The sequence below is a fragment of the Hevea brasiliensis genome, chromosome 16 (assembly GCF_030052815.1).
Source record: "Hevea brasiliensis isolate MT/VB/25A 57/8 chromosome 16, ASM3005281v1, whole genome shotgun sequence".
In the NCBI taxonomy this organism is placed as follows: Eukaryota; Viridiplantae; Streptophyta; class Magnoliopsida; order Malpighiales; family Euphorbiaceae; genus Hevea; species Hevea brasiliensis.
This window is the reverse complement of record NC_079508.1, coordinates 1,770,135-1,835,498: the sequence shown is the minus strand read 5'-3', so window position 1 is coordinate 1,835,498 and position 65,364 is coordinate 1,770,135. Positions and strand designations below refer to the sequence as shown.

The 65,364-nt window shown below is 33.8% G+C and overlaps 2 protein-coding genes across 3 annotated transcripts; one reads left to right on the top strand and one right to left on the bottom strand.

The window, feature by feature from the left end:
- The first annotated feature begins 15,427 nt into the window (after positions 1–15,427).
- On the top strand, positions 15,428–19,638 carry LOC110663395 (homeobox-leucine zipper protein HDG11). Of its 2 annotated transcripts, XM_021822677.2 has the most exons (11): positions 15,428–16,240; positions 16,354–16,471; positions 16,560–16,748; positions 16,827–17,288; positions 17,368–17,469; positions 17,575–17,607; positions 17,752–17,775; positions 17,899–18,079; positions 18,153–18,415; positions 18,511–18,600; positions 18,731–19,638. In XM_021822677.2, exons 1-11 carry the CDS (start codon positions 16,104–16,106, stop codon positions 19,118–19,120), a joined length of 1,989 nt encoding a protein of 662 aa, XP_021678369.2. In that variant the 5' UTR covers positions 15,428–16,103; the 3' UTR covers positions 19,121–19,638. The 2 variants fall into 2 exon arrangements, with proteins under 2 accessions (XP_021678369.2, XP_021678368.2); XM_021822676.2 differs by having other exon boundaries at positions 15,429–16,240; positions 17,575–17,775.
- Positions 19,639–26,603: 6,965 nt separating this feature from the next.
- Positions 26,604–27,702, bottom strand: LOC131174440 (uncharacterized). Its single transcript, XM_058137777.1, has 2 exons — positions 27,449–27,702; positions 26,604–26,820 (listed from the first exon to the last, which is right to left on the bottom strand). Exons 1-2 carry the CDS (start codon positions 27,700–27,702, stop codon positions 26,604–26,606), a joined length of 471 nt encoding a protein of 156 aa, XP_057993760.1.
- Positions 27,703–65,364: the final 37,662 nt, after the last annotated feature.

Here is a 65,364-nt window from a genome sequence, read left to right as displayed (position 1 = left end):
TTCCTAAAAATATTGCTTTCCTTTTTATTTAAAAAAAAAAAATAAATGTTCAATATAAGATTTTAATTTTATATTTATTTAGATTATTAAAAATTTTAAGTTTCGTGACTACTTTTTTTTAGTTTGCCTCAAACAATTTCTCTTAAAATTTAGAAATAATAATTTTATCTAATTAAAATTTAAAATTAGTTTTACCATCAATCCTGAATATAGATTAATAAGAAAAAGAAAACTAATTTTTATGGTATAAAAATTTATCTCTTTTTTATGTTATTCCTATAAAGTAAAAATTTTTAATTACTATTTATTATAATAATTATAAATTAATATTTTAAACAAAATTAATTTAAAATAATATCTGTATATATTTAAATTCTTAAACCTTGAATTTAGTTTTCCTATAGCACTTTAACTCTTTAACTCTCAAATCCGAAACTAAGTTATCAAAAAATTAATGATCTAATTGAAGGCTAAAAAAATATTACAATAAATATTAATTATAATTTATTGACCTCTTTTATTAAGTTATTTCTGATTATTTAAAATTAATAAAATATATAATTTATAAAAAAAATAGTGATCGTTGTTTGATAAAAATATAATTAATAAATTTTTATTAATTATAATAACTATATAATTATTTAATTTTTGTCCTACTCCATTTTTAATTATGTGTCCACCTCTAATTATTTATAAAAACTTTTCTCATATCTATATAATATTTTAATAAATATATTTAGAGGGTGTTTCGTTCACCTGTTGGGTGCTGATAACTGATAGACACCCAAATAGGTGAACTAGAGTATTTGGTAAGTTTTAAAAAATAAAACTGATAGCTCATGGGTAGCTGATATGGTCAGCTACAGTTTGTATCAGCTCTATTTTAGAGCTGTTTCTCATCAGCTAATTACTGATTTTATTTTATTTTTTATTTTGATCATATTATTTTTTTATTTAATTCGAAAATTAATATTATTAATATTTTTATATTTTTTATTTATAATTTTAATATTTTAATTACACATTTCAATTTTGTTAAAATATTTTTTATTAATAACATAAAATATAAAATATTTATTTATATTTAAAAACTTAAAATTAATTATAAGTTTTTTCTTTTATTAACAATAATAATTACTTTATTATTTTATCTATATTTTTTAAATTATTTAATTATTTTTTAAAAAATTTAATTATTTTCTTATTTCAATAATAAAATAAATTATATAATATATATCATTATTAGTCATTTCACATATCAATATCAACAGCAACAGTTAAACATAATTTTATTAAACACTTAACATAAATCAGCTATTATCAGCTACCAGTTATTAGCTATTAGCTAACAATAACAACTATCAGCTAACTATTATCAGTTGTACTCAACGGTTAAGTCAAACAAGCCCTTAAACTATTTGATTATTTATATAGTTGAAAAAGATTTAAGAGATTTTTTTTTCTTCCATTGCTAAAATCTCTTTTTATGATTTCACAAATTTTACTTTCCTTTAACTAAGTTAGTATTTTCTTTTCTTTTTCTTTTTTAAGTTTAATTTTAATTTAGTTGAGTTTGCATTTCCAAATTAGAATAAAATCAAGAAATATAAAATTTCATTAATTAAAATCTAAAGCATTAATTATTAATATTATAAAAAAATTAAATTAAAATTGTCAAACATAAATTCACAATTTTTTAAAGAAAATATGAATTTATTAATTATCTTTTTATAAAATTTTAATTTAGGTTGTAGTAGAAATTTTAGTTAAGTAAAATTATAAGTAAAGTTAGAAATTTTAAATTTATAAAAATTTTAAAATCAAATATAAATAATTAAAAAAAATAATATAACTATAAATAATATAAAATTTAAAGGCGTTTTTGTCTATTTAAAAATCTATATATATATATATATAATAAATTTTACATAAATATAAAAAATATGCATTTTATTTATTTTTTATTTTTATATATTGACTAAAAAAAAATTTCTAGATGGGCACGCCGCTCTATATTAATAACAAATTCACTAAATTATCACCATATAGCATCATATATATATATATATATAGAGAGAGAGAGAGAGAGAGAGAGAGAGAGAGAGAGAGAGAGAGAGAAGAACTAAAGGAAGGAATACAATTGAAAAGAGCAATTATACCCTTTATTAATTTCTTTTAACTTTTAATATGTGAACTTAGTATAGGTTAATTATTAGAAATACATTGAGAGTATTAAAAAATAGCGTCTCTCTCTAATAAAAAAAATAAACTTTCTTCATAATATAGAGAATGAGTCTTATATAATTATGAGAGATGATATATACACACGTGATGTACCTAATAATTCTTCCTTATTATAAATAAAAGATGAATTGTAACACCCCTAATTTTTAAATTTATTATTTTTGGGTAATTATTGATATTTTATTTTATTTGAATTTTAGGAAATTATTTGGAATTTTTCAGATTTTAGAAATTGGGTTCGATTTTCCGAAAATATAAACTTTGATGATTTTTAAAAATTAATTTAAATACCACGTGGCAAAACTAAAAATATATTTGGAGTCTACGAATTTTTCTGAGTTTTCTGAAATTTTTTCGGAATTTTTGAATCTCGTTTTCGGTCCCAAGGCAGAGTAAAAATTTAAAATTTTGTATCCTGAATCGAACAGGTCGAATCGAACCGGAACGGATCGGACTGGTCGAATCGGATCAGCCTTTTCTTTTTATTCCTTCTTCTTTCCGTGCGCGTCCCGACCCTCCTCTCCTTCTCTCCCTTTTTCTCTCTCCTCCCGACGCTTCACCCCACCGCCCCATCACCGCCGAACGCCAAAAACGGCGTTCGGCGGAGCAACGCACGCGCGCGACCGTTCGTCTTCCCGGCCGAAATTCGGCCGATCCGGCCATCAATCGGATCGGGTCTTGTGTCTAAACTCATCTACTCGTTGAGAGTTTTCCATAGACACCAAGAACACCGAAATCCGTCGAGCGGTTTGTCCAATTTTTGTCCGGGAAGTTTTAGTCCATTTTGACTTTTGGGCTAAATTTCTCGCAAACCGTAAACCCCACGAGAAAACCGAGAGTACCAGAGCGCTCCACTCGTCAAGAGCTTCGCGGCGACATAAATTTCGAATTTTTACGACACTGTTTTTCGGTGGGTCCCACGAAACTTCGCAGTGTTTTTTCCGAGCATTAAATGAGCTTAGAAAATTCTGAAAATTTATGTGCTAACCCCCGTGTTATGGGCTTCGTGTAGGTATCCTCAATTCGCGGAAATTCGACAGTTGTCCGGGTCTGTGAATTTCCTGCATGCACTGCTACGAAAAGTCTCCGAATTGGATCGAGGTTTTTAGCTACCCCCCCCCCCCATTGTCAGACGTCCCGAGCGCGTCCCCGAAGTCGGAATCGGCAAAGGTAAACCTGAACCTTGCTTTTTCGTAATTTTCTAGTGCTTAAATAGGATTAAAAATCCATAAAATATTCGTGGTAGCTTAGAAAATTATGATTCTTTTTGCAATAGCTTAGTAATATTGCTAAGGACCACGGGGCAAAGTTTTAGAATTTTTAGAGCTTATTTGGGCAGTTTTTGCAAAAATGATCAATTATAAGGACTAAATTAAAATTTTACATATTGTGATGGATGACTGATTTGATGGGCCCAGGAGGGGCTGTGTGATGTGATTGAGTTGTGGATATATGGGTTGTGAATATAGAAGTGTGTTTTGAGCCCTTTTGCAGGTTGGGTAGGTCCTAGGTATAGGGGAGACTCTGCCAGATTTTCGGCACGACTTAGGACGTATTTGGTCTTGTCATGATTTGTATTGAGTCAATTGTGTTAAATAATTGTAATGTAATTGTCAGGTGAGCCGACCCTTTCTTCCTCCGCCTCACCGCCACAAAGGACCGTTGTCAAGTCTGTGAGTAAAATATTAATTTTAATTGTAATTTCGATATTATTATATGTTCAAGTATGCCCATGCATCACTTATATGCATATATTTATGTAGTTAAACTCTAGGCACGATTTATGTTGCATTCATAACTGTTAAAGTGCCATGGATGTTGTTGTGGTAATTTGGAGCAGTGTGCGTGCGTTGGCGTGCGTGTGATGTGGTGTGGACTATGGATAGGACGGGTAGTCACGGCTTGAGATCTTCGCTGGGACCCGGTCCTTCGGGGTAGACACGGCTTGAGTTCTTCGCTGGGACCCCGATTTGGTTATTAAGTGGAAGTCCGAGCTGAGTTCTTCGCTGGCACAGGTTGGATTTAAGAGAGCTGTATAGGGGATCAACTCCCATATATTATAATTGATATTACTGGGTGTGTGAGTGCTCCAAATTACCTTTTTACTGTTATGATGTGAAATTATTGCTGTTATTGCATTTCACTCTACAGGGTGCATTAGTTTTAGATAGTTATAGAGATTATGGTTAAAATTGATATTTTACTCTCTGAGTCGAACGCTCACTCCTGTTCAATATTTTTTCAGGCTACAGGAGGATTTTATTGTGGTTAACCTGCTTTTCTCCTTCACAGGTTGTTTATCAATATTTGTATAATTTTATTTACTCCTAGAATTTTCGCATGTGTTAGAAGTATTTATTTGATTTTGGTCTATAATATTATTATCATGTTGGATCTGTAAACGTATAATGATATGCATGTTTGATGGACTGGATAAGGGAGCTGAGCTCCCATATATTTTTATAATGATATGAGTATGTGGAGGGTGAGCTGAGCTCCCCAATTGAGTATTTACTGTGTTTACAGGTCGAGTGAGTCAAAAACTCCCTGTTGGAAGGTCCATTTTATGGCCGGACTCTGTCCGGTTGATTTCTTGAAATTGGGCCCAAATGGGCCTTAGAGTTGGGTTAATGAATAGTTAGGCTTACTACGGGCCTCGGGGGCTTTAGGTCGCCTGTGTCCTAGTGCTTGGCCCGCCCATAGGTTGGGTCGTGACAAATGTGGTATCAGAGCTTAGGCTCCAGATTCTTAGGGAATGTTTGTTTAAAGCGTTGGGAAGAGTCTGCTAGGAGTCACATGCAGAAAATAGGGTCCACATTCGTCTTGCATTGTCATCTTTGCTTCTAGTCTCTGCTTCATATATTGTGTGTAAATATGAGTCTATAGAGCTGTGTAATGTGCAGTTTTGAATTTTGTGGGCTAATGCTGCTGAATTTCAGGAAAATGCGTAGAAGGTGAGAGCCGCCATCGCACTGCAACTGGATGTGCCTGACGAGGTGTTAGCACAGGATGAGGCGCCTGCCCCGAAGAGGCGGGGAAGAAGGCCTAGAGCTGCTCAAGTAGAAGAGCAGCTGCCACCAGTACAGGATCAGTCTCTTATGGCACAGGGTCCCATGGTAGCTATTCTAGCTAGGTTGCAAAGGACCATCGATATGATGGAGCAGTATATGGTCCACCCTCCACAGCAGCAGCAGTCCACCGCACCAAGAGGGGAACCTTACAAACAGATCATCAATTTCAAGAAGTTGGTGCCTGGTACTTATGATGTGTCAGACGATGCATATCGGTTTTTGGATTCCTGCAGACAGGCAGGAACAGATTTGCAGTTGACTGATAGAAGACTTATTGAGTGTATACAGCATGTCATGGAGCCTATGCCTAGACAATGGATGAATGACTACATATTACCTCGGATGGAGGGTTTGTCGTGGACTCAGTTCGTGGAACTGTTCATCAATTGGTATGTGCCAGAAAGCTTCAGAGATCAGAAGCAGTGGGCCTTTGAGGCCTTAAGACAGAATGGCAGGTCTGTAGATGAATATGCTACAGAATTTCTGGAACTGAGCAGATATGCCCCTATAGCAGTAGCTACAGAAACTATGAAGGTGAAGAGGTTCCTAAAGGGGCTTGACAGGAGGTATGCAAACCTGGCCATGATGTCTGATCAGTCTTTTGATGTGGTAGTTGATCAGGCCAGACAGATAGAGATTAGCTATACTGTGGATGACAGCGAAAGAGCAAAGAAAAATAGAGCAGAGGGTTCTTCAGGTGTTCCCCACATGGGTACTCCGGATAGTGGTGGCCAGAGTAATTACAGAGGAAAAAGTAGGAACAAGAAGAGTGGTTTTAGACACAAACCTCGAGGGTTCAGACCAGGATATGGATCCAGCAGTGGTCACAGTTCAGGGTACAGCAGTTCTGGGTCTGGTTCAGGATCCTCCTTGGCACCTTGTGCACAGTGTGGAAGAGGACATTCGGGACGTTGTATGATGGGTTCAGGAGTATGCTTTAGGTGTGGCCAACCAGGTCACTTTGCTAGGGAATGCCCTGTGTTCAGCGAGCCACAGATGGGGTCACAGGGTTCTGTTGCAAATGTTCCTCGTCAGTTGTATCCGGGTGCTTCCAGCATGGCAGTGATCGATACAACAGGGCCGAGGACAAGGGGGACGTGGATTTGGAGGCAGATCAGGAGGTAGAAGTCAGTATTAGGGTTCTGCCACTCAAGGTAGGGGTCAAGCTCGGGTTTTCACCCTGACCCATCAGGATGCTCAGGCTTCAAATGCAGTTATGGCAGGTATTCTTATGGTCTGTTCCTATGAGGCTCATGTTTTAATAGATCCGGGTGCTACGCACTCATTTGTCTCCCCTGTGTTTGCCATGAGATTGGGTAGAAACCCTACAACCTTAGAATGTCCTTTGTCGGTAGCTACCCCACTTAGTGATAACATAGAGGTAGATATGGTTTTTCCGGGTAGCCCAGTAGTAGTGGATGGAAGGATCCTCCCAGCAGACTTGGTTCCTCTACCAGTAATGGATTTCGATGTAATTCTGGGAATGGATTGGTTGGCAACTCACTATGCCACTTTAGACTGCAGGAACAAAAATGTGTATTTCTACATACCTGGTGTGGAAGAGTTTAGCTTTGTCGGTGACAGGAGTGTGGCTCCATATAACTTGGTGTCAGCAATTAGTGCTAGGAAAATGTTAAAGCGTGGATGTCAAGGGTATTTGGCATTAGTGAGAGATACCTCTGTAGAAGGTGTCAACATGGAAAATGTTCCTATTGTCAGAGAATTTATGGATGTCTTCCCAGAGGAGCTTCCAGGATTGCCACCAGGAAGGGAAATAAAGTTTTGCATTGATGTTGTGCCGGGTACAAACCCCATATCAATGCCGCCTTACAGGATGGCACCAGCAGAATTGAAAGAGCTGAAGGAGCAACTACAGGAGCTTTTGGACAAGGGTTTTATACGTCCGAGTACTTCGCCCTGGGGTGTTCCTGTTCTATTCGTGAGAAAGAAAGATGGGTCATTGAGGTTGTGTATTGACTATAGACAGCTGAACAAGGTGACTGTGAAGAACAAGTATCCACTTCCTCGGATTGATGACCTGTTTGATCAGCTCCAAGGGGCTAGATTCTTTTCCAAGATAGACCTACGATCAGGCTACCATCAGTTGAGAATAAGGGATGAGGACGTGTCCAAAACGGCATTCAGGATAAGATATGGTCACTATGAGTTCTTGGTGATGTCTTTTGGACTCACTAATGCGCCAGCAGCCTTCATGGACTTGATGAACAGGTTGTTCAAGCCATTTTTGGACCGTTTTGTCATCGTATTCATAGATGACATTTTGGTATACTCTCGGACCGAGGAAGAACATGTGTGGCACTTGAGAATGGTTTTGCAGACTTTGAAGGAGCACTAGCTATACGCTAAATTTTCAAAATGTGAATTTTGGCTAGAAAGCATCTCCTTCTTGGGACACGTGGTTTCTAGTGAAGGTATTCAAGTGGATCCCAAGAAAATTGAAGCTGTAACTGATTGGCTTAGGCCTACAACAGTCATTGAGGTGCGAAGTTTTTTGGGTCTAGCTGGCTACTATAGGCGATTTGTGCAAGATTTTTCCAGGATAGCGGCTCCCCTAACTAAGTTAACTCGGAAGAATATTCCATTCATTTTGGACAGATGACTGTGAAGAGAGTTTCTAGAAGCTTAAGGAGTGTCTAACCACTGCCCCTGTGTTGACACTACCTGTGAGTGGTGAAGGATACACCGTGTACTGTGATGCTTCCAGAGTTGGCCTAGGGTGTGTTTTGATGCAGAATGGAAAAGTAGTGGCTTATGCTTCAAGACAGCTGAAGAGGCATGAGCAGAACTACCCCACCCATGATCTGGAAATGGCGGCTGTAGTCTTTGCACTAAAAATCTGGAGACACTACCTGTATGGTGAAGTGTGCGAGATATACACCGACCACAAGAGTTTGAAGTACATCTTCCAACAGAGGGATTTAAACCTGAGACAGAGGAGATGGATGGAGCTTCTGAAAGACTATGATTGCATCATCCAGTACCACCCTGGGAAGGCCAATGTAGTAACAGATGCTTTAAGTAGAAAATCTTCTGGTAGTTTAGCGCAAATTTCAGCAGAGAAGAGACCGTTGATTCAGGAAGTACATGAGTTGATGGATCAAGGTTTAATCCTAGATCTTTCAGATGAGGGGGTATTGTTAGCTCTTTTTTTAGTGAGGCCAGACTTGCGAAACAGAGTTAGAGTTTCCCAGTATAGAGACCAACAATTGATGAAAATCATAGAAAGAGTACAACAGGGTGAAGGTGGTGAGTTTGGATTTGCCAATGATGGTGCCCTAGTGCAAGGTTTTAGGATATGTGTGCCCGATGTGGACAATCTCAGAGATGAAATCATGCGAGAGGTACACTATACACTGTACAATGTCCACCCAGCTTCCACCAAGATGTACCATGATGTGAAAGATAGTTATTGGTGGAATGGCATGAAGAGAGACATAGCAGACTTTGTGTCCAAGTGCTTGACTTGTCAGAAGGTGAAGTTTGAACACCAAAGACCGTCAGGGAAGCTGCAAGAGCTCCCTATCCCAGAATGGAAGTGGGAAATGATTACTATGGATTTTGTGACTGGGTTGCCTCGTACCACGCGAGGATATGATTCCATATGGGTAATTATAGACCACTTAACTAAATCAACTCACTTCTTGCCAGTAAAGATCACATATTTTGTTGCATAGTACGCCCGACTCTACATTCGAGAAATAGTCAGATTACATGGAATTTCTGCTTCCATAATATCTGACAGAGGACCCCAGTTCACTTCTCAGTTTTGGAGAAAGTTGCAGGAGGCACTTGGCACACAGTTGAACTTTAGTACTGCTTTCCACCCTCAGACAGATGGACAGTCCGAAAGGACAATCCAAACACTAGAAGACATGCTTCGCATGAGTGTTTTGAATTTTGGATGTCAATGGGATGATCAGCTAGCTTTGGTGGAGTTTGCCTACAACAACAGTTACCATTCCAGCATAGGAGTAACACCCTATGAGGCACTATATGGAAGAAAGTGTAGGTCTCCTCTGTGTTGGACGAAAATGGGAGAAGCGAAGGTGCATGATGTAGACTTAGTGCAGTACACTTCAGAGATAGTTTCTTTAATCAGGGAACGATTGAAAACAGCTTTCAGTAGGCAGAAGAGTTATGCAGACCCCAGACGGAGGGATGTAGAGTTTGCAGTAGGCGACTATGTATTCTTGAAGGTTTCTTCAATGAAGGGAGTCATGAGATTTGGAAAGAAGGGCAAGTTGGCACCTCGGTATATTGGACCTTTTGAGGTTACTGACAGAGTTGGAGCAGTTGCCTACCGGTTGAAACTACCACCCAACCTTTCTCACGTTCATCCCGTATTTCACATCTCCATACTTAGGAAATACATTCCTGATCCTTCTCATGTACTACAGCCGGATGTAATAGAGCTAAAAGAGAACTTGACATTTGAGGAGCAACTTGTAGCCATAGTGGACTACTAAGTGAGACAGCTAAGATCAAAACAAATCCCTATGGTTAAGGTTTTGTGGAGGAGCCAGTCAGTGGAAAAGTGCACCTGGGAGTCAGAACGGGACATGCGTAGTAAGTACCCTTATATGTTCAATGTGTAATAATGTACTTTATTCTGCCTTCTGTAAAATTCGAGGACGAATTTTCTGTAAGGAGGGAAGAATGTAACACCCCTAATTTTTAAATTTATTATTTTTGGGTAATTGTTGATATTTTATTTTATTTGAATTTTAGGAAATTATTTGGAATTTTTCGGATTTTAGAAATCGGGTTTGATTTTCCGAAAATATAAACTTTGATGATTTTTAAAAATTAATTTAAAGACCACGTGGCAAAATTAAAAATATATTTAGAGTCTACGAATTTTTCTGAGTTTTTTGAAATTTTTTCGAAATTTTTGGGCCTCGTTTTCGGTCCCAAGGCAGAGTAAAAATTCAAAATTTTGTATTCTGAATAGAACCGGTCGAATCGAACCGGACCGGATCGGACTGGTAGAATCGGACCGGTCCTTTCTTTTTCTTCCTTTTTCTTTCCGCGCGCGTCCCGACCCTCCTCTCCTTTTCTCCCTTTTACTCTCTCCTCCCTCCTCCCCTTGCCGCGCCGTAGCCTCCCCTGCCACCCCAGCTCGCCGGCGCCCACCCCCAGCCGTCCCAGCCCACCGGCCGCCGCTTGGAAAGCCGAAAAACGATGCCCGAAGTGGAGCGACGCGCGCGCGCGACCGTTCGTCTTCCCGGCCGAAATCCGGCCGATCCGGCCACCAATCGGACCGGGTCTTGTGTCTAAACTCATCTACTCGTCGAGAGCTTTCCATAGACACCAAGAACACCGAAAATCTGTCGAGCGGTTTGTCCAATTTTTGCCCGGGAAGTTTTAGCCCATTTCAACTTTTGGGCTAAATTTCTCGCAAACCGTGAACCCCACGAGAAAACCGAGAGTACCAGAGCGCTCCACTCGTCGAGAGCTTAGCGGCGACATAAATTTTGAATTTTTTCGATACTGTTTTTCGGTGGGTCCCATGAAACTTCGCAGTGTTTTTCCGAGCATTAAATGAGCTTAGAAAATTCTGAAAAATTTATGTGCTAACCCCCGTGTTATGGGCTTCATGTAGATATTCTCAATTCGCGGAAATTCGACAGTTGTCCAGGTCTGTGAATTTCCAGCCAGACAGACCCGTTACCGGAAAATTCTCCGAATTGGATCGAGGTTTTGGCTACCCCCCATTGTCAGATGTCCCGAGCGCGTCCCTGAAGTCGGAATCGGCAAAGGTAAACCTGAACCTTGCTTTTTCGTAATTTTCTAGTGCTTAAATAGGATTAAAAATCCATAAAATATTCGTGGTAGCTTAGAAAATTATGATTCTTTTTGCAATAGCTTAGTAATATTGCTAAGAATCGCGGGGCAAAGTTTTAGAATTTTTAGAGCTTATTTGGGCAGTTTTTGCAAAAATGATCAATTATAAGGACTAAATTAAAATTTTACATATTGTGATGGATGACTGATTTGATGGGCCCAGGAGGGGCTGTGTGATGTGATTGAGTTGTGGATATATGGGTTGTGAATATAGAAGTGTGTTTTTGAGCCCTTTTGCAGGTTGGGTAGGTCCTAGGTATAGGGGAGACTCTGCCAGATTTTCGGCACGACTTAGGACGTATTTGGTCTTGTCATGATTTGTATTGAGTCAATTGTGTTAAATAATTGTAATGTAATTGTCAGGTGAGCCGGGACAGCCTTCTTTCTCCGCCCAGCCGCCACAGTGACCATTGTCAAGTCTGTGAGTAAAATATTAATTTTAATTGTAATTTCGATATTATTATATGTTCAAGTATGCCCATGCATCACTTATATGCATATATTTATGTAGTTAAACTCTAGGCACGATTTATGTTGCATTCATAACTGTTAAAGTGCCATGGATATTGTTGTGGTAATTTAGAGCAGTATGCGTGCGTTGGCGTGGCGTGCGTGTGATGTGGTGTGGACTATGGATAGGACGGGTAGTCACGGCTTGAGATCTTCGCTGGGACCCGGTCCTTCGGGGTAGACACGGCTTGAGTTCTTCATTGGGACCCCGATTTGGTTATTAAGTGGAAGTCCGAGCTGAGTTCTTCGCTGGCACAGGTTGGATTTAAGAGAGCTATATAGGGGATCAGCTCCCATATATTATGATTGATATTACTGGGTGTGTGAGTGCTCCAAATTACCTTTTTGCTGTTATGATGTGAAATTATTGCTGTTATTGCATTTCACTCTATAGGGTGCATTAGTTTTAGATAGTTATAGAGATTATGGTTAAAATTGATATTTTACTCTCTGAGTCGAACGCTTACTCCTGTTCAATATTTTTTCAGGCTACAGGAGGATTTTATTGTGGTTAACCTGCTTTTCTCCTTCGCAGGTTGTTTATCAATATTTGTGTAATTTTATTTACTCATAGAATTTTCGCATGTGTTAGAAGTATTTATTTGATTTTGATCTGTAATATTATTATCATGTTGGATCTGTAAACCTATAATGATATGCATGTTTGATGGACTGAATGAGGGAGCTGAGCTCCCATATATTTTTATGATGATATGAGTATGTGGAGGGTGAGCTGAGCTCCCCAATTGAGTATTTACTGTGTTTACAGGTCGGGTGAGTCAAAAACTCTCCCCGTTGGAAGGTCCATTTTATGGCCGGACTCTGTCCGGTTGATTTCTTGAAATTGGGCCCAAATGGGCTTTAGAGTTGGGTTAATGAATAGTTAGGCTTACTACGGGTCTCGGGGGCTTTAGGTTGGCCCAGGTCCTAGTGTCGGTCCGGCCCATAAGTTGGGTCGTGACATGAATCATCAATGGGCAAACTGATAAACACTTTATTAATCCAAAGTCAGTATGTCATGGAAAGTATTTAGCAATTTGGACATCCTTTGTGTTTGCAAAAAATGATTTATTTTAGGAAAATGATTTTTTTTCTTCTACTTTTTGATAATTTAATTTTCATTTAATATTAAATAAGAAAAAAATACTTGTGGTTAAAATTTGTCATGGTCAAAGAATTATTTATTTAATTTTTTTTTAAGATTTTTCTTTGTTGATAAACATTTCAAATTTCAAAAAATTTGACTTAAAAATACTTTAATTTATGTTTGATTACAAACTGCTTTTGATTGATTAATTTTCCTAAACACCTCATAGACAAATACATAAACATTACGAAAATTTTTTATTTAATTTTTAAGATTTCATAAAATTAATAATTAAATTTTTATATTTTTAAATTAATTTTTATACTTTAATTTCAAATACTCAATTTGAACTCCATGAGTTAAAACTCACTTATAGATATTTTTTTAATCAATGAACTAATTAGAATTAAAAAAAAAAATTCTAATAATTTTTTTAAAAAATATATATTTTTAAAAATTTTCTAAAGGAAAATTTATTTTAAAAAAAGTTATTTCCACAAAAAACTTCAAAAATAAAATTTTTAAGAACAAATTAAAATAATAAAAAATTTTAACATAATACCAAAATTAATTAATTCAAATATGAAATCGGAAATTAATTCACTAATATTATCTAATTATATGAACAAAAATTATAATTTACTCTAAAATTTAAACAAGTGCCGAAAGGTAGGGTTGGCACGGTCCGGTTTTGAGCCGGAATCGAACCAGAATCGGTTCGGTCAAAATCGGATCAAAACTGGAACCGGCTTCGAATCGGACCGAAACTGTCATTCTGTGGTTTGGTTCAGGTTCATATTTTTTAAGAATCGTGAACCGGCAGATCCGAACCGGATTAAACCTACGATTTTAAACCAGATTAAACCGACAATTTAAATATAAAAAAAGTCAATAAATATATTACCTCACTCCTAATTCATTTATATATATCATTAATTCTCTACACAATTATTCTATGTATTTTCTTCAATTCTTAATATTTTTTCAATTTTTCTCAAATTCTGTAAATAAATATTTTCTACACTCATTTTAATTTCTAATACTCTCTCAATTTTCCTACTTTATTATTTTATATACTTACTGAAATTTTTAATATTTATCAAAGTTACTTTGTTATTACTTTAAATCCTCAATAAAATTTCCAATACCCTCTATTTTAATTTTTTTTTCTCTTTTATACTTTTTAATTATCAATTATTATATAATTTTAAAAAAAGGCAAGTAATAGAACTAGAAATTTTTAATCTTCTAAATCCTAAAGGGATATTTAGGTAAAATTAAGTTCATACACTTTTTGCTAATTTTTTTAAAAAAAATTAATTTCATCTCTAATTTTTTAATCAGATTCAAATCTTTATTTATTAAATTTTTCTTAAAGATAAATTATTTTCTTTCTTTTTTTTTCTTATTTTATTTTGATTGAAAGATTTATGAGAAAAATTAAAATATTTTTACAAATATAACTTAAATTTTGAATCAATAAAATTTTTCTCTAATTTTTTTTTATCTAAGCTACCCTTAAACCATCCCTAAACTACTTTCAAACCGTTTTTCAAACTGTTTTGAACCGTTTTTTTTCGAACCACCCTTCAAACCGTTTTAAACAATGGCTCAAACCGGAACCGGCGGTTTATGAACCGTCTTTTAAATCTTTTCCTGACGATTTGGTTCAAGTTCATGATTTCGTTAAATCTAAATTAACGATTCAGAAACCGTAACCGATGGTTCCTGAATCGTGGCAACCTCTAATGTAAGGTGTTATTATTTATTTATTTATTTTTACTTTCCCAGATAAGGTAAAAAGTGTTGAAAAGGTAAAAAAAATAAAAAGGAAAACTAATTGTTTTGTTATTTTATTTAAATTTATTATAATGGCTTGGGTCCACTGTATCTAGTAAAAAAGAAATACGTTATAAAGAAATAGAAAAAAAAAATTTTAAATATTTATATATAATTAATCTAAAATTTTTAAAAGAAAAAAAAATCTCTGACAGTTTAATAAAAAATAATAATTATTATTTCATCCCACTTGACTTTTCACTGAATCCAAACAAAAAAAGGTTTTTTCTTTTTCTTTTTGAGGTGGCTCAGAATCCACCTGTCTAAAAAGGCATCAACTTTGACTTTTAAGGCTTTTCTTTCAGCAACATACAACCAAACAAAGAAACGAACAATCTCCAAATAATTAAAAATAATTTTATATTTCAATTTTTTTTAATACTTTGTCCGCAATTTAAAATCTTAATATATATAATATTGATTTTTTCCTAAATTTTTTAAATAAATCAATTTTATTTAAAAATAAAAAATAAAAAATTTTTTCACTTAATCGATTACTATTATATAATATTACTCAATTTTATAAATATTTTTATAAAAATTATTAAAATTTAATTTATTTTATAAAATTTATTAAAATTTTAATTTAATTTTATTGAAATTATTATAATTTTATAAATTTTTAACAGCAAAATTTTGATAATCTGTACATTCTTTAAATCCTAAATTTTTATCGAACAAAAAAATTATTTGACTTGGAAGGATAATGATATTAAAATTGAATGACTTATTTTGAAGAAATAGATTAAAAAAATAAAGAATATATAACAGAAAGAAGCAGACGGGGGAAGGGAAGGGAACGGAATTGCTACAGCGGCTGAGCGAAAAGTGAAGAGAGTGAAGAGTGGTGGTTTTATCATAATAATAGTAATAATAACAATAACAATTAAAAGCTCTGTTGTGCATATCTGGCGTCTGAAGATGAGCTTGTGTACCACTCTACCAGAAGAGAGAGAGAGTCTCTCTGTATGTCTTTAATTTCAGAGAGAGAATTCTCTCTCTATTTTTATTACTGAAACCAACTCTCTTTCTCTCAGAACCTCATGCCATGAGAGAGAGAGAGACAGAGAGAGAGAGGGTCTAATGCTTTAAAACCCCATCAGTTACATTGGCTAAAACTGGAAGGAAAAAGAAGAAGAAGAATTGGAACACGAGCTCTAGTGGGTTTAGCTTGGAAGAGCTGTTGCTTCTTCTTGAGTCTTTCACTGGCTTAATTATAGCCCGAGATTTATTTTCATTTCATTATCTTAATAATTTCAAAACCCTTAAACTCAGCTCTCTCAAATCATGCCAATTTCTTTGACATTTTCTCTGCCGTTTTTTTCTTTCCCTGTCATTTCTTCCTTTTTCTCCACTTCATTATCAATGCTTAAACGCCAATTTCACCCTCATTTCATGCCTCTTTAAGTCTTAATTTTCTTCTGCTACTGTTGCTTCATTTTCTTCTTCTTCCTGTATCGTATCTTGCTCTTTTTGATATCACTTATATGGAATACGGTAGCGGTGGAGGAAGTGGCGGTGGCGGTGGTAGTGGTTCTGGTGGAGACCATGACCCGTCTGACCCCCACAGAAGGAAGAAGCGTTATCATCGTCACACTGGTAATCAAATTCAGAAGCTTGAAGCGTAAGCACCCTGGGGCATTGATTTTCTTTTTTTCTATTCATTTCTTTGTGGTTTTTGCTTAGAAAATTAATAATAATATTGGTTCTTGTTGTTGTTTAATGGGGAACATGAAGAATGTTCAAGGAATGCCCACACCCAGATGAGAAGCAGAGGTTACAGTTAAGCAGAGAGTTGGGTTTGGCACCTCGGCAGATCAAGTTTTGGTTTCAGAACAGGAGAACCCAGATGAAGGTTAAGCCTTTTCTGCTTCTTTTTACTCTTGTAAATCAATTTTACCTATCCCTGTTCAGTAAAATATGCCAATACCAATTTCATTCAGGCCCAACACGAAAGAGCCGATAACTGTGCCCTTCGAGCTGAGAATGATAAGATCCGATGTGAGAATATAGCAATTAGAGAGGCTCTCAGGAATGTTATTTGCCCCTCCTGTGGTGGTCCTCCTGTCACCGAAGATTCTTATTTCGATGAACACAAGTTAAGAATGGAGAATGCCCAATTGAAGGAGGAGGTTGCTTCTTGACTCTCTCCCTCCATTTTCCTTTTATTTTGGATTTTTATTGCTAAATTTGGTTGATGAACTTGGCAGCTTGATAGAGTTTCCAGCATTGCCGCCAAATACATTGGAAGGCCAATTTCCCACCTCCCTCCAGTGCAGCCTATTCATATTTCTTCTCTGGACTTGTCCATGGGGAGTTTTGGTGGCCAAGGGAATGGTGCTCCTTCTCTTGATCTTGATCTTGATCTTATACCATCTACTTCAAATTTGCCATTTCACCCACTTGGTATTTCAGATATGGACAAGTCCCTTATGACTGATATTGCAGCAAGTGCCATGGATGAATTGCTAAGACTTTTGCAGACTGATGAACCTTTGTGGATTAAGTCACCCACGGATGGAAGGGATGTTCTTCATCTTGATACTTATCAAACACTTTTTCCCAGGGCTGTTTCTCGCTTGAAGAATCCCAATGTTCGAATTGAGGCATCCAGAGATTCAGGTTTTGTCATCATGAATAGTTTAGCTTTGGTGGACATGGTTATGGACGCTGTGAGTCCTTCAAACATTCTTTTACTTTACAATTTTTTGGACCTATTTCGTAGTTATTTAAACTAATTGGGGTTTGCAGAACAAGTGGGTCGAGCTGTTTCCCAGCATTGTGTGTGTGGCAAAGACCCTCGAAGTAATTTCATCTGGAATGATGGGCAGTCACAGTGGTTCTTTGCAATTGGTAAAATAATTTGCACCAAAGAAAAAAGTGCTTAAATTTCTTTCCTTTTGATCCCAACATCATGTTTGAGGAATGGTTTTCTCATTTTAATGGTGGCATTTGCAGATGTATGAAGAGTTGCAGGTGCTTTCACCATTGGTACCAACTCGAGAATTCTATATCCTTCGTTATTGTCAGCAAATTGAGCAAGGCTTGTGGGCAATTGTTAATGTTTCATATGATATTCCACAATTTGCTTCTCAATGTCGATCTCATAGGCTTCCTTCTGGATGCATGATTCAGGATATGCCTAATGGATACTCCAAGGTTGTCAAATTGCTCCATTGAGCTTTATTATCAGTGGTTAGTTCAGTATTATATTTCCAAATCCAGTGCAAATGCAGTGATTTTTTTGCACTCACAACTATTCAATTTCAAATCCCTAAACAGGTTACTTGGGTGGAACATGTGGAGATAGAAGACAAAGCCCCAACTCATAGGCTTTACAGAGACCTTGTTCACAGTGGAATGGCTTTTGGAGCTGAACGATGGCTTGCCACTCTGCAAAGATTATGTGAAAGATTTGCATGTCTAATGGTGTCAGGCAATTCAACTCGTGATCTTGGTGGAGGTAATGTTATGACCATGCTAAGCACTATTTTACTTAGCCAATCATGAAATTAACTAATTCTTCTATTTTTCAGTAATTCCATCGCCTGATGGTAAGAGAAGCATGATGAAACTTGCTCAAAGAATGGTGAACAGTTTCTGTGCTAGCATCAGCACATCTAACAGCCATCGATGGACTACTGTTTCTGGTATGAATGAGGTTGGAGTTCGAGTTCATAAGAGCACAGATCCTGGGCAACCCAATGGTGTAGTTCTTAATGCAGCTACTACCTTTTGGCTTCCAGTTTCTCCACAAAATGTCTTCAATTTCTTCAAGGACGAGAGAACTCGAGCTCAGGTATATTTATTGGAATTCATTAACAGCATTTTCACTGTTGTATGGTTAGGTTGAAGGGTTCTTACCATTTTGCTTTTGATACTCCCTTTCTTTAGTGGGATGTTCTCTCTAGTGGCAATGCAGTGCAAGAGGTTGCTCATATTGCCAATGGCTCCCATCCCGGGAACTGCATATCTGTTCTTCGAGTAAGGCTACTAGTATCTACCTCTTCTTCTTTCTCCTTTTTGTTCCCTCTCATGCAAATTGTTGTACTTCCTAATCTAGATTGGTTACTTTACATAGCATTCCTAATTGTGCTTTCGGTTACTTGATTAGGCATTCAATTCAGGTCAAAACAATATGTTAATACTGCAAGAGAGCTGCATAGATGCATCAGGTTCACTTGTAGTTTACTGCCCAGTTGATCTTCCAGCGGTCAACATAGCAATGAGTGGAGAGGACCCATCTTATATTCCCTTGCTTCCATCAGGATTCACAATTTCACCGGATGGTCATCCAGACCATGGAGATGGAGCATCTTCCAGCTCTAATACACATGGAAGTATGGGTAGGTCAAGTGGTTCACTAATAACAGTATCATTTCAAATACTAGTGAGCAGTTTGCCATCTGCAAAACTAAACCTTGAATCAGTAACCACGGTTAATAACCTTATCAGTACCACTGTCCAACAAATTAAGGCTGCCATGAACTGTCCTAGTTCCTGATGATCTCTGATTCTGCTGCTAGCTACTACAATGGCAATACAACTGTTTCTTCTCTTCCCTCTCTACCTGCTTTAAATATGAAGATAGAGGGAAATTTTTAGAGACTATATTTGAGCAAAAAGGTTATTCAATGTCAGAACAAAAGAAGTATTGGGAGGTTAGTTGAGGCCTTGAATGCCCTCTGATCAACAACAGAAGATGGTTATTTACTGCAAGCTACTTGAGCTGTTTTTGCTGCCAAACTTCATTACAGTCTACACCAACTTGATTTAATTAATTTTTTTTTTTTGGGTTTCTGATAAAATTTTTACCTTGGAAGAATAGTATCAATTAAATAGGGAGTCAAGAACGCACCATCCATCTCTTTCCTGCTGCTGCTGAAGGGTATTTTTTTTTTTTTTTTTGGTTATTATCTCTTCATTGCCTCTACAGAACAGCAAGAACAATGTGTGGTTCGGGTATTGACTTTCTGTGCTTTTACATTTATTTAGCAATCAATGATCTTATTATTATTTTCACTGCTTCTGGTAATAAAACTCTCTCTTCTCTTGAATGGATATATGTGTGTGTGTGAATGAAGACAGCCAGAAGTTGAAATTCATGAGTGCTGTGGGGCTCTGTTTTAGCTTTAGGTTTCAATGTTGGGCTCCACCTCCATGCCTGAGCTTTTCCCTCATTTAAAGTTTTTCAACTTTTATTTTGGTCATTTATAAAATCACCTCTCAAGTTTGGCATAATTATTAATTTAATTCCTCTGTTTTTTATTTTAAACATATTAATCCTAACCTTTAATTGATTAGTTTTTATAATTCTCACAAATTACCATTAGTCAGACAAGAAAGTACGGTTAAACTTTAATATAAAATTTAATGGATGAATTAATTGATTAATGATTTCAGAATTAATGAACTAAATTATTTTATATTAAAAATCAGAAGATTAAATCATAATTATGGTTAAATCTCACGAGTCATTTTGTAAAATTTTCAAATCTTAATTTAGCGCTTCACTATTTTTTCTTATTTAAATAAAAATAATATTAATAAAAAGACTATTTAGTTGATTGAATTAAAATTAAGAATTAAATTATTTTGAATTAAAAAAATTAAATCATAATTTCTTTTAAAATATATTATTTATGAAAAATAAAATTCAATTGAATTTTCATACAATTAGATTTTTTTAAATAAAAAATTTTAAACTAAAAAAAATTAAATTCTTTCATTTTAATCATAAAAATTAATCTAAAAGAAATTAATTTAATTAAATTCTTATAAAATTTTAATTTTTAAACAGAGAATTTATCAAACATCAAGATTCATATTTAAAAAAGTTACTTAAATTATTATTTATTTAACCTTGAAACTTTATAATGAAACTCTTGAAAATCCAATAGAAATATCGGTGAAGACATATATCAGGAGACTTATTGCATACTAAAAGTTATTAAAAGATTTGGCTTAATTAGGCAAGTAGTTTGTCACTAATCAACATGAACATGACCATCAATACACTCAACTATTCAAATCCACTATAATGGAGCCTACCATTGCCAATTTATATAATTGATCTTTTGCTCTTTAAAAGTTGCACACTTTTGACCAAACAGATTAATCCAATCGATAAAAATAGAACCCTCTTCACTTAAAATATTTATAGGAGGATGAAATCGTGAAGAGAAGAAATTTGATCTCAACTCACCTACTCTTTCATACATAGGCAAATGCTTTATTTAGCCCTTAAAGTTGTGCCAAATAATCACATGAGTCTTTAAAATATTTTGAGATCTAATTAAATTCTTTAATTTTTAAAAAATCATATAAATCTTTTAAATTTTTTAAAATAAATCAAATAAGTTTTTGAGGACAAATAAGCCCTTCAATTTTTAAAAATAGAAAAAAAGGATTAAATTATAATTTGACTCTAATATAAATTTTGTGACACTCCTCACCCGTCTACAGTGTAGTTGAGCAAAGGATATCACACTCGGTGTCAGAGCATTTTAACTTGTCTTATTATAATTCCCAGATCTTAATTTATTTATTAAAAAGCTTTTAAGTGAAATTCATGTCATGAATTAAAATTTTGATTAACTTGAAATTTTGAAAATTCTACAGAAAATTTGGCAGAGTGCTAACTAAAAATTGAGAAAACAGTTTTTCAAAACATGTTAAAAACACTTCCAATATATGTATTGTCCGCAACTCCAATAAAAAAAAATCAACATAATTTCAACATGTCTCAATATTTTATCTCAAAATCATAATTTCATTCATCCCATGCTATCACATAATTTTTGTTCAATTTCATAAGGAAATGCTCAAATTTTATTAATTTGCATAGTTTACAATAGTTACACAGGTTCAAAATTTACAATACAAAATGAATACATAACTACAAAATGCAAAACTACTAACAGGTCTAATGAGTCCTACCCAAAATACTGTAGATGTGGTGATATTAGAACACAATGCAGATCAGGACGCTCACCCAGTTTGAGGTCTGCTGGGCTCTCTATCTTTCTCACCAGTATCTACACGTGGCAAAAAATGACGCGCTAAGCAATACAGCTTAGTGGTGCCAATATAAAATAAAAATAAACTACAAATAAATAAATATGCAAAAATCATGTTGTTATTTCATGCAGACTGAATTTCTGGTAATTATTCGTAATATTATTAATTTTAATACTTTTTATGTTCCTTATTTGGTTATAAATTATTAAGACTTATTTTGGTTGCCAAGATAACCTATACCAGTTGACTGGACTGGATAAACGGGTAAACTGGCACTGGGTATCAAGTACCTCGGGCCGGTACACCATCGGTCACAAGGTGTCTGTCAGGTGTGCAATAGAACGACTAATAAGCCATATCAAATATTAGGCATAAAGCCAAGTGTATCAATCATAGCAAAATGGCCATAGGCTATAATATCATAAAATGGCATAAAATGCCATAAATCACAAAATAGCACAAAGCCATATGCAGTACTACTATCGGAACCCTATTGGCATGCCAACCTATCCAAACCAATCATACTAGGCATACTAGGCCATGTTATAAAGTTAATTGTTTAATTCTTTGCTCTTAATTTTTGGTAGTTACTATTCGCCTTACTATTCATGCATAATTGTTGACTTTTTCATAATTAATAGGTAGACAAGTTCTAATTGCACTAAAATACCACATTTTCGGTTTTACATATGTTGGCATTGGTTGCCGATTTCAATTCAAAGCTCATTGGAAGTTATTTCAAATTTTCAGATTTGGTCACTTAGGTTTACTGTTCCATTGGATCAATCTACAATAAGAATTTGGCTAAAATTTCTTCATCAAAGTTGTTTCTTAATGTGTCTTCTTTAATTTTCTTTTTAGATCACTCCATTTGGAGTTTTGTAGCTCAAGTTATGGCATTTTCACCATAACTGGCCGGATTGGTCATTGTCCAGATTTTCTGGGCAGAATTGGTTCTAGCAGTTTTGGTGCCCTAATTTTGGCTTGCAATTTGAATTGGTTATGGTCAGAATTTGGGTTTCTGTTCTTCATGAAAGTTGTGCTACATTGTCTAAGATTTTCAGGGGTTCAAGAATCAGGTCATTTGGACCTCTCCACACAAGGTTATGGCCATATGAACAAACAGTGTTCGTTTAGTTATTTTCCAGGTCCAGAATTTTGGTTACCCAGATTTAGGCAATTTTTAGGTCAACTTAAGTTAGTTTTCTGGGTAGGGTCTCTTCACAAAAAATGTGGCATTATGTCCCTAATTTCACCTCCAATTAGCCTTGTACCAATTGAAGCTACACAAGCCAAGTTATGGCTGCCCAAACACATTGGACTCCAAGTTCAGAATTTCCAGCAAATGGGCAGCACTACCAATCCTTAACTCCATTCCACAATTCATTCCAAATTAAGGTCAATTCTACTCAAATGGTCACTAATTGACCATTAGAACACCACTTCACCATTAATTCAACAAAACCCTAATTTTTGCTCAACCCTAATTCTCAAAGTTTCAAATTTTGCTCCATACATACAAATCAAAGTTCTAATACTTGTATACTCATTATAAACCATCACTACACCATTTCAATTCCATTAAAATTCATTAAGACCATTTTCAACTCATGGCTACCAAAAATTTAGGAAGGTCCAAACATGCATGTTTTTGTTCAATTTTTGCAAATTCTAGCTTACTTCCATGTCCTACCAAAGAATACAATGAGAGAGAAAAAGGAAATGGACACTAACCTCTTGAAGCAATATTCTAGGGTGTCCAATCTTCCACTTTCTCTTCAATTCTTGGCAGCCAAACACTTTTGCAAGATTTGGTGACAAGTTTTAATGAAGGAATTTATAGATTCTGGGGTAAGAAATCAAGGTTCATCAAGATATGATGAAGGAGCATCAATGGAGGGAAGAGAGAGAAGAATTTCGGCCAAGGTTGAAGATGGAGATGGGAAATGAATTTTTTTGATGTAATTATCTCTTATTAGCTTTTACTTTTAAGGTTTTCCAAATATGATTGGTGGATAAAATTTTAATGACATAATAATGATGTCATAATTAGGTTTTTATTTTATTTTTTTTCTTTTTCTTTCTTCTTTCTTTACTCATTTTTAATTAATTTTTTTTATCAATATTTATTCATATTTTATGTCATAAATCTCACTTACTTTGGTGGACAAGTTGGTCAAAAATCATATCTGAAGGTGAAATGACTAAAATGCCATTCATTTAGCTTAACAAGCAAAAATTATCTGTACCGACTTAGAAAATTTTCTTAGCATTTACTTGGCATTCTATTGCTATCTAAGGCTCAATAACTCTTCATTGGAGTCCCAAAAATTATTTCATAGGATTTTCCCATGGGTCTAGGGTCACTAACTGTCTTCACAGTCGCTTTCCATCAGGTCACCTATCGCTGGGGCACCGGCTCATTTAACCTTGTTGTATTTTATTACTTAAATTTTTTCTTAATTTTTCTTATCATTATTTGGTTTATTTATAACTCCTCACTCTAGTTTAAATATAGTTCCAGACATTCTAGCTATCCGGACAGACATTAGTCACCAGAACAGTAAAATGTACAGACTACCTAAAGTGAGGGCATTACAGCTCTTCCCCTCTAACAAAAATTTCGTCCTCAAAATTTACCTGATGCAAACAGTTGAGGGAACTGTTGCCTCATTGTCTCTTCAATTTCCCAGGTTGCCTCTTCGGTGCTGTGGTGCCTCCAAAGCACTTTCACCAGTGGAATCTGCTTGTTCCTTAATTCCTTCACTTCTTGAGCTAGGATCCTTATGGGTTCCTCTTCATATGTCAAACTGGTTGGATTTCAATTTCTTTCATGGAGATGACATGTGAAGTGTCTGATCTGTACCTTCTCAGCATGGACACATGAAACACATTATGGATCTTGTTCAGCTTTGGTGGTAAAACTAGCCTATAGGCTACTAGACCCACAAGTTCAATGACTTTATATGGGCCAATGAACCTAAGGCTTAACTTACCCTTTCTCCCAAACCTCAATACCTTCTTCCATGGTGAGACTTTGAGAAACACCTTGTCGCCAACTTCATATTCTATGTCTTTTCTTTTCAAGTCAACATAAGACTTCTGTCTATCTAAGGCAACCTTCAAATTAGTTTTGATTAACTTCACTTTCTCCTCAGTCTGTTTCACCAGGTCTGGTCTCACAAGTTTATCTTTGCCCAGTTCAGTCCAACATAATGGTGTTCTGCACCTCCTCCTATACAGTGCCTTATACGAAGCCATCTGAATGCTAGCTTGGTAGCTATTATTGTATGCAAATTCTGCCAGTGGGAGGTATCTGTCCCAACTTTCCTCAAACTCAATAACACAATTCTTTAGCATATCCTTAAGGACCTATCACATATTTCATGTTATTATTATCATTTCAATTTTAATATTTGTAATAATTCAATGAGTTTTAAAGTTTACCTGAATAACTCATTCCGACTGTCCATCCGTCTGAGGATGAAAAGCTGTGCTAAAATAGAGTTGTGTGCCCAAGGCTTCTTGCAACTTCTTCCAAAATCTAGATGTAAACCTCAGGTCTCGATCAGATATGATGGAAAGTGGGATTCCATGCAGGCTAACTATCTCACTGATATACAACTCTACTAGCTTCTCCAGTGAGTAGTCAATTCTAACTGGCAAAAAATGAGTTGATTTAGTCAATCTATCCACTATCACCCATACTGCATCATGTTTCTTCTGGGTGAGAGGTAGACCACTAACAAAATTCATGGTGACCTGATCCTATTTCCACTCAGGTATGCTTATGGGCTGTAACAAACTTGATGGTACTTGATGTTCTGCCTTGACTTGTTGACATGTCAATATTTAGTCACATAGTCAGCTATGTCCTTCTTCATATCAGGCCACCAATAATGAGGCTTCAGATCATGGTATATTTTTGTGCTTCCAGGATGCATAGCATAAATACTGGTGTGTGTTAGAAGACCTTGTGTACTAGAAGATTTTCATGTATGACTTTGACTGGATTTATATTAGAAGCAAATTATAGTTCAATCTTTTTTATATATTTTTAAAGTTAAATATATAAATAATTTCAATCGCTAATATTAATATAAATTAAAAATTTAAAATTATTTTAATAGTAATTCTACTTATAAAATGATGTGCCTTGTAAGGGATTGATAAAAAGAAAGGATAATTTTTCTTTTTTTTGGTTTTGATGTTTATGAACTGAAAATAAGAACAAAACAAGAAAGATAAAACGATAAGTAGAAAGAGAGAATGCCACACAAAGAACCCAATTTTTAAATGTAGATGCCACACAAAGAACTTTTGATAAGTCTAGAATTCTTTCACCATAAACCAAAGGTTTGATAAGAAAAACCTAGCAACACTTGTTATTGATTCTCAAAAGTCAGGAAAACTTAGAAGAGGAGGCCTATTTACAGGCAGAATATAATTACTATTTAGGAAAATAAGCTAGCAACTAAGTAGAAAACTTTAGTAGTTCTTATACAAGTACTAAATAGCAAAATAAGAAACAAAAATAGGTCTTGTAGCTTTCTCCAAGTAGCTGCATGAATTTGAGTGAGAGAGAGAGGAGAGATTCTTACTTAGCTGATTAGGAAAGATGTGCTCTTGGAAATCTTTCAATAGGATTTTCTTGATTCTCTTCAATCTGACTTTTATTCTTTGACTTGTCAACTTTCAACAACATAAAGAAAGGGAAAGAGAGAGTCTACATGCCAATTTGCAGGCCAAGCCCATTTAAGACAAAATACTCACTAATTTTCATCCCATAAACTTCTTAACTCTACTTGAATCATATGCCCTATTTAAGTAAATAAGTCCAGCCCACAACATCTTTATTCTTAGACAAGAGCAAGCAAAGTAACAAGCTTGCTCTTGGACTTGGTCAATGAGCCCATATATACCATGTCAATCCCATTACCATGATGTGGCACATCATCTCCCTTTTGTTAATTGGGATTTGCCCTCAAATCTAACTCTTCCCCATCTTCAAAATCATCTTCCAAGCTAGGAAAAAGATCCCTTACATTAAAAGTGGCAGAAACATTGTACCCGCTAGGCAAATCTATCTTGTAGGCATTATCATTGATTCTCTCCACAACTCTAAATGGACCATCAACTCTTGGCTTCAACTTGGACTTTTTCTGGCTAGGAAATCTCTCTTTCCTTAGGTGAATCCACACTAAATCACCTAGTGCAAACTACACTTGCTCCCTCTTCTTGTTGGCGGCTTTGCTTCCTTATTTCCTTATGCATGGACTTCACCAGTTTTGCTTTCTTTTCACCATCATTATTAATTCTCTTATGAACAGGAAGTGGCAACAAATTCATTGGAGAAGTTGGATTAAAACCATAAACAATTTCAAAAGGAGAGTGTTTCGTTGAACCATGCACACTTCAGTTGTAGGCGAATTCAATAAGCTTCATCCAAACTCTTCAAATTCTTCCTTATAATAGTTTGAAGAAAGGTTGAGAGTATACTATTCACCATCTTTATTTGTCCATCAGTTTGAGGATGGCAAGTAGTACTGAAAAGGAGGTGAGTTCCAAGCTTTCTCCATAATGTCTTCCAAAAATAGCTTAGGAACTTTACATCACAATATGAAATAATGCTTTTTGGAATGCCATGCAACCTAACAATTTCTTTAAAGAAAAGGTTAGCAATAAGAGAAGCATCATCAATCTTATGACAAGGAACAAAATGAGCCATCTTTTAGAATCTATCAACAACTACCATGATGGAATCCTTGTCCCTTTGAGGTTTGGGCAAAACAAAAATGAAATCCATGCTCACATGCTCCTAGGATGACTTGGAACAGGGAAATGCGTGTACAACCCTTGCATCAACTCCTTGCTTTTAGCCTTTTTGCATGCCACACACTTCTCTACCACTTTGTGCACATCTTTCATCATGCTAGGCGAGAAGAAGTGCTCTTTCAAGGTCCCTAATGTCTTCTTCTTGCCAAAAAGGCTAGCAAGTCCCCCTCCATATGCTTCTCTAACCAGCAACTCATGAACAAAGCAATTGGGAATGCACAACTTTCCCATCTTAAAAAGGTAGCCTTCATGTTGGTAAAAGCCTTAAAAAGCATTTTGTTTGCATGCTTCATATACAGTAGCAAAGTCCCCATCCAACTTGTATTGATCTATCATCAAGCAAAAACCCAAAAGTTTAAAATGTTTAACAAAGAAATCAAGGCATACCTTCTAGATAATGCATCAGCTAAAATGTTAGAGTGCCCTTTCTTGTATTTGATCACATATGGATAGGATTCCAAGAACTCCACCCATTTGGCATGTCTTTTGTTCAACTTGCTTTGACCTTTCAAGTGCTTCAATGATTCATGGTCAGTGTGAATAACAAACTCCCTTAGCAAGAGGTAGTGTTACCAGGTCTACAAAGCACGGACAAGAGCATATAATTCTTTATTGCAAGTGGAATAATTAAAGTAAGCTCCATTTAACTTCTTAATGAAATGAGCAATAGGGTTCCCTTCTTGCATTAGAACAACCCTTATTCCAACACTAGAAGTATCACACTCTACTTCAAAAGTTTTGAAAAAATTTGGTAGTGCAAGGATTGGAGTAGAGGTTAATTTTGCTTTGATTGTTTCGAAACTCTTTTGGGTAGCATCACTCCATTTAAACCTTCCCTTCTTCTTCAAGCATTCAGTGATAGGTGCCATGATAGTACTGAAGTTCTTGACAAACCTCCTATAGAAAGAGGCTAGGCTATAGAAGATCCTTACCTTCGAAATAGTGGCTGGAATTGGTCAAGTTTGAATTGCTTGCACCTTCTCTTTATCTACCTCCATGCCATGTTTGAAAACTACAAAGCCAAGGAATATGACTTGCCCTTGGCAAAAAGTGCACTTTTTCAAGTTCCCATACAATTGCTCTTAGCGTAAAACTTCAATAATAGCCCTCAAATGCTTGACATGTTCATCAAAGCTCCTACTATAAATCAAAATGTCATCAAAATAAACAACCAAAAATTTGCCAATGAAGTGGCGAAGCACATGGTTCATGATCTCATAAAAGTGCTAAGAGCATTAGAAAGGCCAAAAGGCATAACCATCCACTTATACAACCTAGACTTTGTTTTAAAGGCTGGTTTCCATTCATCCCTTTCCTTCATTCGAATTTGATGGTAACCACTCTTCAAATCAACTTATGAAAAAACAACAACACCATGTAATGCATCAAGCATATCATCAAGTCTAGGAATGGAATAGCGATACTTTATAGTGATTTTGTTGATGGCCCTACTATCAACACACATATGTATGGAACCATCCTTTTTGGGCACCAACAAAGCTAAAATAGAATATGGGATCATGGATTCATGAACATATCCTTTTTCCAATAGCTCCATGACTTGCTTATGCAACTCCTTTGCCTCTTTGGGGTTGCTTCTATAGGTTGGTCTATTTGGTAATGCCACTCCAGGAATTAAATCAATTTAGTGTTTGATACCACAAAGGGGAGGTAGTCTGATACAAGCTCCCTTGATAACTTCCAAAGGAACTGCCACTCTTGTTGTGGCAGCTATTAGACTGTCCCTCCAATCAAGCCTTAAGTGATTTTTCACTTTTTCCCAACCCTCAATATGCAATGTGAAGAGAACTGAAAAATAAATGCAAGATGGTGTTCAATCTAAGAATAATTCTTTCAAGAAGAAATACCCTTGAATTTTAATTAAAACTTATAAGAGAACAAACCTTGTAAGAGTGGTAAATAAAGTTCATATAAGAACAAAGCTCCTTAAAGCATTTCATCCATGGAAGGCTCTCTCTACCTCTCAAATTACATCTGAATTCTGAAATAAAAAAATAAAACAAAAACGATTTTATCTACTGGGGTGGGTATTCGGCGAAGCTTCTCTAATGGCCAAAGGACAATTGCAAGCTTGGTTAATACCTCTCACTCTCCCTAAAATATGTATAAAATTCAAACATAAATAAAATGTTCTGATTTAGCAAGATACAACTGAAAGATAAGCTGAAAAGAAGTACTTTGTCTTGAAGCTGAAAGTAGAAACTTTGCTTTTTCTATAAATGATTGAAGCATGGCTGGAACTCTTGGACAAAGTTATTGCTTCCTATCTTTGCAAAATGTATAAAAGCATCTTCAAAAGTTTGGTGGAGTTAGGCTGCCAATTGTGCCACCACCTAGGCACTTCACCTAGACGCCACATTGGATGCCAACTAGGATGGAATTACTGATGTGGCTGCCACATGTATGCCACTTTGGACGGATGCCACTTGGTCTCTTGGCTCCTCAAATAAGCTAAGGAATGTGCAGCAAGGTTGGCTTTCCTCCTTCAAATCCAAACCAAATGCTTGCAAGAGGTTGGACTTAGTGATGTGCTAATGTACCAAGCCTTAAAGTTTCTTAGCCATTGCTCTAATTATTGGACCTTGATGTGCCATGATGATCGGGTCCTCATCATCCTCTCCCTTTTTGAAAGAATTCAACCTTGAATTTTCATCATCGGCATAATAGGGAGAAAGATCAGTGACATTAAATGTAGTACTTACATTGTACTCACTGGGTAGATCAATGCAGTATGCATTATTATTTATCTTCTCAAGAACCTCAAATGGTCCCTCTCCTCTTGGTTGAAGCTTTGATTTCTGCTTGGAGGGAAACCGTTCTTTCCTAAAGTGCACCCATACTAAATCACCCGGTTGGAATTCAATATGTTTTTGGCTTTTGTTGACTTAGTTAGCTCTCCTTGCATTGATCCTCTCCATGTTTTGTTTGGCCCTTTGAATCATGGATTTTACAAGTTTGGCCTTCTTCTTTCCATCTACACTTGACAACTCATTGTTAGGCAATGGAAGTAAATCGAGTGGAGCAATAGGATTAAAACCATAAACTAACTCAAATGGAGAATAACTAGTAGAATAATGCAATGACCTATTATATGCAAATTCTATAAGTGGTATACAATCTTCTTAAGCTTTAAGATTTTTTTTTTATCATGGCTCTCAACATAGTTCCCAAGGTCCTATTGACCACCTCAGTTTGGCCATCTGATTGTAGATGGCAAGTAGTGGAAAAACACAACTTGGTGCCCAACTTGGCCCAAAGTACCTTCCAAAAATGACTAAAAAATTTAACATTCCTATTACTGACAATTGTCCTAGGAATGCCATGCAATCTTACTACTTCTTTGAAAAATAAACTTGCAATGTAAGATGCATCATCAGTTTTGTGATAAGGAATAAAATGAGCCATCTTGGAGAATCGATCAACCACCATAAAAATGCAATCATGCCCTCTTTTAGTCCTAGGAAGCCCCAACACAAAATCCATAGATAAATCTACCCAAGGCTTACTAGGTGCACTCAAGGGCATATATAACCCATGCAGTTTCAGTTTGGATTTTGCTTGCATACACACAACATATTTGGCACACACTTTTTCTACATCTTTCCTCATGTGTGGCCAATAAAAGTACTCTTTCAAAATGTCTAATGTTTTTGTCACACCAAAATGTCCTATTAAACCTCCCCCATGTGATTCTTTAATTAACAAGTCTCTAATGGAACACCTAGGCACACATAACCTTTTATCACTAAACAAAAATCCATCATGCCTATAGAATTTCTCATATGCAACATTCTCACATTTAGCATACAATTTGGCAAAATCAACATCATTTGTATATAGTTCTTTCATAAGCTCAATCCTGACATTTTTGCATCAAGTAGGGAAAGAAGTGCGTACCTCCTAGATAAGGCATATGCAACAATATTTTCTTTACCTTGTTTGTATTGAATCACATAAGGAAAGCTTTCAATGAACTCACTCCATCTAGCATGGCACTTGCTCAACTTGTTTTGGCCCTTCAAATACTTGAGTGACTCATGGTCACTATGGATGACAAATTCCTTTGCCACAAGTAGTGTTGTCAAGTCTTTAATGCTCTTACCAATGCATATATTTCTTTATCATAGGTGGAATAGTTCAAAGAGGTGCCACTCAACTTCTCACTAAAGTAGGCAATAGGTTTCCTTTCTTGCATCAAAATATCACCTATACCCACTCCAGAGGCATCACATTTAACTTTAAATGTTTTAAAAAAATTAGATAATATAAGTAAAGAAGCAGAACATAACTTTTCTTTCAACAAATTAAATGCATGCTCTTGCTCTACCCCCCACTTAAAACCCACATTTTTCCTGACTACTTCATTAAGGGGTACAGCTATGGTACTGAAGTCTCTCACAAACCTCCTATAGAAACTAGTCAAGCCATGGAAGCTCCTAACCTCACTCATGGTCCTAGGTGTAGGCCAATCTCTAATAGTTTTAATATTTTCCTCATCTACTTCAATACCATTTCCACTCACAACATACCCCAAAAAGATAACTCTATCCATGTAAAATGTACACTTCTTCAAGTTAGCATACAATTGCTCCTTTCTAAGCACATCAAATACCAATTTCAAATGGTGCAAATGATCTTCCATGTTTTTGCTATACACTAGAATGTCATCAAAGTACATAACAATAAATTTTCCTAGGTATACATGCAAGACATGGTTCATCAACCTCATAAATATACTAAGTGCATTGGTCAATCCAAATGGCATAACTAACCATTCATACAATTCATATTTGGTCTTAAAAGCAGTTTTCCATTCATCCCCTAACTTTATTCTAATTTGATGATAACTACTTTTTAGATCAACCTTGGAAAATATGCATGCACCATGTAACTCATCAAGCATGTCATCAAATCGAGGGATAGGATGTCCATCCTTTACAGTGATTTTGTTTATGGCATGACAATCCACACACATATGCATAGAACCATCCTTCTTTGGCACTGAAAGAACCAGCACAGCACATGGACTCATACTCTCCTAAATATGGCCCTTTGCAAGCAACTCTTCCACTTACTTTTGAAGTTCCTTAGGCTCCTCCGAGTTTATCTTATAGGCAAGTTGGTTTGGGATCATGGCTCCTAGAACAAAGTTAATTTGGTGCTCAATTCCTCTAATGGGTGGCAACCCACTAGGAATCTCTTTTGGGGAGACATCTTGATACTCCTGCAAAAGAGGCATAACACAAGAAGGAATAGAAGTGTCATGGTCAGTCAAGGCTGAATAGGCTCCCTTACTAATAAGGACAAGTATAGACCTATTGGCATAAAAAACACTTCTCACATCTCTTGCTCTAGCTAGCAAGCTCACTGGTTTTTCACTCTTCTTTTCCTCACTTTCTTTTGCACTTGAACTCCCCTCAAATGCTTGAAATCTTTTTCCTTTCTCTATCTTTTCCCTCATCTTTTTCTCTCTCTCACTTTTCTCTCTTTTCTCCTCTCTTTCTTTCCTCACTATAGCTTCCTTTTCTAACATCTCGTCCATAGCCTTTTTATTCTAGTTTGATCTTCATAAGCTTCATGAGGTAGTAAAGGTGCTAATGTTACCCTTTGGCCCTCAAACTTAAATGAGTACCTATTTTTGTGCTCATCTTGAGTGACATTTCTATCAAATTGCCATGGTCTCCCCAAGATGATATGACCAGTATGCATTGGAACTACATCACATAAAACTTCATCCTTGTATCTCCCAATTATGAAGGGAACTAACACCTGAAATTGCACCTTCACTTCCCCACACTCATGCAACCATTACAACTTATACGGCCTAGAGTGCCTAATCATAGGCAAGCCAAGTTTTTCAACCATCAAGGTACTTGTAACATTACAACAACTTCCATTATTTATAACCTAGAAATTCTATCCTTCACTATGCATATAGTGTGAAAGATGTTGTTTCTTTGCAATGCATCATCTCCATTCTCCTCCATAATTTGTCTAACCACTAAGGCTTGTCCCCTTATGGCAGGGTTTATATCATCCAAATCCTCCAAGGGTGGTTCTCTCTCGCCTTCATTTTCATCATCATCATCCACATAGTCATCCTCACTCTCTATCTCACCATTCGGCCTCACCATCATTACCTTGGCATTGGGACCTTGTGATGCATAATGCCCATGCCCTTGACACCTAGAGCATTTGATGTCCCTGGTCCTCCCACTTGAAGAAGCAGCCATATTACCCTTGTCATAAAAATGTGGTTTTCTAGGTGTGTTTGGTTTTCTAAAGGACTTAGTCTCCTCCTTCTTATCCTTTGACACAACCTTGTTATCCTTAGGACTTTTGGTCTAATTCAGCTTTCAAAGTGTAAAAGTGGTAGCCAACCTCATTTGTCCTCCATACTTAGTAAGTCTTTTCTCCTTTAATTGCCTCTTAATTTTGATAGACATACTGAGCATGTCATCTATCTCAACATAATGCTGTAAGCAGATTTGAAAGGCTATGTCCTTAGTAAGTCCCCTCAAGAACCTAGCTATAGTAGCCTCCCTATCTTCTTGAATATTAGCTCTAATCATAGCCATCTCTATTTCCTTGAAGTATTTTTCCACACTCTTAGTTCTTTGCACCAAGTTTTATAGTCTTTGGTGCAATTCCCTATAGTAATGGGAAGGCACAAATCTGCCCCTCATAACCCATGTATCAATCTCTCCTAAGCCATCTCTCCTTCTTTTGGTTACCATTTGGTCGCACCAAACAATTGCATAGTCTGTGAACTCCACCATGGCTAGTTTCACCTTCTTCTCCTCAGAGTATTTATGGCAATCAAATATGAGTTCCACCTTCTTTTCCCACTCCAAGTATAGATCAGAATCAACTTTGCCTTGGAATGGTGGCATCTTCATTTTTATTCCATCAACATTTCCATCCACTTGGTCCATCCCATCTCTCCCTCTTGGACCTTCCATCATAGGTCTCCTAAACCATCTACCTCCCCTATGTCCTCTTCCTCCTCTTTCCCTAAGTCCTCTACAAACATAGTCATCTTCATAAGCATAGAAGTTTCGATCATCATCATAGTCATCATCCCACTCACCACCAAAATTTGGCACATGTACCCTAAGTCTAGCTCCACCTTCATTCTATTTAGGATTTATATTTCTCCCATTGCTCCCATTATTCAAGTTTTGGTTCTCCCCATTAGGTTTAATCCAAATGCCATTGCCACTTCCATTTCCATTTCTTCCATTGTGGTTGCCATTGCCTCCAACACTTCCATGATCATTTCCCCTAACACCATCATTCGGCCTAGTGTTACGTTGGCTCCTCTCAACTCTTTCAAGTCTATCCAAAATGGTATTCAAGGTCATATTGATTCTTTCTATGGTTTGTCCCATTGCTTGTTTATAAATAGCTTTGGGTATCTCATTTCTTTCTTCACTAGTTTGTCCAACTCCTTCATTTGCCATGTTTTAAAACCTATAAGAAAATTGATTAGTTAAACCTCACCACTCCTTTGCATGTTTCACTCTAAGTTAATGTCACTCAAGTGTTTCCCTCAAGTACTAGGCTTTTACCCTTTTTTAGACTCACACACACTTACCTTTTTCCACTCAAGCTCTTGATCACTAAGTTCTTATATGAACTATAATGTCACTCTTTAAGCAGCCTCTCAATTAAGTTTTAAAGGCTATTCAAGGTGACAACAAGGAGCAAAATGTGGGAAAAAAATTAAATTGGTGACTCTAGAAGCCAAAAGATGAAAGACTCCAAATAATGAAGCAATTACATCCAAATGATATAATCTTACTAAAATAATTTTAAGACACTCTAATGACACTAAAAAAAGTAGAAAAACGTGGTTTAGGTTCCTAATTTTCCAGCTTTAGGAATGGACTAAAAAATGGCCTATTGAGTGCAATCCTTGATTCACCAAGTAAATGATAGAATCTATGCACCAAATTTGATATGTAGGCCTAATATAATGTCAATAACAACCCCAAAAAGTTTGAACAAGTTATGCGTTGGTTTACTTAAGGGTGCTTCAAACCAAGCCCTAAAAACAACTAAATCAGAAAATTTACAATGCTTGGCCAACTACATAAATTTTGTTCTTTTTTTTTTTTTTCCTTCTCTTTTCTTTTGTTTTTCTTTTCTTTTTCCTTTCTTTTCTTTTTTTTTTTGGCTGGCCAAAGTCCTAAGGTTCAAATGGGCAAATTTTTGTTCAAGTCAACAACAATGAAACTCAAGCACTCCAACGCACATACATTAACTTGTAAATACTTCCAACACTTTGACCACTCTTCCAATAATACAAACACCCCAAATACACTTCAAATGTGGAAAAGAAGCAAGAAAAATTTTTGGTTTCACAAGGAAAAGCTCACTGCAGAAAAGGAACCATAACGTAATAAAACTCAAAAAAATACAAAGGATAAAAAAAAAAGACACAAACATGTATGAGGATTAGTAATTCCTAATGTTAACCTTACTACTAAACCTTATATGAAAGGAAAGTGTGAAGAAAATAAGAAAAACACCAACTTGGGGTAGCTACACCACATAGCAGAAAAGTAGAAGAAGAGAACTCAACTCAAACACAAAGATAATACAAAGAGAAAACAAGAAAAAAAAAAGGATAGTGACTTGATTTGGAGAGCTTAAGCTCTAATACCAAATGATACAAGCTTCCTTGATAACTTCCAAAGGAACTGCCACTCTTATTGTGGCAGCTATTGGACCATCCCTCCAATCAAGCCTCAAGTGATCTTCCACTCTTTCTCAACCCTTAACATCCAATGTGAAGAGAATCAGAAAATAAATGCAAGATGCTGTTCAATCCAAGAACAATTCTTTCAAGAAGAAGTACCCTTGAATTTCAATAAAAACTTATAAGAGAATAAACTTTATAAGAGTGGTAAATAAAGTTCATACAAGAACAAAGCTCTTTAAAGCATTTTAGCCATGGAAGGCTCTTTCTAACTCTCAAGTTACCATATGAATTCTAAAGCAAAAAAATAAAACAAAAATAATTATTTCTACTGGGGTGGGTATTCGACTAAGCTTCTCTAATAGCCAAAGGACAATTGCAAGCTTGGTTAATACCCCACACTCTCCCTAAAATATGTATAAAATTCAAACATAAATAGAATGTTTTGATTTAGCAAGATATAATTGAAAGATAAGCTAAAAAGAAGTGCTTTGTCTTGAAGCTGAAAGTAGAAACTTTGCTTTTCCTATAAATGGTTGAAGCATGGTTGGAACTCTTGGACAAAGTTATTACTTCCAATCTTTGCAAAATGGACAAAAGCATATTTAATAGGTTAGTGGAGTTAGGCTACCAATTGTGTCGCCACCTAGGTACTCCACTTAGACACCACATAGGATGTCAATTAGGATGGAGTTGCTGACGTGGCTGCCATATATATGCCGCTTGGTCTGTTGGTTCCTCAAATATGCTTAAGAATGTGCAGCAAGGTTGGCTTTTCTCCTCTAAGTCCAAACCAATGCTTGCAAGAGGTTGGACTTGGTGATGTGCTCATGTACCAAGCCTTGAAACTTCTTAGCCATTGCTCTAGTTATTGGACCTTGATGTGCCATGATAACTGAATCCTCATCATAGTCCCTTTAGCATCTCTTCAAGAAAAATGTCTCCAAATTCCTCAAGTAGTTCAGCCACAATGGGAGGAACTACAATGTGCTTAGATTCCAACAATTCTTTCACAATAAGCACACACAAAAAAAAAAAATCATGGTTAGTGATAGCGTTCAAAACATCCCCCTTGTCGAGGAACAAACTCTCCTTATTTTTTTTCTTACTAACCAGTTGCTCTTAATGTATTTGTTAGGGACTAAGAGGGGCTAATACAATTCTTTTCCCATCCTTCATAAAAGAATAAGTATTTTTAAAACCATCTTGTATAACCCTTCTATCAAATTGCCATGGCCTCCCTAATAATAAATGACTAGCATTCATAGGCACAATGGCACACACAACTTCATCTATATACTTGTTTATGGAGAAAGGAATGACTACTTGCTTAGTCACCTTAACATCACCATCATCATTTGGCTATTGTAATTTATAAGGATGAGGATACACTAATGTGGGTAGCTTAAGTTTCTCAACTAAGGTAGTAGAAGTAACATTAGTATAGCTACCACCATTAATAATGACATTAATACTTTGTTATGAATAGTGCATCTAGTATGCAAGATGTTCTCTCTTTGCTCTTCCTTTTTTGTTGCATGTGCACTTAAGGTTCTTTTAACCACTAACATCTCCCTAACATCAACATACCCCACTTCTTCATCACCATATGCTTTATGATTCTCTTCCTTTTCACAAGTCTCATCTTCACTCTCTAGCTCCCATTGGACGTCCCTTAACACCATTACTCTCTTGTTGGGACATTCTGAAGGAATGTGTCCATGGAGAAGGCACTTGAAGCATTTTATGTCTCTACTTCTTTTGGGAGGGGCTGGATCTACTTCCTTCTTGTTGCCCTTGCTCATGCTAGTAGAGCTCTCCCCTTTGTCATGCTTTTTCATGCCACCTTTATCACTAGTAAGAGGGGTGTTAGTGTTAGAAGGTTTTGTGAATGTTTTGGTAGCAGTGCCCTTGTATCCACCCTTCTTTCTTTGCCTTTCAACCTTAATGGCAAGTTTGATCACATCCTGCAAAAACACATATGGTTGCAATTCAATAGTATTAGCAATTTCATAATTCAAACCATTAAGAAAATGGGCAATGGTTTGTTCTTGTGGCTCCCTCACATCACGTCTCAATATCATTATCTCAAATTCTTTAACATAGTCTTCCACACACATTCCACTTTGGAGCAAACTTTGGAGTTTGATATACAACTCCTGCTTGTAATATTCAAGTACAAATTGCTTTTCCATGATTCTTTTCATCTCACGCTAAGTTTATACATCATTAAGCCCATTTTTATGTCTTTGAGCCTTTACATTCTCCCACCGCATAATCAATAAACTCAAAGGTAATAAGTTTACACTTTTTTACTTTGCTATACTCTTGGTACTCAAAGATTTTGTCAACTCTTTGTACACATTCTAGATACTCTTCAGGTGAGCTGGTACCTCAAAAGATTGGATTTTCATCTTGATGTTATCTCTTTTGCCATGTGAACGCCTAGGCAGGTGTTGGTCATAAGCACCTTCTTTAACTGTAGGTTCATCATCATCATCATCATCATCACCACCATGCCCTTGTTACGTAAGACCATTGTGCCCTCTTTGTGGCTAAGGTGCAACTAGTCTTGCCAAAGCTTGTGTGATCAGAGCAAGTTGCTCTTGCATTGCAGTCTGTTGTCTTTCAAGTCTCAACATATGTGCTTGATCCAATGTGAGACCTTTTAGAACTAGTGGAGGCACCTCTTCTTCATTAGACATGTTGCTACCACATTCACACTCACTAAGTGTTTCACTCAATTAAAGGACAGGTTGGTTCATTCCCTCACATGTTTGCACTCTTTAAAGGTTTAAAGAGCTACCAAACCAAGGCTCTGATACCAAACTGATGTACCTTGTAAGGGATTGATAAAAAGAAAGAATAAAATAAGATCTTTTTTTTTTTTTGGGTTTTGATGTTTATGAACTAAAACTAAGAACAAAACAAGAAAGATAAAAGGATAAGTAGAAGAGAGAATTTCTTTGATGAGTTTAGAATGCCACAAAGAACCCAATCTTCAAAGGTAGATGCCACATAAAGAACTTGTGATAAATATGGAATTCTTTCACCATAAACTAAAGGTTTGATAAGAAAAACTCGGCAACACTTGCTATTGATTTTCAAAAGTGAGGAAAGCTTACAAAAGGAGGCCTATTTATAAGCAGAATACTATTACTATTTAGGAAAATAAGCTGATAACTAAATAGGAAAATTTAGTAGTTCTTATACAAGTACTAAATAGGAAAATAAGAAAGAAAAATAGTTCTTATAGCATTCTCCAAGTGGCTGCACGAATTTGAGTGAGAGAGAGAGAGGAGAGATTCTTGCTTGATTGATTAGAAAATATGCTATTGGAGATCTTTCGATAGGATTTTCTTGATTCTCTTTAATCTGACTTTTATTATTTGACTTGTCTACTTTCACCAACATAAAGAAAGGGAGAGAGAGAGAGTCTACATGCCAATTTGGAGGCCAAGTCCATTTAAGACAAAATGCTCACTGATCTTCAGCCCGTAAACTTCCTAACTCTATCCAAATCATATGCCCTATTTATGTCACACCCTACTCCTTGTAAGATGTAACATGTTCCCGTAGTACACCTAATGAATTATCGTACTTCACCTACCGGTAACCCATTAAATATACTACAAGGGATTTTAAAATAATTTTCGTTCATTTTTAAATTGGTGGGTAAAATTTTTTTTTCAGATTTTAAAAACCTTTATTTAAAGTCCAAACATAAATTAAATTTTTTAGATGTTTAAAATCTCCGCAATTTTTACAAAAATTGCGACAGGGTGCCGTCTGTATTTTGAGAAAACAGTTCTTCAAAACCTGAAAATAAAGACACTCCTAATATATTTCTCAATCACAACTTCATTAATCAATTTCATTTCACAAATCAGCACAAGCAACTTAATACACAGTTTAAATTAAATCAAACATTGAAACCTCTCATTAAGGTAACAAAATTAATATTTACATTCATGGGATCATAAAAAATTTAGTAGTGCAAAACTTTATAAATACATAAAATCTCAAGATAACCTTATAATAATTTGTATTTCATTACAATCCAAAAATATATTACAAAAGAGTTGGTACAACTGCTCAAAGTAAATTTTATACATACAATTACAGAATTACATCAAAATCTAAAGTACAAGGGTATACCTATGATATACCCGAAGATAGTCTCACTATGCCTTTTAGTAATCTTGCTCAGTTGCTTTATATTTTCTTTTACCTGCGACAGCATACAAAGCTATCTCTGAGTGGTAAACTCAGTGGTGCACAAACTAATAATTTAAAACTTAATACAAGTTATGCTTGATAATTCATAACAAATAAAAATTTAAAATTTCTAAATTCTTCAAAATTCATAACATTCAGAAATCAATATTTTCATTCATGCAAATTATTCATTTGAATAACATTTTGATCAAATAGTAACTATTTATCTACATTTCTTTTAAATCCCAAAACAATACAAAAATATTTTGAATCACTGATAAATTATTTATTTCAACCACAATTTATCAAACTATGCATAATTTAAATGGCGTTGCCAACAATTCACACAGTTGAACCCATGACCCAAAATTCAAATAGATGCCGTGTTGTACACCACGACATTTCACACTCTCCCAATAACCGAGGCTAAAAGGGAGGAACAAAGACTAGCTAGTATATATGAGTACTCATTCAAACTCTTCCCTAACTGGCAAGCCAGAGAGGAAGGAACTCGCCCTATCTAGTGGAGGAGATACCTCACTAAACAAGCTAATGAGAATTCACAACATATTTTTCCATGTCAACTATGGTTTCAAATCATATTCAAAACAATTTCTATTTACAAAGTGTTTACAAATCATTAACATATTTAATCATCATAAATTCATGCTCAAGGTTGGCAACACATCAAACTTAAAATTTACAATCCTCAAAATCATGCAATAAATCCTTAAATGCATAAGAAAATTTACATTTAATTTATACAATTTCATTCAACAAATTAAAATCCTCAACACAACAAAATTATAAATCATAAAATAAACTTGTTCAAATCAATTTAGAAGTGAAAAGTAACAAAATAGTTAGTTATGCACAAACCTTAAGCGAGTCGCCTCTTGGCCTTGACTCGATTCCTCGGGTTCTTTCCTGGTGTTCTTTTCAACTGAAATACACAGTTTCACAGTGTTTCAGTATCATAACTCACCGTAAATCCAAAAATAAATTCAATACACAGTTTCACAGTGTTTCAGTATCATAACTCACCGTAAATCCAAAAATAAATTCAAATTCACTTATACCTAGCTTTAATATGCTAAACTTGGCATTCTTTAAATTTTGTATTTCGAGGTTACTATTCACGATACTATTCAAGTCAATTTGTTGACTTTCTAAGGCTTAATAGGTATGGAAATTCCAACTTCACCCACATACCACATTTGGTTACTAAATTTATTGGTTTTGGTTGTTTACTCAAATTCTAAGTCTTTTAGGCAAATTTGTAATTTTTCAGTTTTGGGTGTCTTATGTTGCACTGTTCCATTGGTTATTTTACTGTTAGAATTTGGCTAAGATTTCTTCATAGAAAATGTTTCCTATTGTCTTAAATTTATTCTCCTTTTTGAATCACTCCAATTGGAGTTTTGTAGCTCAAGTTATAGCCATTTGAATCATGGCTGCTAGATTGGACTTAACTCAGATTTCTGGGCACCAAATTGGTTCTGGCAATTTTAGGTTACCAAGTTTGGGTGGCCAAATGACTTGGTTAAGGGCATAATTTGGATTTGTGTTCTTCATAAAAGTTTTAGTTCTATATCTCAGCTATCCACTGGTAAAATTTCAAGTTATTTAGACCTGCCAAGCCCAAGTTATGGCCAAATGAACAAACACAGTTCATTTGGTCATTTTTGTACAGGTTAGATTGCCTAATCCGGATTTGGCCAATTTATTCACTATGCTATGGTCACTTTCTGGGCATGATTCCTAAATGAAAATTGTGCCATTTTGTGTCTAGTTTCATTCTCAATTGGTCTCACACCAATTGGGTTGGTAAATTTTCAGTTTTGGTCCCTGAAAGGGACCTAGGTCAAGCTGCATACAGATTGACTCTCTCCAATCCGAATTTAAACTTGTTTCCAACAATTCATACACACCACAAATGGTCATAATTGACCATTTCTCAACTCAAATAAGGTCATTTACATCCATTGACCATTTTCTATAATTTTTCTCCCAAACCCTAAGTGCCAAGAACCCTAACTTACACAATTCATTCAATTAATGAATTTAAAGTACATAATCAACATCTATACACTTAATTCATCTCAAATAATCATTCAAAACCATCAAACTCATTCATTTAAAATCCTAATCCTAGCTGGCTGAAATTTTTATTTGGTCCCCCATAATAGTTTTCTTTTGAATTTAAGTTAAAATCTAAGTTAAATTAACTCAAAACATATGTTTTAAACTAAAAATTCCAATTTAAATTCTTACCTCACTTGAGCTTTCCAATTTTCTTAATTCTCCAATTTTTCTCTAATTTCTTTCTTCTACACTTCTTTTCAATACTCAAAATCAAGGTTTAACTTGAGGAACTAGGAAATTTATGGTGAAATTTAGGGTTTTGAAAGCTTAAATTTAAGCTCTCATGGAGGAACTTAAGGAGAGAAATGAGAGAGGTGAGTGCCACAGCAAACATGGAGAAGATGATAGAAAATTAGCTTTTTAATTTTGTTTTTATGTATAATTATCCTTCTTTTTGACTTAGTAAAAATTTCAAGTAATTAGAATTTAATTATGAGGTCATGTGTGATGTCACACACATGATGTCATAAGGCAATTTTCTTTTCTTTTTTCTTTTTCTTTTATTTTTCAATGGTTCTTTAATTTAATTTGCTATTCCGAAATTTTCATTTCTCCTATTTTATTGGACAGTTAAGTCAGGAATCACCTTTAGGGGTGAATTGACTAAATTGCCCCTCGCCAGTCTGATCCGATTTGCAAGTTATTTGATATTTCTTCCAGATCCCTGACCTAATTATTTGACCTGCTTAACAATTCTTTTTTGTGATTTTCTCTTTTCCATTGTGTTCGCAATAGTCTTAAGGATCGCGGCGTCACATTTTTCGGTTCGAAATTTGAGTTACGATTGACGTCGCAGTCATTTCCCAAGAAGGTCACCCATCGCTGTGACTCCCGGCTCATTTAACCTTTTATATTCTATTTTTCCTATTTTTTACTTTTCTATCTGGTAATCATTATTTATTTTCGATCAGGGCTTTTCTAGGTGTCTTAAACATAGTTCTAATCCTCTTAATTGTCCGGACCGATATCGGTCACCGGAACAGTAACATATACCAGGCTATGCAAATAGGGGTGTTATAATTTAAGTCAACAAGTCCAGCCCACAACATCTTTATTCTTGGACATGAGCAAGCAAAGTAACAAGCTTGCTCTTAGACGTAGTCAATGGGGCCATATCAATCCCATCACCATGATGTGGCATATCATAAAAAAAAAATTAATATTATAATTTTATATTCTTAATTCTATAAGTATTATTAATTCAAAAAAAAAATTATTTAGTTTATTCTAATAAAATTACTAAACAACCTTAAATATCGAATCTCACTTGCACTAATTTATTTTTCTAATTATTTTAAATATTTACAAATTTATAATATTAAATTATAAAATTACTATTAAAAAATTAATTATTTAATTAACATAGTTATAAAATTATTACTAAAATTAACTATTTAACTAAATAAAAATTTTTATTTGTATCAATGGATATGAAATTCTGATCCTATTCATTGACAAATATTTTATTTATTATAAATTTTGGCTTTTTTTTTAAATATTAGTAATAGATAAGTTTTTACATTTAAACACTCTATTTTTTTGCAATAAGATCTAAGCTTAATTAATTTTGACATATAATAATATTTATATAAGTTGAGATAGATTGAGTTTCATATTTCTTTCATATTTAATATGCATCCAATAATATTTAGAATGGTTAATATTATTTTTACATAAAAAAGTACATTTTACATGTGATGATATGAGATATTAATTCCTTGGATCTATTTAGTTTAAATATAGATTAATTATAATTTGTTAACATCTTTATGTGTATAAACATATTTTTTTATTATTTAATTTATTAGTCATTGATTTTGACCATTATAAGATTATAAGAAAATCTAATTATATTTTAAAATATATTTAAGTGAAAAGTTATACTCTCAATATTAATTTTAAGTTGTCATGCTTTAAATTTTTTAAAACAATAAAATTGAGAGTAAGATAAAAAAAGAAAAAAAAATGAGAAAAAAAAACAATTTCACTATTTGAGTGTGTTGATTATATAATTTTTATGAAACAATTAAATATTCATGATTAAATGTATAAATTTATATTTCTATTTTAATCTATAATATATTTATAACATGTATAATATAATTTATGATTAAAAAAAATACTTATTAAATATATTAAATAGGTTTTTAAATTATTTGTATTAAATAATATGACAATATAAAATTTCAAGAAATCAATGTAATGAAAATGAAAATTTTATAATAATAATGCATTAAATTATAAAAAAATATTTTAAAAATTATTATTTTTAAAATTTTTTAAATATTTTTTTCAAATTAATCTAGTATGCAACCTCATTATGCAAGTTAATATTATTTTAAATTATGAAAAAAATAAAATATAGGCAAATTTAACTTAGTTTTTTTTTAAATTAAACGAATTTAATTCAGTGAGGTAGCTTGCATTTATTATTAATTTATTTTAATTTTTAAACGTCTTTACCCATTTATATTTTTAAAACTTATTATTATATATTTTTTTCATATTACATTTAAACTTATAATTAAGTTAATTTTATATGTTAATAAAATAATACATAACATTTTTTTATGATCCAATAAAAAATATTAAATCTTAAATTAATAAATATTTTATTTATGTAATTAATTAAAATAATATTAAAATTAATATTTTAATTTAAATAATTAAATATAATATTTATAATACTATACTAATATTATATTATATAAAAATTAAAAAAATTAAATATAAAAAATTAAATTACGAGTTTATATAATAAGCATAACAATGTCAACACACGTTACTGAAGAAAAATTATTACTTTTAAATTGCTTATTATAAATTCTATGCATTAAGTCAATGATATACTTCGTTAGTCAAAAGGATATTCCAGTTAGTTGATATGAAAAGTACTTTTTTTTAATTTTTTTTGTAAAATTTCGGCCTTAATCTATTGTTTGAGCGATAATTTACTTTTACTCTTTTTCTCAATTTGAAAAAATACACTTCAATAATTCATCAAAATTATTTTAAAATACATAAAATTCAAATTAACAAATAATGAAAAAGCAAAAGTCCCATTTTGGCCTCTGAACCTAATTTTTTTTTAGCGTCAAATTACCCCTTAAAATATTTAAAATATAACACATTACTCCAAATCTGAAAGAAATCCCATGGCGTTAACTTAAATAGGAAGTGGGGCCCACTAAATAGTAACGTGCGACTACAATTCCCACGTAAGCTAATTATTGTTATCCCTTAGACTGAGTAAATGTGATTTTATTTCCCTAATTTCTTTAGTTGATTGATTTTTCAAAATTTTCTCTCAAATACACTAAAAGAAAAAGTCGTGTCTTGCAAATCAACAAAGAAGAGGAATACACTTTGGAGGCTGGGGAAGAAAGGATTAGTAACCAATTTGAAGGTGTTGTATCGGCATAGAACATATACACCAACACCTTTCACAACCTTTCAAACATCTCACAAGATACATAGTATCAATACAAACACAAGCCATGATGATATTAAAGCTAACAAGTATATTTTTTCACAAGATTCGTTAGTTTTACTGCCCATAAGACCTTCATTTTTCTTCCCTTCTTTCACTTGTTTCAACTCTACTTTCAAGGAGACTAGTTCTTCCAAAATAGGTTTTGCCATGTGCATCTTTCTTTGATCCATCAATTCAAATGCAAGTCCCTTCTTCTCACTTATCAATTCATTAATTAAATCCATTGCCTATGTGGATGTTTCAGAATCAATCCACTCAAAGTATCGACATCCTCTGCAGTCCACATTCTACAAATATCAAAGAAAACAAATTATATAAATTACACCTAAATGCAATTATTTTCAAAAATTTACTCAAGTTTAAATACTAACCCTAAAGTTTGCACACCCATAGAACCTATTCCTAGATTGGTATCCTTCCATGTAGTCGACATTTTTGCATGTATCCACAGTAGCATCTCACCAATGGCTCAGCATCCTTGATTGTCATACTTCTTCGTAAGCCCACTATTGCTGAAACATATGATCTCGAGGATGATGTTGAAGATTCCATTCCCTCTCTTCAACAACTCAATTGATTGTAACCATCACTTGAAGAATATTTTATGCTGTTTAAATCCCTAATTCCTCTTTTATTTGCCTTCCATCAGTATAGAAGAAAATGGAAGATAGTTATAAATAAACATCCATCCATGGTCATGTGACCATAGTCTGGTTCTTTATTTACGGATTTCTGTTAGATTTGGGTTAATGTGTTATATTTTAAATATTTTAAGGGCCAATTTGACCCTGGAAAAAGGTTGAAGGCTAACTTGACTATTGGTATATAATTCAAGGGACAAAATGGGTCTTTTATTGCCTAATGAAAACTCTTCTATGAATTTTTTTTTAAAAAAATCTCAAACAACACTTTAATGTATTTTAATAATTTTTAAAATATTTTTGAATCTTTAATTTTTACTTAAGTTACATCTTAAATTATTTGAAATATAATTTTTTTTTGAGTCTAACGAATTTTAAAATTATGATAAATTTTTATTGTTATAAGATGCAATATTTTAAAATATTGAGAATTTCCCATTTATAAATTTGACTAATATCTTAGTTATGAAATATTTAAATTAGATAACTCAAATGTAAGTATAAAATTGAAAATTAAAGTTGATATATTTTAAGAAATACTTTCATTGAAAAAATTTTTAATTTTAGAAGAAATTTTAATGAAAAATTTTTTAAATTTTATTTAAAATTTACTATTTTCTATATGATTTCATTTAATTTGAAATTATTTTTAATTGAAGAAGAAAATAATTAAAAGGAAAAAAAACGAAGTTGTTTTAAGACCTTAATCATTTTTTCCTCGCAAATTTTCTTTACATGAGCCCATAGAATGATGGTAAAAACTATTATAAACATTTGCCTATGAAGTTTTCTATTCAAGATCATGTTTTATATAGCTTTGAAAAAAAAAAAAAATCGAATTCAACTAATTTAATTTTTTTCTTAGTTGTTTTTTTAATGATTTTTCCCGTAAATTTCACTTTTTTTTTTCTCTCTTTTAAGATTTCCCTTATAATAGGGATATAAAAAGGAAAAATTACTTAGTCCCTACATTTTAACGAAACCATAACACCTTGAATTTTTTTTTTCAAAATAAAAATTCTATAAATATTAACATTACTTTAATATTATTTTAATTTTAATTTAATTTATTTTTTAAATGTATTTAATATGTAAATTTATTAAAATATTATTTTGTTTTGCTGTTATTAATTTAGAAAAGAATTTTATTACTAAAATATTATTGATGTAACTATTATTATTATTTTATTTGTTGTTTTAATTAAATCTATATTCAAAGGAATTAAAATAAAAATTGACCTATTTGAAGAAGGAAAAAAGGGCTAAATTGCATAACCTTTAAAAGTTAAGGGGCTTAAATTGAAATTAAAAGTCCAAAAAAAAAAATTCAAAACTAAAAATGCACAACAACCCCCCTCGTTCTTCCTTATCGCTTAACCACCTCCCTCATTTTTTTTTTTTTGCTTCTTTAGTCAATCAACAACGTTGACAAGTCCCCCAACTGCTCCAACATGTTTAGCCGTCCTCTAGCAACCATGGACGCTTGCTGGAAGCTTCATCAGCCATGGAGAGAGAGAGAGCCATGTTTTTCACCATTTTGGTCACTCTCTAGCAACACCACTAATCCAGGTTGATGGCTCTTAGCTAGGAGAAGAAGTTCCAACCAGCAGCAGCTCCGGTGGCCAGCCGATTCATGCATAATGAGGAAAGAGAGAGAAATGGGTGGGCAGTGGATTTTTTAGCCCGATTCCAACTAATCTAACCTTTGGATTGACAATCCTAGACCACCATTAAACTCATTCTATTGAAACCTTCGACATGGGATTAACTCTGCTTTGATCAGACACCATTTGGAAAAGGTGATTATTGAATGACCTATATTGATCGATGAGATTTTTGAACATTTTTTATTTTCATAAATTAAGTATAATTATATAATAATTATTAACACTATATGGGCCTCATTCAGGTGCGATCGAATCACTGATAGCTCACGGGCACCTACGATCGAGTTTTTTGCCTGGTCCGGATACCCGACTGGTCATCCCTAAATGTGGTCAATATTACAGTTGTTTCCAGCATTTTTAGATGTTTAGAATGCATTCCAGGCAGTAGAATTTGCAAAGGTAAATCCAAACTCAACATGTAAAGTTTTTACCTAATTCTAGGATAATTGATTAAGTTATAAAATATTCCTGGCATGTTAAAAATAATTAAAATAAGTTGTATGGATTTTAAGATGATGAGAAGGAACCTTGAGAATGTTTCTGGAATTTTTGGAGGACTTCTGATAATTTTTGGATAGTAGAGGAATTAGGGACTCGAGTTAAGAGTTTAGAGATCTAAACTTAGATTAGGTTTCTTATAGGCCTTGATTGGGCATTACAATTGTTGTTGTGGGCCTGAGGCTCTGTAACACCCTTACTTTAGCTAGTCCGTGCATTCGACTATTCCGGTGACCAATGTCTGTCTGGATAGCTAGAAGACTGAAACTATATGTAAACTTTATATGAATAAAATGTAATGTATTTTCTTGAAATTGATATGAGCATGAGAAGTGATATGATGAAATGGATATAAATTGTTTTAACAGGTAACATGAAACTCACTATGCACTAATAGAACAGAGGGGACTTTGTCTAGGTCTCCATAAAAATAAAATGGGATAAAAAAAATTTTCTACAAGTGAGATAATAAAATTAAATGGATATTAAATTAATATTGTAAACGATAAGACAAGATAGGGTGCTCCGGCACCGAATGTAGCACACCTTGCTCGGCTACACTGTAGACGGGTGAGGGGTGTTACAGGCTCTGTGTGTTACTGTTGCATTTTCTTATTGGGGGTTAGGTCTAGTTGTATAGGAGACTTGTGGGACCTTTGAGTCTATTTTAGCATTGTCTTTCCATAACACTACCACGATGCTATGATATTAACACTACAAAGGCGGAGGAAAGAAGTCTCCACTTGGGTAATAACCAGAACATTTAAAATGGGATGTGGGTGGCAACTACCCCTTGAAGAGGTCCACTACCCTTGTTTTACCATGAGCCCAATGACCTTGATTTGAGATAGTGGGTACGAGAGAGGAAAGGTGTTAGGCACCCTTTTTGTTTGGACTTATCTTAGAAGAAGAGCCAGCTTCTATCAGTGATTCCTAAAGTTTGACTTATTATTTCTTTTATTAAATTCCTTAATCATACATTTATGCAAGTCTAGGGCTACACACACATTTGAATTCAACCACTCAAAATGATAAGTAAGTACATGCATATAGAAAATCCTATCATGTGATATTTCTAAGTTAAAAAAATTATCTTATGTACCATCTTACCTTACATGTAAATGCATAAGGTATCTTGTCTGGGATTATGGCAGAACACATGTTAACCATTGCCTTACTAGTTCAAGTGGAACTATAGGTTCAAAGTTCCCTATCTATCCATGATGAACAATTTCCTACAAGAGGTATAAGGGGATGATAATGTTCTGATGGCCAAGTTATGGAAGGAGGTACAAGAAGAATCTTCCGCATGGAATTACATGTGTTTCATAATATAAATAGTAAGTTAGTACAGTTGTGTGATATAATATGAAGGATGTGCTGGTAAGAGCCTGTCACAGAGTTAGAATTCCAAAGCTAATTAAGCTAACAATAAAGCAATGGCTAAAAAATAAAAGAAGGTTAAAGTGGATTATGATGGGATGGACATATTCAAAAGAAGAGGTACAAGGGTGAGAAAAAACAAGGTTGAGGACAAACAAGATGGACAACTAAGTACTATTAGTACTATAAGCTCAAAACTTAAGACAAAGGTTAAAGAGGAAGTACAATTGGTTGGGAAGATATCAAAAGTAGCAGGAACAAGAAAGAGAGAGCAAATAAGGCTCGAAGGACAAGAGAAAGGCTTGAGAAGAGTTGGTTACAAGGATGAAAAGAAGAAGAAATTACCATATGAGTGACATACTATGGGCTGTTTAGGACAAGTTAATGTGACATGGCAAGAAGCATAAGTCATGTTAGTAAAGAGTAAAAAGTGATGAGACAGAGAATTATTATGCAAAATCCCACAAGTGCATGGATCATTAACAAGTAATAAAGTAATGAGTGAGTATCGTTCCCACGAGGACCATGATAAGTACTAAACTACACATCAATTAAAATTATCTAGACTATCAAATTCGAGAGGGATGATTAAACTAAAACTAATTATCACTATAAGGCTAATATGAACTGATTAACTAAATGAAATACCAATAAATTAAAATACTTTAGAGCTAGGGGTTCACACTTCAATCAATTACATATTCAATCTAATTTATTTAATAAATGGAAAATTATAACTTTGAAGCAAATTAATTCGATGTTATCTCAAGTCCTCTCTCAAGGCACTCAAGTTATATCTTAATCGACTTAAACCTTAATTTCGTGGCAATTAAATTAATTAAAACTTATTAAGTTCTTTAATTCATTATCAGTTCCACATTGAATTCCAGCATATAGGTTCAAAATTCTGTTTATTCTAATATTAATATTCACCTTTCACTCCATCAATTAATATATAAAATCAATACTAAGTGGAGCTCAACATAGAGCATGTATTAAGAACACAAGAGATTGAATCAAAGAACAAAATACTCAATTTATTAAATGAGAACAAATCAAATCCATAACTGAATTGAAAATGCTACATCCCTAACCCTATAATAAAGAAGCTACCCAAACATAGTGAGTTTTACAATCAAGTTTATAAAATACTAAAGAAAAGATAAGAGAATAAATAGAATTAAAGAGCTCAGATGGAGAATCACAGTCTTGGACTTTTGGAACTTTAGCTGGAAATGCCTTCCAGCAATCTTGCAGATTTATTTCTCCTCTTGCCTCCCTTGAAGGTTATATGCTCTCTTAAATTTAAAAAGGTTCCTCCCTCCAATCCTAACTTATTATATTTACAGCTAGTAAAAAAACCCTTATTTTGGAGTCCTAAAAGCCTTAGAAATCCTTCTGGAATGAGTGAGAAGGAAGAAAATTTGAATTAGAATTCCTATTTGAAGTCACGACTCGGCCTATGTAATTTCTCTTTTTTGCATGGGTTTGGGTCCTCTTGCTCCTTTTATTTTCTTTGTACAGAATGTTACAAAGGTTACAAAAAGTTGCACATATCACTTTTCATGGGCTGTGCACTTCAATGGTCTATAGTACCTTGCTACAAGGACCATGTAGTGTAATTACATGCCCAGTGTAGTTTCTTTTGTCTCGAAAACTCAACTTTTGGCCTTAGGTTCTATTTTAGATACGTCTTGGGTTTTTAAGATTCATCAATACACCTGATATAATATAAAAATCAAAGGATTAGATTATAATACACCTAATATAATATAAAAATTAAAGGATTAGATTAGATTAATAAGTTTTCCAAAATGTAATTAAAAATGATTGAAACTATACCATTAACCAGCTAAATATGAATGAACATGTAACAAATGCTATCCTTAAATGCCTATATAATGTGAATGTATCAAATATCTCTAAACTCGAACCTTTGCTTATCCTAAAGCAAAGAGAAATCTAAATGCATGTGAGAGGTATTTTCCTTTTTGGTATAATAAGAATTGAAATTCTGGATTTTTAAAGACAACCTTAAAAGGTCAACATGTCAACAAGTCATCAAAATGTTAAGAAGTCAAATATCTATTGTATGTACCAATATTTAGCAAAGCATAAATTACTAATCCATAACATATGTACACACACCAGTTACAAAAAATTGCTTTACTTGAATAAGCACATGTACACTTAGCAATTTCTAATGCCTCTATATGACTGTGTTACATTTAATTTCCCAAGTCCCATAGGCAAACCTCCTATTCCTATCTCCAACAATGTAACACACACTTTCAAAAGATGAAAATGACTTTTCATAAGTTTGTCTTGGGGTTAAAGGGTATTAATGTGGCAATCAAAGAAAAAAAGAAAAAGGATATAAGATAATCAAAGAATGAGAGCAATTAATCTATAAAAGATCAAGACACACCAGAATTTTTTCCTCTTTTTTTTTTAAAATTTTTTTATGTAGAGAATAATTTTATAAATTGACAACAGTGCTAGCATACTTCTTGATACTTGAGTAGGAACTTTATTTGTAATCTTGGATTTATTACACTTGTCCCTTTTTGGTTCCACCCCAAACTCGTTCTTTAAATACTTTGGTGGATTATTTCTTTGTATTTTATTTCTATATACTAGCACTTCTATTTTATTTCTTTCTTCATATTTTCTTGTGTTTTTTATTTTTATCTAATGTACCTCTCACTTTTATAACAACCTCTCTCATAAGGGTAAGATAAGTATTTGGGTTAAGGGTTAGGTAAATAATGTGAGTAAAAAAAAAAGAAAATCATATAGGTAGAAACATAGGCTCATATTGGGCACAAGGGATATATTTTAACTCAGGTGGCTAAAGCTATAATGAGGCTAAAATCAAAGAATGCCTAAATTATCTCTTCATCAAGTGTATGCTAAGAATTTTGCCTTGATAAGTTTAAAAGACATGTCCTAGGATTGTTGAAACAATTAGAAAATCACTTTCATGTACATATACTTGCTCTAAGACAATTTCATCATAATGGAATGATGCACACATGCCTAGAAAAAATAATCTACACAAAGCTGCATATTAATTCCATTATGAACATTCTTCTTCTTATACTTTTCTTAACAATCAACACATCAAACTTCTCAAAGTCACTTCAATCATCCATCAAAACAATTCTCATCATATCAAAAGAGTAAAAAGAATGCAAAAATTTTATTGATTTTTAAACTAACAAGCAAAAATGCAAAAATTTTCTACTTAAACTGCAAAACTTAAAATGCAAATTTTATTGCAATCCCAAACTCAAATTTGACATTGTCCTCAATGTTATTAAGATAACATAATTAGTTCAAGAGCAACATCATAAATGCAATCAATAAGAAAAAGCTAATAGATATAGAATACTCCCCTTTGAAGCATGCCTTCTCTAGAAGATTTGTAAGCTCATTCTTCAATGCTCCTTTTAAGTGCTTCTTGAACCTATAAAGTGAATAAACATTAAAATAGTTTTAGGAGGGTGATAAAATAAAAGAAATAAAAGAATGCAAAAAGTAAAAGTAAAACTTACGTTGCCTACCACGAAGCGCTAATTTAAGGTCATTAGCTTGACCCTTTTCAAAAGTACTAATCAAAAAGTGGGTTCCGCCCATAGTAGTTGTCATATAAAACCACATATGAGTCTTGATTCAGAATTCCCTCAAGATTGGCAAGATTTGAAACAAGTTTGCATGTAGCATGAATAACACTTAGCTTAGAATGGGCAATACTTTTGCTCATGGAGGACATATGATGATGTAGGAGGTGTCCGTGATTGAAATGGGTCTTTCGGTGGTGTATGTGTAAGCACTATTAATGAACTCAAATTGATAGTCTTATTAGTTTCTTCATCCACCAACTTCATTTCTGATTTATCTTCATGTAAGCACTCTTCTAATGATTTTGCAACTACAACTGAGTTGTTTTCTTCAACTTTAGGTACCAATTCTTCTTTAAGTAACTCCTTTTCTAATGGGGAACTCTACCGATAAATCATCTTTAAAGGAATTTTGTTCTTTCACTTGAGGCTCAACTTACTCTATTGGTTTAAATTCTCATTAAGCTTTTTCACCATTCAACTCACTATCCCTACCTTGCTTGTTTAATTCCTCCTCATAAAGTGATAGCTTATTATTCATCATTAGGTTATCAAAATTTTCTAATTGAGCCATTGCCTCTTCAAGTCTGACTCATTTCTCTTCTTGAAGCTCAAATGGTTGGTGTGAAATATTAGGTTGATAAATGTGTGGGGCATATTGGTGACTCCAACCCTATAGTGAAGGATCCCAATACCAATGGTAATTAAAATCCGCCATGTCATTCAATAAGTGAATGGCATCTTTATCGCCTCTTTGAAGAACGTGATCACCAATAGCCCAAGCTCCATAATCTACCTAATTTCTTATCACTTCATCCAAGCAATCATAGAAACAAAGAGTGATATGAAAGATTATGAGGAGGAGATCTCTTTATCCCTTCATTAAATCTTCCCCAAGTAGCATAAAAGGGTTCATCATGTTATTGAATAAAACTTATGAATACCTATTGATGAAACATCTCAAAGTGCCTCAAAAGATAAATAATTAAAAGCAAAATTAGACATATAGAAAAATAAAGACAAAAAAAAACTATAAAATAAATAAAAATATCTAGATTAACCAAATCACTAATCGTTTAATATCAAGCATTGGTCCTTGCAATGGCGCCAAAAACTTATTGCTCAAAATCACGCAAGTGCATGGATCATTAATAAGTAATAAAATGATGAATAAATATCATTCCCATGAGGATTGTGTTAAGTACCTAACTACACAACAATTAAAATTATTTACACTATCAAATTTAAGAGGGATGATTAAACTGTAACTAATTATCACTAAAAGGGTAATGTGAACTAATTAAGTAAACTGAAATGCCAATGAATTAAAATATTTCAGAGCTAGGGGTTCATACTTCAATCAATTATAAATTCAATCTAATTTATTAAATAAATGGAAAATTATAACTTTGAGGGAATTAATCTTATATTATATCAAGTCCTCTCTCCAGGCACTCAAGTTATATCTTAGTTAAGTTAAAACCTATTTTCGTGGCAATTAAAACCCATTAAATTCTTTGACTAATTATCAGTTTTGCATAGAATTCCAGCTTATTTCTAGATAAAGAACCCTAGGTTTAAAATCCTATTTATTCTAATATTAATCTTTATCTTTTAGTCCTTCAATTAATATCTAAAATTAGTACTAAGTGGAGCTCAACACATAGTAAGAATACAAGAGATTGAATCAAAGAACGAAATATCCTATTAATTAAATAAGATCAAATCAAATCAATAACTAAATTGAAAATGCTACATCCCTAATCCTAGAATAAAGAAATTATTTACACATGGTGAGTTTTACAATGAGGTTTAAAAAATAATAAAGAAAAGACATGAGAAGAAATAGAATAAAAGAACATAGATGGAGAATTGTAGCCTTGGACTTTTAAAACTTTAGCTGGAAATTGCTTCTAGCAATCTTGTAGATCTATTTCTTCTCTTGCCTCCCTTAAAGGTAATAGGCTATCTTGAAAGTAAAAAGGTTCCTCCTTTCAATCCTAACATATTATATTTATATCTGGTATAAAAACCCTTGTTTTGGAGTCCTAAAAGCCTTAGAAGTCCTCTCGAAATGAGTGAGAAGGAAAAAAAGTCAAATTATGATTCTTGTCTCGAGTTACTACACAGCCCATGTAATATCTCTCTTTTGCATGGGTTTGGGCCGTGTAATGGTCTATTCCTCTTGGTCCTTTGATTTTTGTTATACAAAATATGACATGGGTTATAGAAAGTTGCATGGGTTACTTTTCACGGGCCATGCACTTTAATGGTCTATAGTACCATGCTATACGAGCCATGTATTGCGGTTACATGCCTAATGCAATTTCTTTTGTCTCTAAAACTTCACTTTCAGTGTTAGGTTCTCTTTTAGATGCGTCCTTGGTTTCCAGGATACATCAATATGCCTGATATAATATAAAAAATGAAAGGATTAGATTGAATTAATGTGTTTTCTAAAATATAATTAAAAATGCTTAAAACTACACTATTAACTAGATAAATATGAATGAAAATGCAACAAATGTTGTCCTTAAATGCCTATATAATGCGAATGCTTCAAATATCCCTAAATTGAACTTTTACTTGTCCTCAAGCAAAAAGAAATCTAAATACATATGAGAGGTATTTTCATTTTTGGTACAACGAGAATTGAAATTCTTGAACTTTAAAGACAACCTTAAAAGATCAACATGCCAACAACTCAAGAAAATACTAAGAAGTCAAACATCCATTGCATGTACTAATATTTAGCAAAGCAAAACACAATTTATCAACCCAAAACATATATACACATGCCAGTTATAGGAAATTGCTTTTTCTTGAATAAGCACATGTACACTTAGCAATTTCTAATGCCTTTATATAAAAGTGTTATATTTAATTTCCCAAGTCCATAGGCAGACCTCCTATTACTATCTCCACTAATATAACACACACTTTCAAAAGATCAAAAGGTCTTTTCATAAGGTTGTAATGGGGTTAAAGGTTATTAATATGGTAATCAAAGAAAAAGGATATAGAGTAATCAAAGTATGAGAGCAATTAATCTATGAAAAAATCAAGGCACACCAGAAATTTTCCCTCTATTTTTTATTTTTTTATGAAGAGAATAAATTTACAAATTGCTATAGTGCTATCATACTTCTTGATACTTGAATAGAGACTTTATTTTTAATCTTGGATTTATTACACTTGTCCTTCATTGGTTCCACCCCCAAACTCATTCTTTGAACATGTTGGTGGATTATTTCTTTGTATTTTATTTCCATATACTAACACTTCTATTTTAATTCTTTCTCCATGTTTTCTTTCTTTTTTTTTTTTTTTTTTTATGTAGTGTACCTCTCACTTTTACAAACAACCTCTCTCATAAGGGTAAAATCAGTGTTTGGGTTAAGAGCTATGTAAATAACGTAGGTAAAAAAAAAAAGAAGAAAATTATATAGGTAGAAACGTAGGCTCATATTGGCGATAAGGGATATATTTTAGCTTGAGTGGCTAAGGCTATAATGAGGCTAAAATCAAAGAATGCCTAAATCATCTTTTCATTAAGTGTATAATAGGATTTTGCCTCTATAAGTTTAAAAGACCTGATCTAGGACTGGTGAGATAATTAAAAAATCATTTTCATGCAAATATACTTGCTCTAAGAACTCACAAATTCATTATACTGGAATGATTCACACACATCTGGGAAAAATAATCTACACAAAGCTAAATATTTATACCATTATGAACATTCTTGTTCTGATACTTTTCACTTCAATCATCCATTAAAACAATATTCATCATATTAAAAGAGTTAAAAAAAATGTAATTTTTTTTATTATATAACTAAAATGCAAAAATGCAAAAAATTTTCTACCTAAAATGCAAAACTTAAAATGCAAATTTTATTGTACCCCCAAACTCAAATTTGACATTGTCGTCAATGTCATCAAGACAGGACACTCAGTTTAAGAGTAACATCATAAATGCAATCATTAAGGAAAAGTTAATAGATATAAAATACTCTCTTTTGAAGCGTGCATTCCCTTGAAGATTTATAAGCTCATTCTCCATTATGAACATAATCTACACAATTTCATTATACTAGAATGATTCACACACGCCTAGGAAAAATAATCTACACAAAGCTAAATATTAATACCATTATGAACATTCTTGTTATGATACTTTTCACTTTAATCATCCATTAAAGCAATACTCATCATATCAAAAGAGTTAAAAAAATGTAATTTTTTTTATTATATAACCAAAAAGCAAAAATGCAAAAAATTTTCTACCTAAAATGCAAATTTTATTATACCCCCAAACTCAAATTTGACATTGTCCTCAATGTCATCAAGATAGGACACTCAGTTTAAGAGTAACATCATAAATGCAATCATTAAGGAAAAGTTAATATATATAAAATACTCCCTTTTGAAGCGTGCCTTCCCTTGAAGATTTATAAGCTCATTTTCCATTGCTTCTTTCAAGTGCTTTTTGAACCTACAAAGTGAACAAACATTAAAAAAAGTTTAGGAGGGCAAAAAAAAAAAAAAAAAAACAATGCAAAAATTAAAAGTAAAACTTGGGTAGCCTCCTAATGTTAATTTAAAGCCATTAGCTTGACCCCTTTCAGAAGTGTTAATAAAAAGCGACTTCCTACCATAATAGTTATCATACAACACCACATATGGCCATTGATTCAGAATTCCCTCAAGATTGGCAAGATTTGAAATAAGTTTTCAGTGTAGCTCGAACAACATTTGGCTTGGAATGAGGGCTACTTTAGCTCATGGTGGACATATGATGATGTAAGATGTGTCCATGATAAAAAAGGGTCTTTCAGTGGCGTATGTGTAAGCACCATTAATGAACTCAAATTGATAGTCTTATCAATTTCTTTCTCCACCACCTTCATTTTTTATTTGTCTTCATGTAAGCACTCTTCTAATGACCCCGCAACTATAAAGGAATTGTTTTCTTCAACATTAGGTATCACTTTTTCTTAAGTAACTCCTTTTCTAATGGGAAAGCTACCTGTAAATCATCTTTAAAGGATTTTGTTCTTCCAATTGAGGCTAAACTTTTTCTATAGTGTAACACCCACCATTTCCCGGCATTAAAATCCCTATTGCCGATGGAATATTTGGGTGAATTCAGAGATTTTACAGATGAAAAGAAGGGTGGGAGAAGGTGTATATGTACATATATATGTATGTGTATGATATTTTCAAAATGTATTTAAAAATAAAAATGTTTCCAAGGTTTTAACCAAAAAGAAGTTTTAAATGACTTTTGAGCAGAAGGAACTTTGGCAGTCAAAGTCTTTTTTGCTGTTCAAATTTATTTGGACAAAATGGACTATGGCAGTTGAAACTATGACTTCCAGCAATCGAAAGTCCCCTCCCTCGACAGCAAAGGTATGAATAACCCATTTTTGTCAAATTTAAAAAGAAAAGTGAATTTCTCTTCTCTTTTATTTGTTGTTGCATGCAAAAGGAAATTTTCTCCTTGAATCTTATTTAGTTTGATCTTTTAGAAGCTAAAAGTCTTGGATTGGTTAGGGAGTTCAAGAATTTGAAGGATTTTGAAGATTTCTTCTAATCTCTCTACCTAGTTCCAGAGGAGAAAGGTGATTTTCCCTCTTTCCAATTAATTTTTTCCTACATGTTTTTGGTATGAGTTTATGACTAAGAGAGTAAGATCAAAATGCATGTGAGTTTTGTATGGTTTTTAAGTTTTTGATTTTTGAAAATGAGGGTTGCATATTGCTTAGAAGTGTGCTTTTGATGTCAAGTCTTGACTTTTAGATGTTAGATGAAGGATTGTTCTTGTTTTTGTCAAGTCTAAGTGTTTGTGGACATCAAATGGTTAGTTTCCTGGGTTAAACCAAAGGATTTCTTGTGTTATAGGAATGTTGATGTTGTTTGAACCTTGAATTCTACCTTTAAATGGTTGCATGTGAGCTTTGAGCATGAATTCAAGTTGTTTTAGGCCTTAGGAAAGTGTTTTTATGTTTAGATTGTGCTTCGGAGCTTTAAGGCATGTTTTGGAGGTTTTGGGAAGAGAAATTCTGCTGTTTTCAACTTGGGAATTCTAAAAATTTTTAGCTTCGACTACCGAAGACCATTGTTTCAGCACCCAAAGCATGTAGTTTCTTGGAAAAATTTAGAGAAATTCCAGGTTTGGTAGCCACAGTGGCTGCTGCTCGAAATGGGCACCCGATGTCTAAAGGTTCGATAACCGTAGTCTAAGGCTCTGGCAACCGAACTTGTTTCTACCAGCTTTATTTCTCCTCTAATTCTAAGGTTCCAAAACATGATTTTATGATTCTTAAAGGCCTAGAATAAGATGTTTGATATGAGTATAGAGTCTTAGAGCTTCGAATAACTCATTAGGTTCTAATGTCTGTAGGATAAGACTTGAAGGATTCTGGAAGCTAGGGATCCGAGGCTAGCTACTGTTCTTGTTAGGTGGTTGATAGACTACAGGGGGTGAGTAACTCTAACCCTAACAAAATCTAAATTCTTTAAATATGATTCATGATCATCCACATGCATCATTTCATTATTTACAAGGGTGTATGTATCTAGAGTATGAATATGTTGCATTTTTACATAATTATTATTGGTGCATGATGGATTATGGATGACCTATTGGCTCTCCCCATGATTATGACTATGTTATGTTATGTATGTTATGGATCCATAAAATCCAAGGGGAGATCTTCATGATGCCCTTTGGTACATAACACATGTCACGTTTTAAGTGAAAGTCCTGAGATGCCTCTGTATGAGCTGGACACATTGGATATATTAGGCGAAAGTTCTGAGGAGCCTCTGTAGAGCTAGGCACATTGGATTAGGGGAGTCACTGGGGACAAGTCCATCCTATGTGAAACGTTTATGCTATGAATACCCATTTGAATGTTGCATTGCACATGTATGAAATGAATGTTAAAATTAAATTTTATTAGTTAGTTTACTCACTGAGCTTGTGTAAGCTCACTTGTTTCCCTTAACCTCAGGTGCAGGAGTGCAAGAATAGAAGAGTTTTTAGAGGTTGTGCAGCAGGAGTAGCCATGGAGTGTTTTTATGTATGTTGTATGATTAGTAGACATGTAATATATAAAGGAATAATTACTGTACTGGTATTCAAGTTTTGATAGATGTTTTATCTTATATATGAGTGATGTAAATGTATGTCTAAAATCTAAGCTAACTCCTCATGTAAGTATGTATGATCTAATTACACTTTAGTGATTTCGTGTATGTAAAGGTTCAAATTTTGAGACCTTTTCATATTAAGTTATGAATAACAAAACTAAAGTTTAAAGGTTTAGAGTATGCATGGATTGTAGAATGCAGGGATATATTCATGTTTAATAGGTCTTTAGGCTTGCTATGGGTTCCGGCAGCCTTAAGCTGACTCAATCCCTAGCGCCGGTAGCGACCCTAAGTCTGGCTTGTTGCATATACGTTCAAATTCCCATGAAGCTTTTTCACTATTTAACTCACTATCCCTACCTTGCTTGTTTAATTCCTCCTCATAAAGTTATAGCTTGTTATTCACCATTAGGTTATCAAAATTTCCCAAATGAGCTATCGCATCTTCAAGTCCCACTCCCTTCTTTTCTTAAAGCTCAAATGATAAGTGTGAAATATTAGCTTGATAGATGTGTGGGGGGTATTGGTGGGGATATTGGTGAGTCCAACCTTGCATTGAAGGATCCCAATATTAGTGGTAATGAAAATCTGTCACGTCATTCAATAAGTGAATGGCATCTTTATGGCCTCCTTGAAATATGTTATTATCAATAGCCCAAGCTCCATAATCTACCTAATTTCTTGTCATTTCATCTAAACCATCATAAAAACAAAGAGTTGAAGAGTGATTTGAAAGATTATGATGAGGAAATCTCTCTATCCATTCATTAAATCTTCCCCAAGCAACATAAAAGGGTTCATCGTGTTGTTGAATTAAACTTGTGAATACATGTTCTTCAAATATCTTAGAGTACCTCACAAGATAAATAAATAAAAGCAAAATTAGATATATAGAAAAATAAAGATAAAAAAAAACTATAAAAGAAATAAAAATATTTGGATTAACCAAATCACCAATTGTATAATATCAAGCACCAAACCCTACAAAGGTGCTAAAAACTTGTTGTGCAAAACCCATAAAGGCACGGATTATTAACAAGTAATAAAGTGTTGAGTGAGTATCGTTCTCTTAAAGACTGCATTAAGTACTAAACTAAACAGCAATTACAATTATCTAGACTATCAAATTCGAGAGGGATGATTAAACTAACACTAATTATCACTAAAAGGCTAATATGCTAGCTTACACTTTAATCAATTATAGATTCAATTTAATCTATTAAATAAATGAGAAATTATAACTTTGAGGGAAATTAATCCTATATTTTCTCAAGTTCTCTCTCTAGGCACTCAAGTTATATCTTAATTAACTTAAACCCTACTTTCATAGAGATTAAATTAATTAAAACCCATTAAATTCTTTGACTAATTATCAGTTTCACGTAGAATTCTAGCCTATCTCTAGATGAAGAACCTTAGTTCAAAGTCCTATTTATTCCAACATTAATCTTCATCTTTCAGTCTTTCAATTAATATCTAAAATCAATACTAAGTGGAGCTCAATACATTGCATGCATTAAGGACACAAGATATTGAATCAAAGAATAAAATACCCAATTTATTAAATAAGATCAAGCTAAATCCATTCTGAATTGAAAATATTACATCCCTAACCCTAAAATAAACAAACTACTTACACATAGTGAGTTTTGCAATGAATTTTAAGAAAATAATAAAGAAAAGACATACGAAGAAATAAAATGAAAGAACCCAAATGGAGAATCACAGCCTTGGACTTTTGAATCTTCAACTGAAAATCCTTTCTAGCAATCTTGTAGATCTATTTCTCCTCTTACCTCCCTTAAAGGTAATATGCTATCTTGAATGCAAAAAGGTTCCTCCCTCTAATTCTGACTTATTAGATTTATATTTGATGTAAAAACCCTGGTTTTGGAGTCCTAAAAGCCTTATAATTCCTCCCTGAATGAGTAAGGAGGAAGAAAAGTCGAATTAGAATTTCCGTCTAGATTCACTACACGTCCCATGTAATATCTCTCTTTTGCATGGGTCTAGGCCATGTAATGGTCTGTTGCTCTTGGTCCTTTGATTTTCTTTGCACAGAATGTTACACAGGTTACATAAAGTTGCATGAGTAACTTTTCATGGGCCATGCACTTCAATGGCCAATTGTATCATGCTACATGGGTCGTATTTAATATATAAATTTATTACAATATAATTTTATTTGTTGTTATTAATTTAGAAAAGAATTTTATTGCTAAAATATTGTCGATGTAACTATTATTATTATTGTTATTATTATTATTATTATTGTTATTATTATTATTATTATTATTATTATTATTTTATTTGTTGTTTTAATTAAATTTTTATTCAAAGGAGTTAAAATAAATTGGACCTATTTGCAGAATGAAAAGGGACTAAATTGCATAACCTTTAAAAGATGAGGGGCTTAAACTAAAATTAAAAGTATAAAAAAAGTTAATTTAAAAAAAAAAAGATGCATAGCAACCCCCTTCATTCTTCCTCATCACCCAACCACCCTCTCCTTTTTTTTTTTCTTCTCCTGCCAACCAGCAATGCGGAGTTGTCTCACAGTTGCTCCAACATTTTCGGCCATCCTCTTTCAGCCATGGATGCTGGTTGAAAGCTTCGTTGACCATGGGGAGAGAGAGAAAGAGTGAGAAAGAGAGAAGGAAGAGGGCCATATTTTTCCACCGTTTCGATCACCTTTTGGCAAAACCACTGATCTAGGTTGACAGCTCTTAACTGGGGGAAAAAGTTCCAACCAATAGCAGCTCAAGTGATAAGCTGGTTCATGTGAAACAAGGAAGAGAGAGAAATGGGTAGACAATGGGTTTTTCGACCAGATTTCGATTGATTCAGCCGTTGGATTGGCAATCTGAGACCACCATTGAACTCAGTGCATCAAAACCTTTGAGATGGGACTAGCCTCACTCTGATCAGATACCATTTGGAAAAGGCAATCATCATATGACTTAGATTGATTGGTGAAATTTCTGAGCCTTTTCAATTTTTGTAAAGCAAGAATAATTATATTACAATTATTAATACTTTATGGGATTCGTTTAGGTGTGATCGAATCGGCGATAGCTCATAAGCACTTGGGACCAAGTTTCAGCCCAGTTCAAAGGCTTGGCAGGCTGTTTTGAAATGTGATCAATATTACAATTATTTCCAATATTTTCAAACTTTCTGGATGCATTTCAGGTAGCAGAATTTGCAAAGGCAAGTTTAAGTTGTAAAATATTCCTAGCATGTTAAAAATAATTAAAATAAATTATATGGAAGGAATCCCAGCTAGAGACCCGAGCTGGAGTTTGGAGATCTGGACTTAAATTAGGTTTCTTATAGGCTCCAGATACGCATTGTAATTATTGTTATGGGCCTAAGACCCTGTGTGTTGCTATTATTGTGTTTTCTTACAAGGGAGTTAAGTCTAGTTACAGAGTAGACTCTATCAAAATTTTCACAAGACCTTAGAATTTATTCTTGCTTTTGTATTTTAAATTAATTAATAATTTTAGTCAATTAATTGATAGAGGTCAGAGTATCTGAATAAGTTATCAAAACTAGCCGTGTTCTTCCTTCCAATTGGACCAGCTAGAGTCGGGTTAACCAATTTGTGAGTTGCATTTTGATTATTTTTATAATCTTAATATTATTTATATTTTTATATTTTATATTTATTGGCATGCTCATGCATTCATTTATGCATATATAATTAGTTATTATATCATGAGCATCCTTTAAATGTTGTTTTATAAATTTTCTGTGTTATATTGCCTTGGAGATAAGTTAGAGCTTATCTATATATATTATGGATGTGGAATCCTAGGGTAGGTACAATATGAGAAATTCATTGACTCCCATGGATATAGATATGGAAAGGCGAGGTAGATAAGTGCGTTATATTACCGCTGACTCTCACCACCTGTGGGGTTGGAAGGTGCTTTATATTACTGATGACTCCCATGTTAGTAGTATGCCCTATAGCATATCATTTAGTATGTATCTTGTACATATTTTATTAATAAAAGACATTTTCACTTTTCCATTTACATAATATATTTATGTATAATAGAAAAGGTCCATTGATATTTTGTTAGAAATTCTATTCTTAAGTTGTTAACAATATGAGTGACAGTATTTCTAGCACAAAGTATCATAAATTGATTCACAATCGAGGGTACTTCATAATAAGGACATGACTTTTTTAGAAAGATTGTAATCATGTTTGTTCCCAAGTTATTTATATGAGATATAAATAAGATGGGATGGTGAGTCTCATGCCATATAACAAACATGATAGGCACTTATGCATGATAAGTAGGCCGAACCAATGACATTTATGACAA

Coding starts and splice junctions, on each gene's coding strand:
- LOC110663395 (XM_021822676.2), top strand. CDS start 16,104: ATGGAATACGGTAGCGGTGGAGGAAGTGGCGGTGGCGGTGGTAGTGGT. Junction 16,749..16,826: donor ATGCCCAATTGAAGGAGGAG/GTTGCTTCTTGA, acceptor TGAACTTGGCAG/CTTGATAGAGTTTCCAGCAT. Junction 18,080..18,152: donor AACTCGTGATCTTGGTGGAG/GTAATGTTATGA, acceptor TCTATTTTTCAG/TAATTCCATCGCCTGATGGT.
- LOC131174440 (XM_058137777.1), bottom strand. CDS start 27,702: ATGGGAAAGTTGTGCATTCCCAATTGCTTTGTTCATGAGTTGCTGGTT. Junction 26,821..27,448: donor CCAAGTCATCCTAGGAGCAT/GTGAGCATGGAT, acceptor GATTCACCTAAG/GAAAGAGAGATTTCCTAGCC.